A 72,089-nucleotide genomic window follows, 5' to 3' on the forward strand; every position below is an offset into this window, starting at 1 on the left:
TGGAGAGAACTGTAAAAGACTTGTTGATGTCTCGGTTTCTGTGAATTTAGTTAAAGGACAGCTGAAAGTTCTGCAATCTGCTTCTAAAGAACATAATGAGAGAAATCTTTAGAATCTCACAAGTCTCAGTTTATGGAGTTCAGAGCAGCAGCAGTCAAGGACAATGCTGTAATTCACAGAAGATTGGAAACTTTTGAAAACCAGTCTTGCTTGTTAAATTTGAGTATTCTAAATTTTACTTATTTCTACATTAGAATTGTTTCAGACACACTTAAAAGAAGCCCTTGGCATTGCTGAGGAATCCCATCCCTCTTTAGTGAAGGTTTTTTATTTGTCTTAAAGGAGGAGAGAAGGTAATGCTGAGGAGGATTCTCCACCCCAAGAAGCTTAACACTGAATTTCTGGAACATTCTACAGATATTCATGAATGTGTTACCCTGTTAGTTGCTTCTTCTTCTGAAGCCAATAAGAATCTTATTATGTGGCTTTTTTTTCTGTAATAGAAATGTTTCTTTTATGGATCAAAAAATCTGGGTTTTCCCAAATGTCTGTAAGCAAACTCAGGTTAGGAGTAAGGCTTTTCTCCAATTTAGGGTGAGGGCTGTTGCATGGGGGGGAGGGGGACTTTTTATTAAGATATCCTGTGAAATGTTTTGTTAAAATGGCAGATCACAGCTATACTTTCACTGAGCCTAACCAACATGTAGGTTTATTATATTTTAAGATTGTGACTTTTTCTTCTTCTAATCCAGAGTAAATTTTTAGGGCTATATTAATAATATTGTGCTCTTTCAGTCAGCAGTTTACATTTTTGGTTCTTTTTATATTTCTTTTAAGTTCTTCTTTCTCTTTTTTGTGGTTCTCAGTTTGGAGATTACGTTTGTATTATTATGATTGATACCTAATGTGAAGAAATCCCTTTTTTGTCAAGCATTGTTTTCTTGTAAATATGTATGTTTAAAATGTATACATAAAGAGTGGGAAAAAAAAGGTTTGGACAATTTCCTGGAGGAAAAGTCCATAAACCATTATTAAGATGTAGAAATACACTTCGTGTTCCTGGGATAAGCAGCATTGAATATATCTAACCCTTGGGATCCTGCCACATACTTGTGATCTGGATTGACCACTTTTCAAAACTGGATACTGGGATTGATGAACCTTTGGTCTAATCTAGTATGGCAAATCTTCTGAAATTATATACTTATTGTACAGGGTGGCCCAAGGAATAGTAGCCCGCAGACAATATCAGTTTAATTCATTTTTCTAAACTAATTAATTTTTTCCTAAATGTAAATATATATTAATACTTATGTACAATTGTAAACAACATAAAAAGACATATTATACCTTCACTGTGAAAAGTACCTTAGAAATGCAGTACAGACTAAAGAATGCATTTTGCATTATCTTTATCTATATATTCATCTGCATAGATATAGGTATATTTTAGATTTATCTCAATCTATATAAAGAGAGAGAGGAAAGATATATAGATTGGATATAGATATGATAATGGTTTTAATAGTAGATGGATTTTTTAAAGAACATACATCTTCTGGATGTTATTTAGGGGCTGGACAGCTTTTACTTTATTATAGTAATAAAACTCAATCATCTAGTTATTTGTCTCATTTGTAGTGTCAGTCTTGCATTTAGGTCTCTAGCAAATGTAAATCAAAAGCTCTTACAGTTATGGATCTCAATAAGTTGCAAAGTTTATCATGCAAACACCATAGGAATATTTGCTGTGCATAAATTGCGTAGACGAGACCTCTGCCATTATTTTGAGTTATTGTTGCAGTAGATCTCATTTTTGCAATATTTCAGCTTGATTATATCTTAAAATATTACCTGTGACAAGATAAATATACTACATCACATTTGCATACTTGTATTTTGACAAGATTTCATGATTATTCTGTAGGACAGGATGTTTCATTTTATGTTTTGAAGACTTCCTCTGTTTGGACTATCAATAATTGCTAAACTTTTAAATAATTAAATTCCTTAAACAGGACAATAGTGATAATTGCAATTGTCTGAATATTTTCAATGTATATACATTTCAGCTCAAAATAATTGATTTTACAGAAGCAAAGTGTTCTTGTTCATACATGTCTATCTATGCATTCTAAATATTTCTGTTGCACAATATTTTTCTTCAATATATATTTTTTTTCTGATGTGAATACTGAAAAAGAATAGACTTACAGTAATTAAAAAACATTACTTTTTTGTATGTAAAAAGTAGATACTGGATATTACAAATATCTGAATCAAACTTCCTCCCTACAATATTTTCCAAGAATTATTTTTTTCTTCAGCCAGCTTAGCATTATAATATCCCAAAGTTATCTGTTTCAAGAAAAAAGGTTGTATGAGAAGTTCATTGGGAAAATTATTTGATATGTAACTTATTTCTACCTTCTATAAAGACACAATACCAAAAATAGGCAAATTTTACTCTGTTTATCAAAGGTCATTAGATATAGATGTGAATTATTCATAAAGGTCAATCTGTTTTTGTCTGTGCATCTAAATAGCCAGGAACTGATAATGGAAGAAAATGAGGGGACATGGGCATTTAACTACAATCACTGATAGAGGAAAATAATTATAGCTTACATCTTCTTCATATATTTAAAAGTAACTGTGTCCATAAGGTTTTCTGCCTGTGTGAATGTTGAATGCGTTGCACAGAACAGCTGAGGCTACAGGGCAATTCAAACACTGATCACTTAAAAATGTCCAAACCAAGCATGCGATGCAATTATTTGAAATGGGGTGCAATTCACATTTTACAGTAATTCAAATGCAGATCATTTACAAATTTCAAAAACAAGCATGGATTTAATTAAATCTAAAGATCAGATAATTATCTGTCATGGGGCACTTCTTGTAATTCTGGGCAAAAAAGTTGAGGGTTACCTGCTGATTGCTGTATCCATTAGTTCATCTCTTGGACCAGTACAACTAAAATAAAATGTGTTTTGCTGGCATGAGAAACTGTTCTCTGCACATGTCACAAAAGTTTCATTTCCACATTGAAAGAAAATGAAGAAGGTAAATTTAGAATAAGTAACAAATAAGTTGAAAAGTGAAAATCAAATAGTAAATGACACAGACAAAAGAAAATCTTAGAATTGAATAGAAAGCAAGTGGTGAAAGAGCAAATGAAAGCACAGCAAAACAGACTCCCCAAACACAAAGATAATGCAAGGGAAAATGAAGGAATGACAGAAAAGAGAGTGCAAGAGCTTCAAAAAGATCCAGAAGAAAACAAACAGGTAAGAAGAATGAAACAGTAGAAGAAAGAAGTAACATACTTCAAAAAAGAATGAAGGATAGGCAAAATATGAACAGTATTAGAATGAAATTAAAAAGGTAAGAGATTATAGAAGTGCAGAATAAAATTTAAAGGGAAAGAGGACAAGAAAGAAAGAGAAATAAGTAAGGCCTGAAAGGAAATAAAGGAGGCTATCTAAGGACACAGAGGAAAAGAGACTTCTCGGCTTCAGAGGAATGGTGAAGGAAAAAGGAGAATATGTGAGGAAGCAAAAGAGCAGCATCTACTCTTGCGTATTTCCATTTTGAAAGACTGTCACATTCCTCAAACTTATTTCCATTGTACCACTGCACATTACTTGCTATTTTTATCATCATTCTCAACCCACTGCAACACTTTTTTGTTGGATACTATAACATTGACAGCTTGCACCCTCGCGTCCCCTCCCCCTCCCTGTCCTCCACTGTACACCAATATATTAAGCACAGACATAGACCAGGTTTTGGTGAAAACAGGCCACAGCTTTTATTAATTAATAACATAAAAACAAACCTTTTTGGTACCCGAATGGTAGTGTGTCACTCAACATTAGCATATCGGGCTTCTTACCGGCGTCCGCCATTTAAGCCAGTCCGCCACCCTATCTTACCGGCCCCCCGCCGTGTCCAAGCCACGGGGCCATTCCCCCGGGCAGCCCACGCCCACCTCTCCACATGTCCCTTCTCCTAGGACCCCGGTTTGTCCACCTGGTCCTCCAGGCACCTCCTGGCCCACCGACTCGGGTACCCCCGCCACCGGCCCGGGATAGTGTTACACTTGTCCCGGGCCCCCCCAACACCTCTACTGCGGCCTAACTGCGGTCAACACGCGCTCCAGCGCCTCCTGTATTGCATTGTTAAATAGATCATATCCCACATCTGATAAGTGAATCAAGTCCGGCCTGTACAGGCCTAAGCAGGGCTCATCCGCCCACTCGTGCTGTATGGTTACTATGGCCATTGTCTAAGCCCACACCTCTATTTGCCTGTTCACCTTCTTTCACCCCCTGCACCACAACTTGTCACCCTGCCATTTTAGCCTGGGTATGATTTCTGATCATATTATGGTTGCGCCCTGCGTCAATTCCTTGACCGTCTCCAAATCCCTTTTTATACTGTCTATTAGTTGTTTCGCTGTATTCTCACCCAGGTCATTGCCCCCTAAATGTATGAGTATGACATCCAGCTTTTGCTGGTTACGCAAACTGTGTTGTACCTCCGGGATCAGTTGTCCCCATCTCATTCCTCGGATTCCCATCAATGTCAAGCAGATCCCCCGTGGTGCCAAACACAAGTGTGCGCCGTATGTTCTCTCGCAAGCCCTCCGGGCCACCCAATGCACGAAGGAATGTCCTAACACCCATACTATCTTTCTTCGTAGGAATGGACCTGCGGGTGAAATAGGAATTGCTTGGTTAATGCCCAGTTTGCACCGCTCCTGGCCTCACGTACCTATTGGCCGCTGCCGATTGCCACCGGCCAATCTTTCTAATAACCTCCATGGACAAGCCCGTTTGTGCCACGCTTGTTGCGGCCCCGATCCTAAACGAATGGGTACCATACTCCCCCAGGTTTAGCCCTATGCTGGCCAGCCCCTTACGTACCACCGCCATAAACTGGAATTTGGTCAGCGGTATCCCATCCTTATGTATTAATAAATGGGTGCCCCCTTTCGGCCTAATTTGCAGGAAGTTTTCAACATTCTTCACTGAGCACGTCACTTCTGACGCCACCTGTGCCAACTGTATTTCAGCCCCCTTTGCCCTCTGATCTGTTTTTGATTTGTGTACTCTTATCCTAATGCCCTGCCCTTGCACCATTGCGTTATTAAATAGTATGCCATCGTTTCCTTCATCCTTTTTGGATGATGCCACCAATTCACTAACCCTTAATGCCACGAAAAACGCCACACAGAAAGTGGCCCTGAACAATATCACCTCAAATCTATCTGAACAGACCTGCGGAACCGCATGCCATAAGCGCACCAATATCTCGTGAGTTATTGGCTGCCTCTTGTCCCCTTTCCAAGCTGCGTTCCTGGCCCAGCCCACTAACAACTTCTTAACCATGAAGTTGTCCAGGGGTTCGCCCAGGACTTGTGCATTCGCGAAGAATGCGAAACCTGCCAGTTGGTTTACCGTCGCTCCCCTGGATATTCCCTCCTCTTTCACCCATGCCACGAACCGTTCGATGTGCCTACCCTCTATCCTTCCCCCATGCCATCCCTGCTCCTGTAAGAATGCCTGAACTCTGGTAAATCCCTTGCAGTAGGCTTTCCATGTTGCTGGAGCAACAGATGCCCTCGGCAGCCCCCATTCTGTATCGTTCCAATCTGCCATAATTGTTTCGGTATTGGGACTCCTTCCTCATCTGCCTCTGGTACCTGTTGATGAAAGAGATCCCACTTAGCCCGGGATAATGCGTCCGCCACCTGGTTATGGATGCCTGGCACGTGCTTGGCTCGTATTGTCATGTTGAGTCGCAAGTCCTGTAGTACCACTTCCCTCAGCAATTCCGCCTGTCTGTTAATAACTGTCACTACCGCCAAATTGTCCGACCAGAATACTATCTTTTTGTTGCATAACTTATGCGCCCAAACTGTGATGGCCACCAATATCGGGAATAGCTCAAGGAATGTGATGTTTTTTACCAACCCATTCTCCACCTATGCGGCTGGCCATGGTGCTGCGCACCTTGCGCCCTGGCAGTAAGCCCCGAAGCTCCATCCTCCCGATGCATCTGTATGTATGTCTAAGTCCTGATTCGACATCGCTTTGTCCTGCCATATTGAAACCCCATTAAAACTGTCCAGGAATTCTAACCACATTAATATATCTTTCTTTATTGGGCGTGTGATTCTGATGTGATGCCGCGGGCGTCTCACCCCTTTGGTAGCGTCCGTCAAATGTCTCAAAAATGCCCTCCCCATTGGGATCACCCGGCATGCAAAATTCAAACTCCCTATTATGGCTTGTATGGCCACCAATGTCAACTTATCGCTTGACAATGCCTGCCTGAGCATGCTCCGCAACTTGTGCAACTTCTCGAGTGGCAACCGTGATGTCATGGCCAGTTTGTCCAATTCGATCCCTAAAAAGGATAGCGTCGTTGCTGGGCCCTCCATCTTTTCCCCGGCCAAAGGAACCCCGAATTCCTCTGCCATCACTTGGAATGCCGACAGTGTTTTAGCACAAGTGTCCACATGGGCTGGCCCCACAAATAAAAAATCATCGAGGTAATGTGCCACATTACCATTCCCAGCCCTTTTTTGTAAGGTCCAGTGCAAGAAAGCACTAAACATTTTGAAATATGCACAAGAAACAGCATCCCATCGGCATACATTTGTCAAAGTAGTATGTACCCTGGAAGTGCAAACCCAAAATGGGAAAACTGTCGGGGTGTACTGGGAGCAATCTAAACGCTGATTTGATATCCGCCTTTGCTATTAGTGAACCTTCCCTGCACCTTCTCACCAATGCTACGGCCTTATCAAATGAGTTGTATTGCACCGTACACTCCTCCTCTGGGAGGCCGTCGTTCACCAACCCCCCCCCCAGTGGGTAAGATAGATTCTGTATTAGCCTAAACTCCCCCTTTTCCTTTTTTGGCATCACTGCCAGAGGTGACAACATCATCTTTTCGAATGGAGGGTCCGCGAAGGGTCCCGCCATCCTGCCCAATTCGATCTCCCTGTCTACATTTTGTTGCACTATATCTGTGTGCCTAACTGTCGAAGATGAATTCTTGTAACCTGTGCCTGTAATCTTGCCCTGGAAAGGAATCCTGAAATCATGCTCGAAACCGTCCCTCAGCTGTCTTGCCTCCCTTCGCCTGGGATATCCAGCCAATCATTCCATGATGACCAATAACCGCACCGGGGACGGTGCCTTAAGCTCTGGGTCACTGCCTTCCTTTCCTATTGCTCCCGGCCATATGCCCCTGACCTTTCTTCATACATTTCGTTGCCGGGTGTGGGGCCGCACATACCTAACAAATGTGTTTGAACTTACAATCCTGGAACATGCACCCGGCCTTGTTAAAACGCCAACACACCCTGCTGTCAGCAGTATCTCCGTACCGCGTGGTACCTGCACCGGTTTGCGCGCTGCTCCGGACTCCATGAACTTGCTGGTCATTTGACGCAACCACAAGCCCACATCTTGTGCTGCCCAGGACAGGTTCCTAGTCTCCTCCATCCTATCCTTGAACTTCTCGTCGTAATTTAACCAACAAAACCCCTAATACTCTTTCTATGCCTCTAGTATGGAATCTGCATAACTCAGCATAGGGGCGTATTGTGATGGATCCTCCCTACCGATGACTGACCATTCTTAAAAATGCCCTGGTCCAGTTGGTTATGTTCCTGGACACCTTTACCTCTGCCTCTTTCTGTTCCTCCTTCTTTTTGCCTTTCCTCTTTTCTGCTGCCCCTTTCCTTCCCTCCAAGATTGTGAATATATCAATGTATTCATGTTTCCTAATCTTACTTCATAATGCCTTTGGTACACTCTCCCACAACTCGGCCAAGTTGGGAAAAGCTTCCACAGCCATATTGGCTGACACTATATCGCGTGGTGCCTTAACTGTAGTGTCTACCAAAGCCTCACTCCCCTCCGATTCCTCCTCCGATGATCCCCCACTGGAATCACTGTCATTTCTCTTTCTTTTGGCCCTCTTGCCTTTTGCATTTCCTGCTGATCCCGCTCTTCCTCTGTGGTTTCTGTCCTCCTCTGCACGCTCTTCTCATGTGTCCTCTGCCTCCCGGGATGTCCCTGCTTGCTTGCTGTGAGCGTCGCTGACCTCGCCCAGGGGCAGTTCCCTTTCCGGTGGTTCCTGCGTGTTCGCCCACTCCTCCGTGACCTGTGCCGCCTCCCCACTCGACCCTGCTTCCACCGGCTGTTCGCATCTCCCAGCTGTGTTGCTTGTTGGTGCTGTGTACCATGGTGGTGGAACCTGCCACCAAGGGGGGTACATTGGCACCTGCCATGCGGCGGGAGCGTACGGATTTCCTTCCTGTCCTTGATGCACTTGCGATGAACCTGGCACTCCGTTCAGTCCCATCGAGGACCACATTGGCCAACCCCACAGTGACGTAGTGTTTGGCCCGACCTCTGGCTGTGTTCCTGCCCGTTTTCCACCACCGCTGCTCCCTGTAGCGCCTTCTGTGGCCGCAACCGGTATCTGACCTCCCGTTCTCCTCCCCGGCTGCTCCTTGCCTCCCTTGGCATTCTGCGCCTTTCCGCTCCCCTGTGCCTTCACTCCTTCCGGTCTGGGGCATCTGCCTTGTCCTCCTGCTCCCTCCCCCGCACGCTCGGGTCTCTTCACCTGCCGTGGCCGGGGCGCCGCCTGTTTCTGCTGCCGGCTCCACCCACTGGTCTGCCTCGCTCCACCTGCATTAACTCCCTCTCGCGGCATTTCAGTATGGATGTGGGGAAAATTAAGAATGTTACTCACAGTTCTGCTGCTGGGGAGGGAGTCCTGTAGCAGTCTTTTGCCCCTTTCTTGTCTCCTGCGCGTGCAGCTGCAGCACAATGTGTAGTCCACACAAAAGGGTGCTGTCCCTTTAAATTTCGCAGTCGAGTCTCAGGTCCCTCGGCACAGCCTGCCTTGATATAAAGTTGTTTTCTGGGCCTTGAGGACTTCTTAAACGTCTCTCGCTTCTGGCCCTCAGTGAGGCGACCCCACCGCGACCCCCATGTGGCCGCTGGACTGCTGGAAGTCCCGGTCGCCAGGAGAAATTACCCCGAAGGCCGTATGTGCCTTTACATTATCGCAGGCCTTTTTCGCTTCCGCCACATTGCCTGCTGTGTTCCTCCATGCCTTCACCCGACTCCGCGTTGTCTTCGGGCCTCCCGGCCGCTTGGGGTCACAATCACGATGCCCCCCAAAAACGCGAGCGCCGGCCAGCGAAAAGAGGCCTGGCCCGGCTCTCGCCGTGGATTTAAAGGCCAGGGTCTCGCGAGACCCTGGGGCTGGGATCTCCGCATCGATGTGCACCGACGTGATGACATCATCGCGCATTGACGCGCCGATCCGGATGCTGTCACTTCGCCCAGTCGAGCTGCCCCGGCCCACCCCCCGGAGACCGACGGACCCCTCGCCAAGGTAAGGTGAGTGGGGAGGGGGGGATCCCGCTCTGGCAAGCACCCTGTTAAGGGGAGAGCTCCCCGCAGGCACTTGTCGGTCTTCTACAAGCCTCCTACTAGGACATCACATGATACAATGAGGCCTCCTCACCATCACTTTATCATGCAGAATCTCCCTTACCAGCATCTGCTGGACACCTATCATTGTGTACAAACAAAGTGTCATCCATATCTAGGGAAACAAAGCTTTTCTCACTCACAATGTACATGGGTTTTAAGATAGAGATACCAGTTTACCCTTATTTCCTAAAGGGGCTACAAAATAAATGTGGTAACTACTAAAATCCTGTAATACTATCTCTCAGCAGTTCTCTTATTAAATAATGGGAACTTCCACCCACATCATCAAAGGTGCTCTCAGTTAAAGAGAAAAAAGACTAGGAAATGTGATGCTAATAGACAAACTCAGGTAGTTTAAGTCCAGTTTATATATGTTGCGCTTTGATCAAGGGACAGGTCCATGAGCGGCTCCACTTACCTCCCGGCTCAGCCTAGATAAGCCTCAGATATCACCTTTCCCTTGCTACTACTCCCACAGAGGGTAGTTGCCACCTTGCCTCTTGCTTAGCTGGGATCATCACTCCCCTGCCTCTGAGCCCACAGTGGGATGCAGCCTCTTCCATCTTGTGCAGCCTGGAAAAGTTGCCAACTCATCGCTAGTGCACTTGATGCCACTGCTTCTCCCGATATTCTCCCTAGGTGTGTGCGTGCACCTCTGCTTCAAATTTAAAGGGACCATGGCGAAAAAAGGCTCGCAGCCCTTCCTGATGATGTCATCCAAACAGCCCTACAAAAGGGATCTTCTGTCAGTTCCTAATTGCCTTCTCAAGGATTCGCTAACATCTTCAAGATCCTCCATGATTCTTGTTCCACATTTCATGTTCCTAGTCTCCTGGTTCCTGAGTCTTCATCTTGTTCCTGAGTCCTGAGTCTTCCAGCAAGTGCTTGGCTGTGACCAGCCCATGGCAGGCAGTGCAGCTCGTGTCACTGCAAAAGTTCTGGGGTTAAGTCTCCAGTGTCCATGTCTCCAGTTCCATGTCTCCAGTGTCCTTGTCTTCCTCTTCAGTTTCAGCACTGTTGCGTCCATTGGTCTCAGACGGCTTCGACCCTTGTGCCTCACCTTTTTCGCTGCTCTTCCCACTAGCATTGGGAAGATGGCTGCCACCGCGTCTGCAAGCCGCATTCTCCAGCGTCCCTGGAACGGCTATGGCAAAGCCTCATGCCATGTTTCTCCTAAGGGCCTCCTAGGGTACACGTGTGCATGCCACTCATGTCTTTATCCATGTCATGGCGGGAACCTCGGTGGCATCCCCCTCGAGTGATGTTACGCCATCTGGGTATTTAGCCTACGCTTGTTTGCTAGCTCATTGAGTTAGCAAGGATCGTGATATGGATTGTATGGATTGGACTCGTCCGGTCTAAGCCACTCTGCCGCTTCCGTGCTGCCGCTGGAAGCCCTCTCTGCCCTTCAGGATAATTCTCTAACCTGGGTACCCGCTACTTGGGGGCCCTTTGATTTCTTTCAGGAGCCTTACTGGGATCAGGTACTCACTCCTCAAGGGCCTGCTCTCCCTGCCTTGGTGCCTGTTACCATCTACTTCTGCCTGGTGGAATCATCAACCTTACAGCTACCATCTAGTGAGTAATCTAATTCTCAGTCTGTCTCATCAACAGCTCTGCCAAGCTGGGAAACCTTCACCTGGATATCCCTATACCATCTTAGTGAGACGGGTCCCCTCTGCCGAGGGTCCCTGGACTGCTACCTCTGGATCACCTCACTACTGCCATCTCTGGTGGTACACATCAGCTGTACAATAAAAGACATAACTCTATGTTTGTGCATCCTGAGTCTAGCCCAGTACTGTGGCTCCCCATGGGGCTCCTCCCCATGGGCATGGTCATCTGCCACAGAACCCAAGAATCCACTCAAACACCTCAAACCATAACAAGGCTAAGTCTTTGTTCTCAAGTCCTGAGTTTCAGGTCCTCTTTCTTGTCTTTCAAGTAGTTCCAAGTTTCTTCAGGCGTACCAGTGTCATGGTCCATGGCAGGCCGCAGTGGGTTGTATAAGGTGATTAGTGGCTCAAGGCCTGTTTCCAAGTCTCTAAGTCCATCTTCACTTGGTCAAGTCCTTGGAGTCCATCCTTGTTCTAAAGTTCCAACTTCCAAGTTCCTAATCTTGTTCCTAGGTTCTGTCTTGTGGACCTTGTCCAGTCAGCAGATCTCCTTGTTCCTAGTTCCTGCCTAAACCTCATCTTCAGTTCTTATCATGATCAATGTTCCTCATTCCAAGTGAGGTTCCTCATTGCAAGTCATACCCATGTCTTCTCAGACCCTTCATTTAGTTCCAAGTCTCCAGTGCCTTTGTCTAGTTCCAAGTCTCCAGAGTTATCTTCATGTCATCAGCCTATATCTGTCCCGATGCACAAGCCATTTTCAAGCGGCAAGCCTAAAAGGGCTTTCAGAGTGGCCAGAGAGCTACCTCAGAGACCAGCATTGTGCTGTTGGGTCTCACTTCTGGTGTATGCAAGTTCAGTGAGGTCTTCATGTTTCCAAGTTTCAGCTATGTTTCCAAGTTCCAGCTATGTTCCAAGCTCAGTCATAGCTGATCCTGCCTTTGCCTAGCCTGTGCCTGAATACACTCTCCTGCCATTGGCATAGCCTCTTGGATCTTCTTCTGGGATACATCATGGCACAGGGACTCACACACTCCTGGTTGCAACAATATTAAATGCTGTTACTAGATTTTTCTGCTTAAATAACAGACAAATAATTGTATTTATAAATTGTATTTTATATTATTCTACAGCATTTAATATGATGCTTTGCAACTGTAAATGTAAAATGGCAATTAAAAGTTAGGATATCTTCTTATTTATTTTAAAAAAGTGTAGATAAAAGTTTAAAGTGGGTAACAAAGTAAGAATCACATAATACATTATGGAGAACAAGACAGATCAAATTACCTGGGATCCAGTGGGGGTCCCGGCGCGATCTCCCGCTCTCGGGCCATGGCTGCGATAAAAGAAATGGCGCTGGTGGCCCTTTGCCCTTACCATATGACAGGGCAAAGGTAGCGCCAGCGCCATTTTGGTTCCTGTCACCCGACGTCACGAGTGGACCCCCAGGGACTTTTGGCCAGCTTGGGGGGGGGGCCTCCTGACCCCCACAAGACTTGCCAAAAGTCCAGCGGGGGTCCGGGAGCGACCTCCTGCACGCGGGCCGTATTGCCTATATTCAAAATGGCGCCGGCGCTACTTTTGCCCTCACTATGTCGACTGGTGCCGGTTTTCCAGCCCTCCCCCTCTCCCCCCCCCGATTTACGATTTTTTGACGATAAATTGGGGGAATTGTTATTGTATCGTGGCTCTAACCATTTTTGATGATTTAAAATATACCTGATGATTGTTTTAAATCGTCAAAAAACGATTCACATCCCTAGTTATTAAAGGGAATGGATCTAGCGAAGAGGGGATGTGAAGGATATGCAAGAATGAATGTCTTTCCTACACAAATACAGAGGAAAAAATGTTTCATTAGCACAGAATTAGCTCTTCTATTTAAATTTGTAAACAGACAGAAAGAGAGTTAAGAATATAGGAATATAAATTGACTTTTTATGGTAAATGAACTGAATTTAGTAAATTTCCTACGTACTTCCAGCTCTGCCTGGACAAAAGTGAGATCTGCAATTTGTCAAAGTGACAAGAAAGCTAATATACCCCCCAACTCCTAAAGGCTATCATAGAGTTTTTATAGAAACTGTTCCTTGATGAGGACATTCTTTAGGGATTTTTTAGCTGATAGTATTATAGCCATACAACTGTTAGCCCTTTTATGAACTTTTATAGAGTGCTGCCCTGTAGAATGGATATTAGGAGACCTTATAAGCACTCTTACTTCAAGAGATGGACTATGATTATGCCCACTAGACCAGAATTGGCCTAAGGAATGTCAGAGGCTCTTAACAATGGAGCTCCCTTAAGTTATTGGATGGGTGGTAGAGGAATAAATTATCCTGAAAATAATTATGTTGAAAAAAATGGCTTAGAGCATGTTCTTTAGAATATTGAATAAATGTGGAACAGTAACATATACAAAGAAACTAGTAGTGTTAAGTTTGGATTATTCACTCAGTAAATGTTATCCCTACTACAGCATGTTAAAGGAGTCATGGCTAAAAGACAATATGACACTGTGTGTTGCCTGCCTGTTTGTCATCAGAATGCAAATGTTTCTCCATAAGCCTCGATGGGAGCACAGAAACAGAAAAGACCATCTATGCTGCACATTTTTGTGTAAATTTTATATGGGCCACGCATGTAAAAAACAGGAGTTACGTGCATCGCTGGATGTTGCATGCATCGTGCATATTTTCAAAGGGACCCAGCCATAAGCATAACCCCCGTTATATGCAGAAGTTCTGGGCCCAAAGGAAAGGGGAGGTCTGGGGGATGGGGAGGGGTGGGACTGGAGACAGCTGGTACAGCGGTCATTTGCTGCTGTGCCAGGGAAGAGACTACCAGTGTATGAAGCAGTAAGCAACAAAATACAAAAAATAAAAAGTAGGAGAAAGGGTTTAGGTGGGGGAGGAGAAGGGAAGGAGAAGGAAGTTTAGTTCCTTCTCCTTCCCTCCCAGTCTGTTCCTTAATTGGAGCAGACTGGGAGGGAATTGGGGAAGGCTGGGCTGTGTCGTAGTGCGAAAATCGCAGAACTGCCCCCCCCCTTGCATGCGCTGCTCGCACATGCATGCACAGATTATAAAATCTGGTGCGCTGTACCAGCTGCCCCCAGATTTTATAACATGCATGTGCTGGCGTGCACATGTTATAAAATCAATGCGTCCATGTGTGGGCACCAGGAAGTGCATGCACATGGGTGCATGCACTTCCTTCAAAAATCTACCCCTTTGTGTACATCTCTTCTTTCTCAGGATTATAAGTATGGCTACAGATATGAAAATTCTATACAAAAGACTGGTTTGTTTATTTTATCCTTTTTGGGTTTATTAGGTTCTCTTTTTTTTATGTTCTATTTTATCTAGTTAGCATTAGAATCATTCACAAATTTCACGCTATGATAATTATGGCAAAATACATATATGCCATAAGCATGAAATAGTAATCTCTCAAAATTTAGCCCTTAAGATATCATTGGCCTTCCCTAATAATTCTAGTTATAATGCCCTATGGCCTAGAGTAATCATATTGCTATCAGTATAGCAGAAACAGCACTTGTGCTAAAAAAGAGTGTGGTTAGGATAATTTCCTGTTTACTGTATCACATAGGCAATTTATGCATGGCACATTGTGTTACCACATCGTGCATTGCATCAGCAAATAGTGTGTTGCATCAACGTGTCGTGCATCATTTTATGTGGTGTGCATAGATTAGTGCGTGGTTCATTATTTTTCTAGTTTATATATACCGGCTTTGAGTTGTTGGTACTTGGTAGTTGATTGGAGGTAGTGATTTCTGAGTGCGGTGTCATGTGGCTTGTTTCTCATCTGTTTCCCTTTCCCTTGGTCTATTGTCTTGATCTGTGTATTTGAATGTTTTTGTTAGTTTGTCTGGCTTTGTGTTTGGGTGAGGTGGAGGAGGAATGGTGAGGAGGACTGGTGAGGCATGATGGCGAGATAGAGTGGTTAGGAGGAGTAGTGAGGAGTAGAGCAGTGGAAGAGGAATAGTGAGGTGTGGTGGTGAATCGTAGGAGTTCTGAGGAGTTGTGGTGAGGTAGTGAGAAGGTGGAGGAGTGGTGAGGTTGGTGATGAGGTTGAGGAGGAGTGGTAAGGCATGGTGATGTTGAGGAGTGGGAATGATGGTGTGTGAGAGGCAGGGGGGAGAAGAGAGGTGTGAGGAGAGGATGGGAGATGGGAGAAGATGAAGAAGGAGGATGAAGGCAGGAGTGCTAGGGGAAGGAGGAGGAATAGGAGTAGGGACAGGGACAGGAGTAGAGATAGGGAGGGGACAAGGGATAGGAGGAGGTGGGAGGATGTGGGAGGGGGAAAAGGATAGGCAGGCCAGTCTGGTGGGAGGAAGATGACAGGCTAGGGATAGAGGGGAAAGGGGGAGAGGAATTGGTAGGGCTGGTGCTTGGGAGGGGGGGGGGATTAGAAGGAGGGGAGAGAGGAGTGGAAGCAAGAGTGAAGAAAAGTAGGATACATCTCCAGAAACAGAAGTGGAACCCCCTTCAGCCAGCCAGGCAGCAGGGTGCATTCATCTCAGGGCATTGAAGTTCAGTCCAGATAAAAATATGATGATCATGGCTGGGGTCCTGGAAAATTATGCCGTGCTGTTCAGCAGTCATGCAGCCAAGACCTCAAGAGCAGCAAAGGGCCAGACCTGGTGCACCATAGCCCAGGAAATATCAAGGCGTAATGGGATGAGACACACTGGTGATCAGGTGACAGATTCGGGGACATAAAGGACTAGTTAAAAACTAAGGTAGAGAAACACAACAGAGACCAGCCGTGCAGCAGCACTATTCCATGACCCCTTGCTTATGGACACTCAGATACAGTGCAGCAAGAAGGAGGAGGAGCAGCAACACCATCCTGAGCACAGTCAGATCCTGCAAGCCCTTGGCTCAGCAAGCCCAATCAATATGAGTCAAAGGCCAGTTTGATGGCCAGGAGTTCCTTGTCCCCTATGCCATAATTCCTTTCTGTGGGCGAGAATTTCCAGGAAAAGTAAGAAAATGGCAAGGACTTGCCATTGCTGGATATTTGGCTCAGGACGGATCTTACCGCAAGGTTGGAGGCATCAACTTCCATGACAAATTGAAGCTGGGGGTCAGGATGGTGGAGACAGGTGTCTTGAAGAAAGGCAGACTTCAGTTCCTGGAAGGTTTTTAGCATTGCCGAGGACCAGTTCTTAGCGTCATCCCCCTTCTTGGTGAGGGCTGCTAGCGGGGCCACCATCTGGGAGAAATGGGGTATGAACTGGCGGTAAAAATTGGCGAAGCCAAGGAAACGCTGAAGCGCCTTCACCCCCACTGGTTGGGGCCAATCTTAGATGGCTGTTACTTTCTCAGGATCCATGTGGAAGCCCGTGGAGGATATAATGTACCCAAGGAAGGGTAGGGACTCTTGCTTGAACTGACACTTTTCCATCTTGGCAAAGAGTCGGTTGTCCCCGAGCTTCTGCAGTACACTGCGAACCTGTCTGCCGTGCGAGGCCTGGTCCTTTGAGTATATCAGTACATCATCCAGGTATACTATGGCCGAGGTGTGCAGCATATCCCTCAGCATCTCGTTCACTAGATTCTGAAAAACTGCAGGGACGTTGCAGAGACCAAAGGCATGACCAGGTATTCGTAAAGCCCATCCCTTATATTGAACGCCGTCTTCCACTCGTCGCCTGGTTGTATCCGTACCAGGTTGTACACACCCAGAGGTGAAGACCTTGGCTCCTTGTAGTTGGTCTAGTAGCTCTGGAATCAGTGGTAATGGGTATCTGTCATGTCGTATAATATTATTCAGACCTCAATAGTCTATACAGGGTCGGAGGGACCTGTCCTTCTTCGCAACAAAGAAGAATCTGGCTCCGGCCGGCGAGGTGGAGGGCCAAATGATGCCTCTGGCCAAATTCTCCCAGATATACGAAGACATGGCCCGGGTTTTCGGGAGTGACAAGGGGTAAACCCGCCCTCTAGGTGGCGTGGTACCTGGGATCAGGTTGATGGCACAATCAAAGGGCCGGTGTTCCAGGAGGAGTTTGGCCTTTTCTTTCAAGAAGACATCCGTGTAATCCTGATATTGCGATGGCAGCGCCAAAGGCCTGGTCAGGAGTGGTACCAAAGGTCATAGAATAGCTGCCAGGCATGAGTCAAAACAGGACGGGCTCCAGGATGAAATCTGGAGGGTATCCCAGTGGATAGCCAGGGAGTGATTCTGGTGCCAGGGTAAGCCCAAGATTACCAGGTGCATGGACCTCTCCAAGATGAGGAATGAGATCTCTTCTACATGCAGAAGACCCGTGCGTAGAATTATGGGCCTGGTACAGGTAGAGATGGTCCCCGGGAGGGGAGTCTCATGAATGGAGAACACTCGGATGGGGGGCTCTTGGGGTTGGACCCCGATTTGTAGTTGCTGGACGAGGTCCAAGAGGACCGTAACATATCGAGGAAGATTGCTAATGCTAACAGCATACAAAGGAGATACAAAATGGCAGTTTCAATGCTATATCTCTTCTGATGGTCTGACTGCTTCAGATGCAAAACTAAGGCCCTCTCAAGAAATGTTGAAAGTTGTTCAAGAACTATTTTTTCAAAGATTTTAGAAAGAGAATGTTAATGATTCTCTGGTACAGAAGGATCTAAATGAGGTTTTTTTTTCAAAACAGGGCAATTATATGCCCTGTTTTGTATATATCCTGTATGGTAATGGTAAATATCTCTGAAAGAAACTACAATTGATGATTCAGGCTAGAAACATAGAAACATAGAAACATAGAAATGACGGCAGAAGAAGACCAAATGGCCCATCTAGTCTGCCCAGCAAGCTACGCACTTTATCCATTTTTTTCCCCTTTTTCTCTCTCCCACCTGTTAAAACCAAGCTCAAGATCCTTTAATAATTTAAATGGAAGAGGATGAAACTTTCATTTATTTGAAAAGCAGAGATAAGCAATTGGGAGGAAATGGTATTAAAAGTTGATAATCCACTGATAGGAACTGAAGAAATCACAGGCTGTGGAGAAGATTGTGGTGTGATATATGTAGAAATAATACATGCATCAAATTCAGCTTGAATGGATTTTTTTTTTACTAGTGAATGCTGCCACAAGATCTTCAATGGACAAATTACTGGAATTAGACTCCCTTTCCTTCCTTCATTCATTTATCCCACCCAATTCCCTTGCTTATTTTTAACATTTATATGATATATTTCAATGATCCTAAGTGGCTCACAGTCAGACATTCATAAAATCATACAGTTAATCATTCTTCCTTACTCAGTGCCAGTGGGAGCTGATTCCACAAATTTTGGCCTATTACAAAAAGAAGACTTTCTCTAGATTCTTTGAGCCTGATTAAATCAAACACTGAACTGCTGATCTTAAATCTCTAGAATGTGGTTGGATTTGAAGCAAGGCAGTAATGCTTGCAGGGGTGCTATTGCTTGTGGCTTTAGATTCCATTGTTAGGATTTTAAATTGTATCGTCCATTCAACTGGCAGCCAATGTAGGTATTATAGAACAGGGGAAATGTGATCTAGTGGGCACTCTAGCTGCTGAATTCTGAATGACTTGTAATGCCTTTATCATATAGTAAGATAACCCTAGACAGATTGAAGTGCAATAATTTAATTTTGTTATTATAAATCTAAGCAACTTCACTATTCCTGCACTGCCATGGTAACCCCACCCCCAAATTCACTTCGTGAGCAATTATGGATATTTGGGAACCAATGGGGAAATGTGAACAGGCAGTTGAAATAGTGCCAGTACTTAATATAAGCAACATACCACCTGAAAAAAGTGCACTGTATGCAGGTACAAGTGTACATCAGCTGATGCACTGAAAAGTATATGTTGTGAAAGACGGCATTCCAGGGAAGGTGCAAGGGTATTATGAGATGGTATCAGAAAGTACATGCAAAATCTTGGAACATTTTAAATAGTATAAGCTCCTAACCTTTGGAGTTAGACTCCTAAATTGGCCCTTTTGAACATTTAATAGGGAGGAGGTCCTAAATTTAGGCTCCTAGTTTCATTAGACTCCTAAATTTAGGATCCTAAAAAGTGGGTGGGTATGGGGGTGGAGTTAAGGCAGGAAAACAAAGTTAGGAGCTTAGCACTGATTTTCAGAACTAGGCACCTAATTTAGGGCTGGACTTTCTAAGATCGCACCTCTTATTGAATCGCGCGGTAACGGGGGGGTAGAGGGGTGGGCCTGCGAAATCCGCCAGCGATCGCACCATCGTAGTGTTATAGCTGCCGGCTTTCGCACCCAACAGTGGCCCGTGAAAGGTGGTGCTATTGGGCATGCTACTGGCAGCGATAACGGGTCTTACCTTATCGCCGCCAGCGAAGTTTCCATGGTGTCCGCCCCGATGTCGCCCCAACTCCTCCTCTTCCGGTCCTGACGCCACCCCCGACTCCACCCCTATCTAGCTATCGCACACGAAAAGTCCCTTTTCACGTGCGATAGGGATAGAACATGACCCCCTTAAGGACCTAAATCTAGGCAAATAAATAGCAGGCCTAAATTAGGAGCCAAAATTTAGTCTCCTAAAGTTATATTAATTTTCAGCTGAAAACCTAGGCACCTAATTTAGAAGCCTTAATTTATGTGTTTAGCTTTTATAGAATATCAGGCCTCTTGTATTTTATAAGTGGACTATGCATATATGTCATCAAACATACATGTATGCTTTACAGCAGATATTAAATCTGATTTCTATTTGCAATATTTGGATGGGGTATAGGGCAAGTCTTAGAGAGTATGGGCAAACTGGTGGAGAGCCTGGGTAAAGTGGTGGTCTGCGTGATCATGGTAAATGTCTCGGCAAACTGATGCTTGAAACCATACAGACGGGTAAATATTTTCATAAATAAGATATGCACATACATTTGCCAACTTTATATAGTTCCTGCCTTCACGCAAATAAACTGAGGGTTATCACATATGTTACAATTACTTTCAGTTTTAAATATGAGAAGATAAAAACAAGCCATATTGTGTCAGACTGAGGTTCCATTAAGCTGAGTATCCTGTTTCCAGTAGCAGCCAATCGAGGTCACAAATACCTGGCAAGATCCCAAACAGTAAGTAGATCCATGCTGCTATTCTGCAGTGATAAGTAGTGACTATTTTTTTAATCTGCTTGGTTAATAACAATTCATTGACTTCTCCTCCAGGAATTTGTCCAAATCTTTTTTAATGAATATAATTGTGTGTTGAGTGAAAAATTGTGTGTTGAGTAAAAAATATTTTTTTTCAGATTTATAATTGAATGTTCTATTTACTAAGTTCATGGAGTACACCCTAGTCTTTGTATATTTTGAAAGAGAAAATTACCAATGTACATTAGGAATGTGAATCGTTTTTCTGACGATTTGAAAATATTGTACGATATTTTCAAAGTCATCAGAAATCAGGGGCTCCCCGAAACCGATAGGAAACCCCCACAAAATTGTTCGTGGGGTTCTCTTATCATTTTGGGGGAGGGCGGGAAAAATGGCACACAAAAACAACCCCTAAACCCACCCCGACCTTTTAAAACAGCTCCCTTAGTAATGGACGGCCTGCGCCATCTTTAAAAATGGCGCGGGCCATCTAGTGCTCCTACCATGTGACAGGGGCCAGCCAATGGCACGGATACCCTGTCACATGGTAAGGGCAAAGGGCCATCGGCACCATTTTTATTAGTGGCAGCTGACGGCCCAAGAGCGGGAGATCGCTCCAAGGACCCCCACTGGACTACCAGGTAATTTTAAAATGTTTTTTGGGGGTCAGGAGGGTGGGGGAAGTTAAGGGAGCTGTTTTAAAGGGTCGGGGTGGGTTTTTTGTTTATCGGCTCAGGTGCAGCCGATTAAAAAAAAACCCCAATCGGGCCGCACGAAAAAAAATTCACGATGTGAATCGGAACCGGAATCGGAACCGATTCCAGTTCTGATTCACATCTCTAATGTACATTAACCTGTTCTATTCCACTCTTGATTTTACAGACCTCTATCATAAACCCCATTCAGACATCTCTTTTCCAACGTCTTTAGCCTTTCCTCATAGGTGAGCTGTTCCAGCTCTTTTATCATTTTGATCACCCTTCTCTGTATGTTTTCCAATGCAATTGTATCTTTTTTGATATGTGGCAACCAGAAGTGTACACAGTACTTTAAGTGCAGCCTCACCATGGAGTGATACAGGGGCATTATGACATTTGCCATTTTATCCTCCATGCCTTTCCTAATAATTCCTGTTTGCTTTTTTGACCACTGCCTCAAACTGAACTTAGGAATTCAAAGTACTGTCCAGTATAACAGTGGTTCTCTACCTTTTTCCCAATGTGACACACCTGACAGACCATGTTCACATGTGTGACACTGCTCATTACAATTCATGGCAGAAATAAAAAATAAAGGCACAGAAATACTTTTATTGTTAAGAATGATACAAGGGAAAGATAAGTACTCTGAACAGAAATTGCATAAATAGTAAACATTTCATACCAAAACACCAATTTCCAGCACTCAAGCACTAACCACCTTACCTAAGAAAAGCCAACACTGAAAATATTACACCAGATCTTAAAACTCCAAAATTCCTCCTATTAGGAAAATGGACCAAGCCAGGCTTTTTAGAAACTACATAGAAACTACATGCCAGTGGAATACCTTACCTCAGTCACATGTGTAGACCCTCACCTAACAAAGAATAAAAAGACCATAAAGCATAACTAGAAACATGCAGACAAAAACTCAAATGGAAACCGCAACAAGCCAGAGAGACTGTATTCAATGTAACAAAGGGAAAAGGGAAATATCACCAGTTCTCATAAAACAAATCAAGAAATATAAAATCAATAGAAGTAAAACCATAATAATAAAAAGAACAGACTACTTCAAAACAGTTGATGAATGGAATATCCAATAATTAAAAACTCATATAAAAACTTTCTAGATACCAATACAATATTTCAAAATAGCAGACACAAAGACCCAATAATGAAAAATAATAAGGATAAAAAATTGCTTTGCTCTGCATACCTGGGAATATTTGATATCCAGGTACTTTGAGATTGTTTTGAATTAGCAGGAGGAGGGATGGTTGCTTGCAACTTTCTCTCAGTCACACACAAGCTCTCTCACTCACTTACCTAGGCTCTTTTCTCTTACTTATATAGGCTTTTAACCACACATTTACACACATGCTGTTTGACTTTTTACATTTACACAAACAGTCTTTCAAGCACACACTTGCATACATGCTCTCTTTCTCTCACTTACACACAGGCTCTCAATCACATACTTTCTCACCTACACCGGCTCTTAGTCACACGCAGACACATATGACATATGTTCTCTCTTTTTCTTATACACACAGGCTCTTAATAATACATACAATTGATCTCTCTTACTTACACATACAGGGTCTCAATCATCCACTTACATCCATGCTATCTCTCTCACACACAAAGGTACTCAATCACACACAGGCTCTCAATCACACATATATATATACTCTCACACAGTTTTTCAATCACACACTTATGTACATGCTCTCTCTCACACACATAGGCACACACACATACACAGTATGCTTGTTTGCTCACTTACTCACTCTCTCTCTCCTCCCACTGAACTAGCGGCAGCAGCAGCCTCATCCACTTACCGACCTCGCGGCATTGAGAAAGGATTCCCATCAGCCGTGACATTGCTCCTCTTTTTCGCTGTGTTGTGCTGCTCATTCTTCAGGCTAAGTCCCATGTCTTTGGACCGATGCTGCCTGAACTAGCATGGTCTCTTCTTGCTGTGCCCACAGCCACTGCACACCACTTCCTCTTCTGGGCCGCAGGGAGCAGGAAGAAGAAACCATGGCTCTCCTGCTGCATTCCGCCTCGGCTATCATCATTTTAAGCCCGGGTGGAAGATAGGTTCCTATTTCGCTGGGGCAGGGGGAGCAGCTGGGCCAGCGGGGGACTGTGAAATGTGGCGACAGACCTGCATGTGCTTGGCGACACATAACATTGTATAACTGCAATGTGGTTACTTTTCCCCATGTTTATTACTTTGCACTTGTCCACTCTAAATTCCATCTGCAATTTAAATGCCCAGTCTTCCAGTCTTACAATATCCTTCTGCAATTTTCTTGTGATTTAATAACTTGCAATAATTTTTTAACATCTGCAAATTTGATCACTTCACTCATTGTTCCCTTTACCAGATCATTTATAAATATATTAAAAAGCACCGATCCCAGTGCATATCCCTGAGGCACTACAATGAGAAAACTGAGCATTTAGTCCTGCTATCTGCTTCCTTTTATCCAGTTTGGAATGTACAACAGGACATTGCCTCCTGTCTTGTGACTTTTTAATTTTCTCAGGAATCTCTCATGGGGCACTTTGTCAAATGCCTTCTGAAAATCCAAATACACTACATCCATCGGCTCACCATTATCCACATGTTTTTCAACCCCTTCAAAAAAGGTAGCAGATTGGTGAAACAATTTTTCCCTTGTGTAAATCCATGCTGGCTGTGACCCATTAAACCATGCCTTTCTAAATGCTCTGCGATTTTGTTCTTTACAATAGTTTCCATCATTTTTCCCAGCACTGAAGTCATATTGTTATGACCGTTGGTCGCAGATGTCTGCGACTGTGTCTACTCACGTCCTGCATCGTCCTGCTTCCCTCCCCAGGCCTGCTCATGGAGGGGACTAGTCTTTGCTGCCACGTACCCCATGGTTCCTCATGGCGGTTGGGACGCCACCGCCACCCATTCCGACTCCGGGCCTTCCTAGGTGCGAGCGCGTGCCACCGGGCCCTCTTTTGAAGCTTCTATGGTGGGAACCTCGGGGGCATCCCTGATTGATGATGTCATTGGATCAGGGTTCTTAAGCTCCACCTTTGCCCTCAGCTAACCAACTTGGCAACGGGTTCCATCACTATTCTATGAGCTCCTGTCTCCGTTGGACCTGTGGTGATGCTTCCGGACCTCACTTGGACTCTGGACCCTGCCTGGTACCTGCTCCTTGGGGGCCAGCATGTGTTCTCCACAGAGGCTTGGTCTCCTGGCTTCCCCTGCTCCTCGGGCTCGTCCCTGTGCTTTCCAGAAATCCTATCTTGCTGGCTCCCTGCTCCTCGGGGCCGCCTCTGGGAACACCTTCACCATTTGGGAGTTCTACCTCTGTGCTTCCCCTCTCCTTGGGGAAGTGCCTACGTTCCATACAGAGACTGCAGTGCTTCCCCGCTCCTTGGGGCAGTACCCTTGATTCAACCACCAGTCACTACCGGCACCTCCCGCTCCTTGTGCTGGTCTACATCATCATCTGGAGACCTGACTTGGGCTTCCAACGTCATTGCATCAGTACCTCCTTCGCTGCGCAGCTTTGCTTCTCTGGGTTGCCTCTATGGAATACCTCCTGCATGTCCTGTCTCACGCTACCCGCTCCACGGGCCTACCTAGCGCCACCCCCCTGCGGAGGCCTCTGCCCATGTACAATCTGATTTATAATCCCCTTATTATAATATTTTTATTAAATTTAATATACATTTTAAAATAAAGCAGTTGATACAATATAAATATCACATTAAACAATATAAAAACAATAAAAGAGGTCACGTGATGCGGTGAGCAGGAGCGGACGTCTGTCGCTTCAGCTCCGGGTGATGCCCCCACGTAAGCTAACTATTCTAAGCTAACCACAGAGCCCCGTGGCAGGACTGTAGCCTAAGGAGCGCAGAGCATCATAGTGCCCTGCAACGGTATAATTCTTTGAGCGCTATGACAACTAAATTGGTCCGGAAAGATAGGGCGAAAACACCGAGCACTGAAAAAAAGATGGCCGACGGCAGCCCTATTGCGGAATCTGAGGCCGCTGACGAGCACATGATCGCCAGAATTACTGATGCAGTAATTAGGGGCTTGACACCGCAATTCGCGGGTCTAGCTGAACAACTGCAGGCCGTTAATGAAAAGATCGGCGACATGGGACGGCGAATAGATATAGCGGAGGGAAGAGTGTCAGCGGTGGAAGAAGACGTCCTGGCGGTGACCACGCGGCTGGGGGAAGTAGAGAAGGCTGTACAGAGTGCGGAACTGAAGTTGGAAGATTTAGAAAACCGCGCACGCAGAAATAATCTGAAGTTCCTTGGTTTCCCTGAAAGCGTGGGGGAAATGGAGCTTAAGTCCTTACTTGAAGGCTGGTTACCGACAGCGCTCAAATTACCAGAGTTGATGGGGAAGATCACGGTGGAGAGAGCACATCGACTAGGCCCCCGCCGGGACACGGACCGAAGGCCTCGTTTGGTAATGGTGCGCTTTTTGGACTGGACTCACAAGAACCTAATACATAGTGCTTTTAAAAAGACCAGGGAATTGAAATATCAGGAGCACAAAATCATACTGTTTCCGGATTTTTCAGCGGCAGTGGCTGCCAAGAGGAAGCTTTTTTCTACCATATGTAGCGACCTTTTCAATAAAAATATCCGCTTTGCCCTGCAGTTCCCGGCAGTCTTGAAGATCTGGAAGGACGGTCGACTTTATTCTTTTGATACTCCAGAGAAGGTGGTAACCTGGTTAGCGTCAACAGACGGGGCAAAATGAGGGTGTTTCTGCCTATCAATGGACATATAGAGATGTGCGTACCTCACATTTATGAGGGTGAAGAAGGGACAACTCTCAGAGTGATCAGAAGTGAGATACTTTAACTTCATAGAAACCTAAGTATGACTGAATACATATTGGTTTAACTTTTCTGTGTTCCTAAGTTCACGTTCTTGGTTATTTGAAAGCACTACTATGCCTGCAGTCCTCGCTGCTCCGGGACCTCTGAGAAGTTTGAGGAGCGTGGGGGGCATAGACCCGATCGCACGAATACTGACCTCGCGCCTCTTTTTTTTAGAGGAGTTAGATTAAATAACCTCTGATGGGGGTGATCTCCAAAATAAGGGGAGATATAAGGTTTAAAAGGGGGGGAATTAAGGGGATGGGAAGGGGGGAAGGGGGGGACATGTTTTGGTTTGTGGGTGGTGGATTGTGTTGTTTGAAAAATGGTGCGTTCTGTGTGTTCTGTGTTCTACTGAGTCCTATTGTGAATGTACTTATGGAAGCAGATCTGCTAGCTGCCCTGGCTGGGAGGCAAGCTGGCGGAACCTTTAATGACAAATGTAGTGTGTTATGGCTCCTTGCTTGGGACTATGGGAACTCTACGAATTAACTCTTGGAATGTGGGGGGCCTAGGCACACCCATCAAGAGACAAAAAATATTGAGTTTGCTACAAAAGCGAAAGGCAGATGTTGTAGGTCTGCAGGAAACTCACTTATCTGACCTTGAAAGCAAGAAATTAAAGAAAGGATGGGTAGGCCAATGTTTTTATGTGCCTGCCAAAGGAAAAAAAGCCGGGACAGCGATTCTAATTAATAAAAGGCTGCGCTTTGAACTTCAAATGCAGCATACAGATGCGGAGGGACGTATTCTTATAGTGGTTGGGAAACTACAAGGCCAGGAAATTACTCTCTGTTCAGTATATGCCCCGAACCAGTATTCCCATGACTTCTTTCAAAGTTTGGTCAGACTTATACATCAGGAACGGAAGGGACCCTTAGTAATGTTAGGGGATTTTAATTGTGTGCATGATGGAGACCTAGATACATCTCACATAGCCAGTAGGAGAGGCATGTCGGGCAAGAAAGGGATACCATACCTGTGTAAAGAACTAGGCCTATTAGACATTTGGAGGACTATGCACCCAAGTGAGAGAGATTACACGCATGTTTCCCGAGCCCATGCAACACTGTCTAGAATAGATTATATCCTCCTCTCGGACCAGCTGTTTTCTAAGGTTCTTCAGGCAGATATTGGAACTATAGCCGTTTCAGATCATGCTCCGGTAGGGGTCACTCTTAAAGAACGAGATGCATGGCAGAGTAGGGGGCCGTGGCGATTTCCTGGCCATTTGGCTGATGATAAGAAATTTCATGTGTATATCCAGGAAAAATGGCACGAATTTGCACACAATAATAAGGAACATCAAGCAGATCCCAGCCTGTATTGGGAAACTAGTAAAGCCGTCCTGAGGGGCGAAGTAACATCATATGTGATAGCACAGGCAAAGGCGATGAATAATCATATTCTACGGTTAGAAGGCAGATTAACTCAGGCGAAATCTAAGCTGAGTATTAACAATTCCACAGACAATCAGCAGTGTTACAAAGAATGTCTCAAGGAATTGAACACGGCTTTGCATATTAGGGCGCAGAAAACTTTATTAAAAGGGGCACACAAACTGTACAGATATGGAAATAAAGCAGGAAAACTCCTGGCTAATTTAGTGCGGGCACAGAGGGGGAAAACATACATTGACAAATTAAAGGACCAGCAAGGTAGACCAATTGTCTCCAGTACGGAGGTTTGTGCCGTCTTTCGGAAGTTTTACTCGGCCTTGTACACTGAAGATAGGGTGGGGGGCTCTAAAGAGGAAGACTCATTTTTCCAAGATCTCACACTACCTCAAGTTACTGAGGCGCAGCTCTTACATTTAAATGCACCTATTACCCTAGAAGAGCTTCAACAAGTTATCAAAAGCAGTAAGAGGAACAAAGCACCAGGCCCTGACGGCCTCACGGCAGAGTATTACAAGATTTTGTCTGATCAAATTGTAGAAGCATTGCTGGCGTTTTTTCAATCTGCCCAGGCTATGAGAAGATTCCCTGATGGAGTAACGAAGGCGTTTATTACGGTCTTAGAAAAACCGGGGAAGGACCTTTCCCAGCCGTCCGCATATCGGCCGATATCCTTACTTAATTGTGAGGCCAAGATGTTCGCTAAAATAATGGCGGATAGACTGAGTACTGTACTCCCGTCATTAATTATGCCACATCAGGCGGGTTTTGTAAAGGGCCGGGCCATTAGCTCTAACATGACGAAATTGCTCATCTCCCTTGAGGAGTGTCGAAGGCAGGGCATTGGGGCAATGGTAGTAGCCTTTGATTCAGAGAAGGCATTTGATAGGGTCTCGTGGCCCTATCTTTTCTCGGTCCTTGCCAGGTATGGTTTACAGGGGGAAATTGTACACAGCATATCTTTATTATATCGAAATCCAATCTCTGCAATATGTGCGAATGGGCAGGTCTCCGATGATTTTCCATTGAATCGGGGAACACGACAGGGGTGTCCACTCTCGCCATTACTTTATATCCTTTCTATCGATCCTTTACTTAGGAAAATTGCAGAAGACCCCCGTATTCAAGGTTTTTCGGTGGGCCGCCAAACCTTTAAGATATCGGCCTTTGCAGATGATGTACTCGTTTTTTTAACGGACCCACAGCAGGCCCTACCCCTGGTCTTACAACTACAAAACACCTTTGGTACCTTTGCAGGCCTGAAAATAAATAAAGACAAATCCGAAGCTATGGCAACTGAGGATAGATTACAAGCAGATTGGGTGGGCCATTTCCCTTTAAAATGGGTAGATAAAGATATGCGGTATCTAGGCATTAGACTCACTAAAGATATTCGTCTACTACACAAGGCAAATATAAACCCCCTCATTCAAAACATGGAAGAGAGATTGAGATGCTGGCGGAGTTTACCTTTATCTATTACGGGGAAAATATTTCTGTTAAAAATGATGGAACTACCTAAATGGATTTATGTTCTGCAACAATTGCCCTTATGGTTGACTAAGGGGGAGATTACCACAATTCAGAAAATAGTGCGAAAATATATTTGGGGCCTGCACAAGGCGCGCCTACCCTTGGCCTCATTGATGGCTCCTAGGGAACAGGGGGGACTTGCGTGTCCGCATTGGAGAGATTACAATCTCACTTGTATGCTAAGACATATTTATGATTGGCTGAATGGCACCACTTCCTTCACACCTTTATCTTTTTTGTGCGAATGGGTGGCGCCTTTTAGGCCGCAAAATTTGTTGCAGGTGCCGAGAGCTCTTATCCCGGAAAGATATCATGGGAGTATTATATTATGCACCGGACGGAGCGCATGGAGATATCTTTGTAAGGTAAAACTCCGCCTTCCTAATATTGGTACTCCTTTCCTAAATTTCGTGGGTAATCCCCAGTTCCCGGGTGGCCTTACATCAGGCGTATTTAGGCAATGGGACGAGAAAGGCTTGCATAGCGTTAACCAATGTTTGGAGCCTAAAACTTTGACTATCAAGGGCTTTCAAGACCTTCAAACCCAATATGATCTAGATAAGAGAGACTTTTATGGATACCTTCAAATAAGACATTATATAACCTCGCTGAAGCTTACCGTGGTAGACACGCAGGCTGTGAACAATTTACAGGCTTTCTTTTTGCAGGTGGGCAAGAAAAGCAATTCTAGTAGTGCTTTTTCCCGCCTCCTAAAGTTAATGTGTGGTCATGATGTGTTGATATCTATCCAGGAAAAATGGAGGAAGCAGGCACAAATTCTTCTCTCAATAGAGGAGATACAACAGATATTGAAAGAGAGTTACAAAACTTCGGAAAATGTTCAATTGAGGGAGGTGGGTTATAAGGTCTTACATTGTATGTATATGCCGCGCTCCTGGATGTTTGCGGCTCACCTATGTGACACAGATTTGTGCTTGAAATGTAATACTGCAAAAGGTACATTATATCATTGCCTTTGGGAATGTGCTAAATTGCAGCTGTTCTGGGAGGAGATTCTAACCATAGTAAGTGGAATTATGGGCATTGCGATACCCAAGGAAGCGAAATTGTGCCTTTTTGGATTACTAGACGGAGCCATTTTAGACTTAATGGAAACAGAGCAAGCGTTCATCAAGAAGGCTCTGCTGATTGGATTACAAACGATTATGAGCAATTGGATTTTGCCAGATCGCCCGGTTCAAATACAATGGCAAAACAGGATGCTTAACCTTTTGCAGTTTGAATACATGACCGCTAATACGAAACCAATGACAGCTCGCAAGAGATGGGAAGCAGTTTGGCACACTTACTTGATGACCATACCCCCGCAGCGAAGAGACTCTATTGTAATGCTTCACAAAATGAATTACACAGAGGCTTCCAGAGGATTACACTAACCGTTTATACCAACAGGACATCCATAATAATAACTATTTGTGATGGATTTTGATCCAACCAGTCTTAAAGTCGGACACTAGAACATGCCTGAGAAATGCCAGAGGGTTGGGGGGTTTGGTTTTGTGGGGGGGGGGGGATAGGAAGGGTTTGAAAGTGTCTATTTTTCCCGGACCGCATGGGGGTGTTCAATAATGTTGTCTCAAGGGATCAAAGTTAATTGTTTTCTTATGTGTAACATGGTTTCTTTTCTGAAAACTTAATAAGAAATGATTAAAAAAAAAAAACAATAAAATATATTTGTTTATTTATTGGGTTTTTATATACCGTCATTTAGACTAGCCATCACAATAGTTTACAAACATTTCGTACAAAAACATCCAGTAAAAATATAAATAGAAATAAGATGAATTATTAGTCATAAAACAGAGTTAATAAAGACATAAAAAAAATAATACAAGTTCTACTATAATAAAAACATGACATTACATCTTTGAGTCTTATTCAATAAAGGGTTTTCTCTATAAGATGAGACTAGGAAAAAGTATTTTATGAAATAGGGCCCTTACTTTCTCATATAGAAAGAAACCTCATTGTTAATAATATAACAATTTATCATAGATTAATCTTGTAGCATAAGCACTGCCCTAATTTGTTACATTATGTATGAGCCAAGAGAGATATTAAATATATTAGAAATATCCATATTAGATAAAACAATTTTGAAGTTTATTTATTTATTTATTTGATTTTTATTATCTTTTCAAACATCCAACAACACAGAAAGTGGATATATAGGAGACGTGCTTGTTAGTTAAAAGTAAATTGGAAATGTATCATTGAGAATTGTATATCTCCTTAAGAAGACAGTGCTGAATTATTTTATTAAATTATTAAGTTGGTTTCTAGGGATCCTAACTGTAGACAAACCGTAATGATTATATATAATCAGGAGCTGCATAATAAATAAGTTTGGAAGTGACCTGAACAGCTTGTCTGGGGCAAAAAATGCTCAAAAGTTGAATAATCAAGTTCAATTCTTTACTGTTTATATATTCCTTGGCTAATGCACACTGTGTCTTCTAAAAGAGCCAGACCATATGTAACAGATCCCTACCATAAGCCTCAGTGGACAGGTCCAGGTAATTTTCGTACTCCATTAACCCTAATCACAGCAAAATGAATAATAATTGAAGCCTAATATGCAGAAGCCAGCAGATAAAAATTATTGACATAAATATTTCAGAAAAGAGATGTAGTTCTTTAGGATGACTAAGCATCAGTCAATACCATAGCTTACAGCCATAATTAAAATTTAAAACAGTATGGTAATAGGATCCTAGTAGGAGAAAGGCTTGGTACAAAAACTCAGCTGGTTATTTTTACAGTTGTAATTTTAGTAAAGCTAAAAAGATTTAGATTTTCAATGTTACAAAATAACTTAAATGGTAAACCACATTGTGGCATACATTTTTGAAGGGGTTTTGAATGTAAAAAGAGCTTATACATGTGTATATAAAATGTATGTATCCACCTTATTTTACTAACATTGAGAATACATGTATGTAATATGTATTAGGTACTGTGCACATATTTTACCATGAGGAAAAAAGGGGCAGTTTTAGGGCATTCTGGGGTGGGCTTATGAATTGTGCATGGAACTTGCAATTTTGTAAGGGATGTATATATTGCCAAATTTGTTTGTATATTTTTACACCTGCAAATTGACTGGCACAAGTGAAATCAGATTTGTATGTTGTCTGCAGCATTTGGTTGGCAGGAAGGGGGTGATATGGTGGGGATTCAGGGTGAAGTGCTAAAGCTTCTAGGTGAACTGGAGAAGGGGTCACACTTGTCAACTGTTTAGCTATAGCCTCTGTCAGGAGAGATGGTTATTTGTGCCCCCCCAAGCTGGCCAAAAGTTTCCTGGGAGTCCAGCGGGGTTCCGGGAGCGATTTCTCGCCACGAATCGTTTTCGTACGGAAAATGGCGCCGGCAGGAGATCGACTGCAGGAGGTCGTTCAGCGGGGGACTCCCAGGAAACTTTTGGCCAGCTTGGGGGGGCCTCCTGACCCCCACAAGACTTGCCAAAAGTCCAGCGGGGGTCCGGAACGACCTCCTCCGTCGAATCATTTTTGTCTATGGCCGCCGCCATTTTGCGGCGGCCATTTTGAAAAATGGCGCCGGCTGAAGACAACACGATTCTATTGAGGGGGCCGTTCCGGACCGCCGCCGTTCTGGACCACCGCCGGATCCCCAGGTAATTTAAAGCATTTGGGGGGGGGGGGTTCGGGAGGGTGGGGGATTTAATTTAAAGGGTCGGGGTGGGTGGGTGGGTTTTAGGGGGGTTTAGTGTGCCGGCTCACGATTTTAACGATTTTTCACGATAGTTTACACACCCAAATGGCAACAATACGATTCCCTCCCCCTCCCAGCCGAAATCGATCGTTAAGACGATCGAGGACACGATTCACATCTCTACCGTCAGTATCTTCTAATTCCCTCATCGCCTCGCTGAAGGCTAAGATGCTACTGACTAAACTTCCCAAAGTCTCTTTAGCTACTAGCTCTTCAATATCTTATGATTCAGGGAATCTCAAAGAAGATTCTTCCTCAAATACTGTCTTCACTTCCTCAGAAGCAGAAACCAAAGTGAAGCACACTGCTGGTTTTGGCTATTGCCATTTTCCTTCTTCTGTACGTGTCCCTGCCCTGCTACTGCCAGTCTTGGATGTCCTCCCACATTTTCCATCTGCTCCAAAGCAAAAGGGGAGGAACAGGCAGTGGTGTTACATGCGCTCCAAATTTAAATTTCTTCTGCCTTGAGATATCTTCCACTCCTGCTACTTTGTGGTTTCAAAAGCACATCTTTAATTTTATGCCAGGACTGCCTTTTTTATCACTTCTACTATGCTGGACTGCCTCTAACTAATTCCTCTGCCCCTACCAAGCCTTCCAACATCCTTCCTTTCCTTTTTCCTAATTAACAACTTTTTTATTTATTGATACTATAATTGTACCCCCACAATACTTCTCTACTGTTTGTGTGGAAAACTGTCTCTCTCACACACACACATGCACACACACATGTCGATGCAATATCAGTGTGCATAAAATGTGTGCTCATGATTGAGTGACTATTCTCCTAATGCATGCAATTTAATATTAAAATGAGCTACTGCAGTAAAAAGGAGGCGCTAGGAGAAATTATGTATCCCTAGCACCTCTTTGGCATTGGGAGCCAGCATGGGTTAGGAAATGGATTCTCAATACAATGTCCATTTTCTCCTGCTATCAACACAATATGTACCCACAATATACACGGCCTGGACCATGTATATTGTGCATGTATATTGAGCACCCAGAAAATTTTTCTACAACTTTCTTTTTTTCATGATTCTGATTTTGTAGGTCCTTGTACTTAGTATCACAATGATACTAGTAGGAGAAATCACAGAAAGCAGGATTTTGTTTGTTTTTAAGTGACTCCTTGATGTGTGGCATACTTTAATGCCCTTCCCTGGGCAGACGTTAAATTTGCCTTGTTAAAATGAGTGCCTTGGTCACATAGCAATTTTTGGCATTGGGGTACGATACTTAATAGCCTCATCTACATGTAATTTGCATGGGATGAGTGCTATTAGCTATGTGCTCAATTGTCTGTGCATGTTGGATGCACTAATTCCCGTATTGCATTGGGGGCTACGGATGCACGTCCAAAATGCACATCCAATTGAGTGTTTAGCCATGAGCTAGACCTAGCACATGGTATTGCATTGGCCTGATAGTGCTGACTGACAGTGACTTTTAATCCTCAAATACAAAAAAACAGTTAAACAGAATCAAAGACTGGTAGCCTGGTAAAACTGTTCTTCTCTTCAGTCTGTCAAAGTGAACTGCTCAATTCACTGTTGTCCAAATAGAGACAAAAAATTAATTAGTAATCAACACCGCTACAATCAATGTCAAAATCAGCACCAGTATCACTATCTTTCTGGCACAGTGAGTGAGATCACTGCAGCACAGAGAACAGAAGCAGCTCTTTACCAGTGACAAATCCAAAAGATTCTAAGCTTTAAAAAAAATAAATCTGTGAGAGCTTCTATAAACATGTCCTTCTCTTCCATGAGCTAGAGAGGAAATACAGACTACTTCTTGAACATGTTCAAACTTTACAATAGGAGGATTCAGCATTCTTGATCCAGATTTCAGCTATATGCTAGTTTCAAAAGATGATTCACTATGATTTATCTTCTGTAAAGTTTCCTTGCCAACTTGTGCTGATTCAACTCTGACAAGGTTATGAGATCACACAGGCAAGAATTGGTTGCTAAGTTATCTTTACCTGTATATTTACAAGAGTAGAGCCATAGACTTGAATGGGCTGTACTCTTGAATAGGAAACATAAATAAGTGATGATTGGGGTTTTTTTTAACTACATATTAATGTATGTCTAGTCTGTGATGTATTAGTCTTAATAGGTTTTTATGGATGTTTCAATGGAAACCACTTAGAAAAGTTGAGAAGTGGCAATATGTTTCATAAATAAATACATGAATGGGACAAATAATTTTTGTTTCATTCATGGTATCGCTCCATTTGTTTCAGGGGTCTACAAATGAAATGGATATGGTCTAATTTGTCATGTTTTACTCATTTATTTCAAACAAATGCACATCTCAACAACTCACATTGGGGCGGATTTTAAAAGGCGCGCAAATAGCCTACTTTTGTTTGCGCTCCAGGCGCAAACAAAAGTACGCTGGATTTTAGTAGATACGCGCGGAGCCGCGCGTATCTGCTAAAAACCTGGATCGGCGCGCGCAAGGCTATGGATTTTGTATAGCCGGCGCGCGCCGAGCCGCGCAGCCTACCCCTATTCCCTCCAAGGCCGCTCCGAAATCGGAGCGGCCTCGGAGGGAACTTTCCTTTGCCCTCCCCTCACCTTCCCCTCCCTTCCCCTACCTAACCCACCCACCCGGCCCTGTCTAAAACCCCCCCTTACCTTTGTCGGGGGATTTACGCCTCCCAGAGGGAGGCGTAAATCCCCGCGCGCGAGCGGGCCTCCTGCGCGCCGGGCCGCGACCTGGGGGCGGGTACGGAGGGCGCGGCCACGCCCCCGGACCGCCCCGGGCCGTAGCCACGCCCCCGTACCCGCCCCCAAAACGCTGCCGACACGCCCCCGAAACGCAGCGACGACTGGGCCCGCCCCGACACGCCCCCGACACGCCCCCCCTCGGAGAACCCCGGGACTTACGCGAGTCCCGGGGCTCTGCGCGTGCCGGGAGGCCTATGTAAAATAGGCTTCCCGGCGCGCAGGGCCCTGCTCGCGTAAATCCGCCCGGTTTTGGGCGGATTTACGTGAGCAGGGCTCTGAAAATCCGCCCCATTGGGAATACTTTATCTTAAATACCTTTTTCAAATCCTTTCTTGGGTAATCATGCTCATAGAAATGCCAATATGTCAGACAACTCTGTAAACTGCTCCATGGTTTGCGACCATAGAAAATCCAGGCCTAAGTCTAAAAAATTGTTCTGCTAGGATGTTATTATGCACAGTTTTCAGATGATGATTCTGATATAGCAGTAGGTTAAAGGGAAGTTCTCAATCCAACTACTGTAGATTCATTGTTAATGTTCAAAAAAGCAATTCTCTTGTTACTGACATGAGACAAAAACTTTAAATACACACTGAAAGTATTTAACGAGCCTATAAACTCCAAAAACTGAGTTGTAGTACCCATCTAGATAAACACATTGTCTATAAAATTCTTCTATGTATGAATATGTCTAAAAAATTGTGACATATACACAATTGTTCCTCAAAACCTGCCACATAGGCAAGCTAACAACCAGGGCATCATTGCCCTCATTGTGGTTCCCTTACTATCTTCAAATTGAAAATAATTACCGTATATATTTATGCAAATATCCTAGTCTCCAAATAGGATGTAAAGGCCATCTATATGATGATAAGCTCTTAGACCTTTTGTTTAGTCACTTGTACTGCTTCTGATTGAGAAATATTCGTATAGAGTGAAGTAATATTCAAAGTAGTCATTGTACATCATTAACCATTCTCAATAATGGACTCTAAGTAAGTTATCAGGTTAGCTGAATCCTGCACAAAGGATGTCATATTAGGCACTAGTGGTCTTAAATATGTAACCACATAATGAGATACTGGTTCAATCCCAACCCTAACACTATGGGACATCCCAGGGGATCTTCCAGTGATTTAAAATGTTTGGTATGAAATAAATTACTTAAATTATTTTTGTGTTAAAAACTTGGTTTCCCATCCAATAGTTACAAGTTGCATCACCTTCTGTGCTATTTCCTCAGTGGAATACTCTGATAGACGGTTTATAATATGAAGTATCGGAAACTTGTAGCTTTGCCTGTTCTATATAGGCATCCAGATATACCGCCACAATCCCTCTACATTTATCTGCCATTTTATAACAATTGTGGTATCTTATGCTTATTACTGGCAGGCTTGAAATTCCAGCTTCATGAGATTTTTAAAAACAGGTATCAGATTGCTTTCTAAAGTTTCAAGATCTCTCAACACAAAACATTCAAATGCCACAAGTTTTGGAGGCACCCACATAGACTTTTTACATAACCTTGATTCCTCCACATGGGATTATTTCCTTTCAAAAAATAATGCTAATAATTGAATAGTAATAGTTGAATGAACCAATGTATATGCACTCTTCTATTAAATGAATTGTACTTGATTGTGGGGACAAATGAAAGGCCCTTTTTCATTATTGAATATTCTGCTATTCTCGGGGACTTTAGACAGATTGAATACATTGGTGGAAACTTTCTCCATGCCTTTAACACCTGAAGGTCTTGCAAAAAATGAGAACACAAAGATGTTCCTCTAACTACCAGTTATCTCAAAATGGAATGAGAATGGGCCTAGATATTTTATCCATGATCAAAATGCAGTTCCTGAGTAACTTCTTTATAAGATGAATCACTGGAGGATGAGGATGATATAGAGATTAGAGAATGACACTTTTTTTGTGATCGCTTGATGATGTTCCTCTTATCCATCCAGGGATACTCAAAACCCTGCAAATACTTTAGTTCATCCCACTGAATAATATATGTTTATCTAGCTAAGTAGCCAAGCAGCATAGTGACACAGTATCTACTTCTTATATTATCAAAAGAACTGCTTCATATGATGTAATTAATCAACATTAAATTCTGACAAACATCACATAAACGGAAACTTTTTAATTTAGTTTACAAAGTGAGCAGAGACCTCAAAAGTGTTTTTCTTAGTGAGTAGAGACCTCATATATATTTAGTGGAGATAACTTAATATTAACTCACACTATTCACCGATTGTTCTTGCTTAGTGTATCCTGTAATTTTACAGGCACATTAATTCATCATCTTTCAATCATATATAATCATGGGTCTCACTCCTAAAAGGTCTTGCTCACAGATATTACTTTGTTTTCTTCTTTTTTTTCCCTTTTTTCTTTTTTTCTTTTGACAGTGGGAAAATGTAATAAATATATTTCTTGTATATCGTATTTTGGTTTTTTTAAAACTACTATTTGCAAATATTAAGTGCTATTATTAGCAATATATATTGTATTGCATGGCGATTTTTTTGAAGAATTCAAAGTTCAAGCATTTTGCTGCTGGCAATTTCTATATTGCTTTCCTGCTGGCAGATTATTATCAGAAATATATAGCGCTTGAGCGCTACTTATTCAGGAATTCAAATATTTTCCCACTGGCATTTTATGTGCTGCTTTGCTGCTGATATTGAATGGCATTCTAAGGTAACTGCACAGCACTTTAGCGCTATATATACAGAGTTCAAATATTTTCCCATTGATACTTTATATGCAGCGTTCCCGCTAATAACTTGTACGCACTTAAATATTGCACAATATATGCGGTTCCATTGTACTTATCTTATTCTTTGTTATACTGGTGGCTGTACGCTGAGAGCTGAACAAACAAACGAATAAATGTGGAGATCGACAAGTAGGGACTCCTGCCCAACACGGCTCGTGTTTCGTCAATTACTTCGTCAGGGGCTGGCACTCTCTTATAATTTTATCTCTACAACTTTCTTGTGTCATTCAGTATTCAATTTGTTATATAACATTTGTCCAATGTCAAGTCTTCCTCCTGGCAACGTCCTGTCTTTGGTTGTGGCCGGCTTTTCAGCCATGCTGTGCAGCATCCGGTCTGAAGCAAGGACCAGGTGCTGAAAATGCTGCTTTCGCGGGAGGCTCCTTTTCTCTTAGCAGCCTCAGTTACAGGGAACTTCTAAGAGAAAAGCAATTGCTATTACAAGTGGAGACGCGTATCAGGATGTGGACAGTAAGGAGCATTAATCATTTTTGCTGCATTAAATGACCAGTGCATCCTTTGAAACCAGGAGCTATTAGATACAACGTATTCACAAGAATATGATTGACTGTACAAGTGACAAGATCTAATACTTTTGAGGTTAAGAACATAAGAACATAAGAACATGCCATACTGGGTCAGACCAAGGGTCCATCAAGCCCAGCATCCTGTTTCCAACAGTGGCCAATCCAGGCAATAAGAACCTGGCAAGTAACCAAAAACTAAGTCTATTCCATGTTACCGTTGCTAGTTATAGCAGCGGTTATTATCTAAGTCAACTTAATTAATAGCAGGTAATGGACCTCTTCTCCAAGAACCTATCCAATCCTTTTTTAAACACAGCTATACTAATTAATTGTGCGTTGAGTGAAAAATAACTTTCTATGATTAGTTGTAAATGTGCCACATGCTAACTTCATGGAGTGCCCCCTAGTCTTTCTATTATCTGAAAGAGTAAATAACCAATTCACATCTACCCGTTCTAGACCTCTCAGGATTTTAAAGTGGATCAGTTAGACATAAATACAATTGATAAAGAAGCACACAAATTGTTCTACCATCATGAGTCCATGAATGTACATATAAGCCCCTGAGGCAGCCGTTGTGAGAATGGCAAAACTCGGCTAGATTCGGGCTGTATTATTCTTTTACGTCTCCACTTCAATAAAGGATTTGAAAAAGACTGAGGCATCTATTCTCTTTGAGTACGAAAGAGTAAGAGCCTGCATATTTGCATGAGAGTGCCTGCCTGTGTATAAAAGTGAGCACCTGCATATGTGTGAGAGCAGCATGTGCATGACAGAGACAGTGCACCTGCATGTGTGTATGAGAGCCTTCGGATATATATATGAGAGAGAGAGAGAGGGAGAGCCTACATGTATGAGTCAGAATGTATGTATGAGAAACAGAGCCTGAATGTGTGTGTGAGAGCTTGCATGTGTATGAGAAAGAGAGTGCCTATATGTCTGAAGGAGGCAGAGGATAAAGATCATGTGGTCCTCTTCACCCAAATCCATAACAATCTCTGGAAAATCAAAAGATGCCAGGTATTTATTTATTTAATGGTGTGGAGACCTGGTGAAAGACATATACGGCCGCATTTTAAAAGGGTTACGATTTCGGAGCGGCCTCGGAGGGAACAGGCAGTGCGCGCAGGGCTCGGCGCGTGCAAGTTGCACAAATGTGCACTCCCTTGCGCACGCTGACCCCAAATTTTATAAGATACGTGCGGCTACGCCTGGTGCACGAACAAAAGTATGCGTGCGCATAGATTTAGAAAATCTACCCCATATTTGGGTACATTTTCAAAAACAGCACGCACGCGTACTTTTGTTCGCACACCACGCGCGAACAAAAGTACTTTGGATTTTATAAGATACTCGCGTAGCCGCGCGTATCTTATAAAATCCGGGGTCGGCACACGCAAGGGGGTGCACATTTGTGCAACCTGCATGCTCCAAGCCCGGCGCGCGCTGCCTGTTCCCTCTGCCTCCCCTCACCTTCCCCCCTACCTTTGTCGGCAGATTTACGCCTATCCAAGGCAGGTGTAAATCTGCGCGCCAGTGGGCTGCTGGCGCGCCATCACCTGGCCCGGGGACTGGTCCGGAGGCCTCGACCACACCCCCGGGCTGGCACCACACCCTCGGATCCGCTCCGAACCGCCCCCAGACCCCCAGACACACCCCCTCCCACCCCTTGTACGAAGCCCCGGGACTTATGCACGTCCTGGGGCTATGCGCTCGCCGGCGGACTATGCAAAATAGGCACGCCGGCGCGTGAGTGCCCTGCGCGTGTAAATCCGGCTGGATTTACGCGCGCAGGGCTTTTAAAATCCGGCCCATTGTGTGAGGTATGAGTGAATTGTGTGAGTATAAATAAGTTGATTTAATACAAAAGGAGGTTTTCTGGTAATCTGATAACAGAATAAAGAAATATTTGTAAGATATAGAATGAATGGGGTTGCATTCCTGGTTTTGATATATAAGAAAGTTATGTGGTTAAGCAGCAGCCACTAAACTTAAGCGCATATTCAGTGGCTGCTGCTTAACCACAAAAGTTCTACTTATCTGACTAAGGAGCAGATGCAATACAGTAGGGGGATTAGCGTCTATTTAATGTGCATCTGACGCGGAGTGAATGGGTTAGCACTCATCACATGCAAATTCATGTGAATGAGGCTATTATTCATTCACTCCAAATGCAAAAAAATAAATGTGCGTCTCAGATGCACATTTATCGCTCAGATATTAACGCCTGCCCGGAGCAGACATTAATAGCTGAGCGCACTGAAATAAAGTACAGAAAAGCAGAAAAAACTGCTTTTCTGTACTTTTTTTAAAGTTAAAAAAAAGAAAAAAAAACTTTGCCGGCCGCTTTGAAGACTGACGCCAATATGCTCGGCGTCGGTTTTCATAACCGGCCGGCTGCAATAATGAAAACCGATGCCGAATTTATCAGCATCGGTGTTCATAACCTGCAGACTGCCGGTAACTGCGAGGTCCAGTTAGCAAGGAGGCGCTAAGGTCGTGCTAGTGACCCTACTGCCTCCTTGCTAACACGACCCCCTAATTTGTTTATTGCATGATGCCCCCCTTGTGGGTACCATGCGTGCGCTAAGAAAGTGGGTGCTGAAAAGTCAGTGCCTGCTTTCCGCAAATTATTTTATTGCATCGGCCCCTAAGTAGCGCTGAATGCACTTTGAATATTGGGCCCCTATGTTTGTCAGCTGTTTTGACATATTTATTCTTTTCATGTTTTTAATATTATGAATGATGTTTTATATCTCTTAATTTTATTGCTTGATATTTTATGAGGAGTAATTATGTTTCTGATTTTCCATTGTTGCACTGCAAAATACAGTTGTGCTGATTGTGGTTACTAGAGCATGTTTGAGAGCAAGTGAGCCAATGAGCATTTGTTTCAGCAAGAGGACTATTTAAGCCAGTGGGCCTGTGTGTGAGTGTAAAAGAGAGTGATTGAGCCAGTGAGCATTTGTGTGAGCAAGAATGAGTCAGTGAACATGTGTATGAGCATGTCTATGAGAAAGCATGAGTCAGCCAGTGAGCATGTGTGTGAACAAGACTAAGGGACATAGTGAGCATCTCTGTGAGAGAGAGGATTTGAGCCAGTGAGCATGTATGAGAGAGAGCATGTAATCTAATGAGCATGTGTATTAGACAGAGAAGAAAGTTTGTGCATATTTCCCACCTCTTACTAATCTATGACAATCTCAGGGTGACTGGAATCTAAAGTTCCCAGGTACAGAGAGGATTGGATTTATGTTAGTTTTAATATTAATTATTGGGTGTTTGTTGTATCTGCTGGTTTGAAATATTTTATTGATGTTTGGGAAATTTAAAAAAAAAGTTTTATTTTAGTATTCATTGGATGTTCTTTTCATCAGTTATTTTGAAATAGTTATACTTTTTTTGTTTGGTTTTACTATTATGATTGATGCTTTATATTTCTTGATGTTAATGTTTTATGTTTAGTGAGGAATATTTGCTTTTCTATTTATACAAAGTTCTGCTTGTTGTGATTTCAAGTTCAGTTTTTGTCTGCATGTTTCTATTTATACTTTATTATCTCTTCATTTTGTATTTGGTGAGGGTCTCTGGGCCTCATTTTCCAATATTGCATGCAATACCAAAAAGGGGTGTACCTTATGCTAATAAGCATGTTATTGTAAGTTGTGCTGTTAGCCCAATTTGGCTACATTGTCTTCTGACGGGCCTGTTTCAGTATGAGTGAGAGAGAGAGAGAGAGAGAGAGAGACTTACCATAGTGCTGCCTCCCTAGACAGGTATTTGTATCCCTAAGGGAGGCCCACCTAGTAACTCGAGGTGAGGTTTAAGTATTAGTGTAGGGGGTTAGGGGCCACTTTCACATTCAACGTGAGACGTACGAACAGAACAGTGGTCTCTTGTGAAGATTTGATGACCAACGGAGTGAGGAAACTCACTCCAAGATGAGATTTGTGCAATGTTCTCTCAACCTAGCTTGATGGACTCTCTACCTGGGTAACAACAAGCTAGGTGCCATTTTTAAATACGACGGCGGTCATCTTTAAAGATGGCACCGGCCATCTTTACGATGGCCGCGGCCATCTTTAAAGATGGCACCGGCCAGCCAGTGCTCCTACCATGTGACAGGGGCCGGCCAATGGCACAGATATCCTGTCATATGGTAAGGGCAAAGGGCCATCGGCGTCATCTTTATGAGTGGCAGCCGACGGCCTGAGAACGGGAGATCACTCCCGGGACCACCACTAGACCACCAGGTAATTTTAAAATGTTTTGGGGGGATCGGGAGGGTGGGGGAAGCTAAGGGGTCATTTTTAAAGGGTCGGGTGGGTTTTTTTTATCGGGCCATCAGCGCCATTTTTGAGTGGCAGCCAAAATGGCGCCGATGGACCAAGAGCGGGAGATCGGTCCCCGCGCCCCCACTGGACCACCAGGTACTCGTAAAATGTTTTGGGGGGTTTGAGAGGGTGGGGGAAGGTAAGGGATTCATTTTATAGGGTCGGGGTGGGTTTAGGGGTTGTTTTGGTATGCCGGTTTTCCCTGCCCTCCCCCGATTTATGATTTTTCACGATAAATTGGGGGAATTTCTATTGTATCGTGATTCTTAACGATTTTTGATGATTTAAAAAATATCTGACGATTTTTTTAAATCGTCAAAAAACGATTCACATCCCTATTTAATACAGACACACAAACTCACTAAATAATAGGGATGTCAATCGTTTTTCCCGAATTAGGCAATGTCAACAAAATTGCCTAATTCGTAATGGGTCGAGAGAACCAAAAAACGATGGATTTTTTTCAGAAATTTAAGAGAAAAATCATTTTTGGGTCAGTGTGCGCTAACAGGAGTTAGCACACTCTATCTCTGCTAGTTTAGTGCACGCTAACAAGAGTTAGCTCGTGCTAACCTGAAAATCGGAGCCCCTGAAAAAAAACCCGAAACATGGGAAAAATGAAATTCCCGCGGGGGGGGGGGGGGGGGGGGGCAAAACAAAGCCAGACACAAAATTTTTACCTGAACCACATCTCTATTAAATAATATACCCCAATAGTTTACTTCTCCCCAAAACGTAATTTCTAAAATTCTTCCAAGCAGTACTTATACTGATTCTTTTCAGCTACCAGCAAGGTGATCCTCTCCTCTCAGTGCTCCCAAGAAATGCATGGTTTTGAAGCTTTGCCTTGGGTGAACTCAATGCTTTTTGTCTATAGCCCTGGAAGGGCCCTGAGGTCTTTACATAAAGGACTGCTTGATGTTTTTTCAATTCATTGTGCTCAGCAATCTGATACACATGATAGAGCCTCCTCAGTAGTGGGGCCAATTTATGGAACTTGCTACCTATAGCTGTCTGTATGATGTCATGCACAAAATTATTTTCATAATTGATAAAAACATGTTTATTTCAGATGGCCTTTTGTTGTTGCTGCTAACATGTATCAGCCTTATTGTATTCATTCAGCATGATTTATGATTTTTGTCTGTTTTGTTTGTATTGTTGTATATATTATTTTGCAATTATGTATGTTTTAAATTTGAACACCATTTAGAATTGTAATTTAGGTGGCATCTAAATACTTTACCATAAGTAAATAAATATATATCTATATATATCTATATCTATATATCTATATATATATCTATATATAGATATATATATCTATATATAGATATATTTATTTATTTATTTATTTAAAATTTTTATATACCGGCATTCATGATACAATCACATCATGCCGGTTTACATAGAACAGGGGTGTACAAAGAACAAATGAGTAACCTATTAGTGAGGAGGAAGCAGTTACAAATATATATATTACAAATATATATATTACAGATATATATATATAACTATATAAATAGATGTACTATTTATAGATATTTGATATTCTGCCTTTCCACAAGTGCCTCACGATGAATTACAAAACAAGTTTCTTCTCAACAATTAGAATACATTGGTTGAAAAAATGTTAAAATCACAGTTGAATGAATGGATAGCATTGCCCAGTATATATAGCCCTTACTTGATGGTTTAGGTATATAGGTCATAAAGATTGAATATCTCTGCTGGGTGTCTCTAATTAAAGGTGTGATAAAAAAGAAATGCCCTGGCTTTTATTTTTTTCCCAGAAAATGTACACAGCTCATGGCATAGGGGTATAAAGTACCATGGTACCATTTGAGATGACGGTGGTAATTGTAATGATAATATTGAGAGAAAAAAAAAACATATCCGCACACACTTTGGGGCCAATGCAATAGAGTGTGTTCAATCATGCACAATGTTTAACTGGCAGTTGGATGCAGGTTGTATAGGTGCTGCCTAATCCTCTCATGCAATAAGGGGATTAGTGCCTACACAACACATGTCCAATGCACAGCAAAACTAACAGCGCTCATTAAATGCTAATTCATGCTGATGAGGCTATTAGCAAATCACCTGCGATGCAAAAAAAAAAAATGTGCGTCTAAAACGCATCTTTTACCTCCAAACATTAATGCCTAGGCATTAGCACTCTCAAAGGTTTTACAGAAAGGCAGAAAATAGTACTGCTTTTCTATTCATTCTCCTATTTAATATCATTGTGAAATTAAGTAGGAAGAACAAAATCTTAAAACAAGTTTAAAAAAAAAAGTTTAAATCATTGCCGGCGGTCAGGTTCAAGAAACGGACGCCTAGTTAACAATCGTCCATTTCCTGAACCCCCTGACTGCACACCGATTAGGAAAACAGATGTCGATAAATTCAGCATCTGTTTTCTAAACCGGCGGACAGCCGACCACTCGCGGGCTCCCATTGTGAAGAAGTGCTAGGGGCGCGCAAGTGACCCTAGAGCCTCCTTGACAATGCAACCCCTAATTTAAATATTGCATGGTGCCCCCAGGAGGGGTGCCTGGGAACACATTAGGAAAATGGGTGCTGAACACTCAGCACAGGCTTTCAGCACATTTTAATTGCATCTGCCCCTTTGTACCATTAATAAAGATAACCCACCTCTATCAATGTCAAAAACATTCAGGCTGTGCTAAATTGATCTAATCTTGTTCAATTAAAAGGATTTATCTTTTTTTTTCATAAATGCTATTTTTTTCCATGTGTGAGTGCTTCCATGAATCCTATTCATGAGCAATCTCAGTGCTTAGAAATCAATTTCTATTCAATTAGGAGATGAAGATTTCCCTGCTGTAAAGTCAAACCAATCAAACACAGCTTACTAGTGTTTAGCTTGCAGGTGCATCATGTACATAACAGAACATTATTTCATCACAGAAGATGTTAAACTGTATAAGACCAAGGCACAATGTTGTATATAAAACAAGTCATGCAAAAATTTACTTTTGTTTTTTTAATATCCCCCAATTCTATTATTTATTTCAAGAATCTGCATTTTACCTTTATGTATCCCTTTCAGATTTCATCCATTTAGCTTTTGTATAGCTTGAAATCAAATATGTCTTCTTTATCTGTCTTATTATCATTAAGAAGGCAGTCACTACAGCTTTTTTCGGAAGACAGAGCCAGTACTGATCCAAGGATGAAATACCAGAAATTATTGTAGTATGTAAATGGTATAACCTGAACATATTCATTATCATACATTATTTTATCTCTAAGGCAATTTTGACTTCTAGTACATGGAAGAGTAAATCTCCCCAAGAACTGTATAATCTGGAAATCTGAAATCCAGTAAGGCGTCATAATGAGCCATTTGACTGTGGGATGTTTTTTATCTCTAGCCTGAACACACATAGAAAGCATGATTTTTACAATATTTATACCAAAGAAATAGTTTAGTGTCATCATCTAACGCTAACTCATAAAAACATATGAGCATAAGATTTGCCATATTTGGTTAGATCAAATGTCCATCAAGCTGAGTAACCTATTTCCAACAGCAGCCAATCTAGGTTACAAGTACCTGGCAGGATCCCATGCTGCATATCCGAGGGAAAAATAGTGGATTTCCCGAAATCCACATAAAATGTTGTTTACAGACTTTTCTTTCAGGAACTATTCCAACCCTTTTATAATTCCAGAGTTTAATTATGCATTAAGAAAAAAAAATCCTATTTGTCTTAAATGTATCACTTACCCCTTTATTCATCATAATACTATAATCACATGGATATTGCCTGTGGTAAGAAAAGGGAGCGCGCTTATGGTAATTTTAGAATTACTGCACAGGGTGAAGTAATGCTTTCATACCCGATGATACTTCTATCACAAACTGGGGAGAGAGTAGTCTGTCTATGCCTTCATAGTAGTCAACTATTTATATCACTATAGGAGGACCAGCTAATAGCTCAATGTGAGGTTTTGGTGGCGGTTTAGGATTTAGAGGCCTACAAGGACATTAGAGGCTAGTTTTACATGCAGAGTGACTCGTAGAACAGCATAGTACACCTCGGTGAAGATTTGATGTCATTTGAAGTGAGGAAAGTCTCACAGAGATTATATTTCTACTATGTTCTCTCACCCTAGCTTGATAGTATCCTGTAATAGAGTCCATCAAGCTAGGGTGAGAGAACATTGTAGAAATCTCATTTTTGGGAGAATTTCCTCACTTCAAATGATGTCATATCTTTACTGAGATGTACTGTGCTGTTCTACGTATCACTCTGCATGTAAAACTGGCCCCTAAACCCTAATCTACCATCAAAATCTCACCTTGAGCTATTAGCTGGCCCTCCTATAGTGATATAAATAGTTGAATACTATGAAGGCATAGACAGAGGTTCTCACTCTCACTCACTCACTCATATTATCACAAACAGATAAATTGCACAGCTTAATACCAGGAAAAAAGGAATAGTTATTTCAGCATTAAAAAACATGCAATAGCATGCATTATGCAATCACATGGACTGATATTGCCCCTCATTTTAGTTAATCCCACCCAAACCCCTCTCTAATCCCACCCCTTAAAAAAATTTGCATTTGCACTATGCGGTAACATGATTAGCGCCAGGCGCATTTTGATGAATGACCCCATTAGTAACTTCATTGAATGTCCCCTAGTCTTTGTACGTTTTGAAAGATTAAACAACTGATTTGAGTTTACCCATTCCATTGCACTCATTATTTTATAGACCTCTATCATATCTACCCTCAGCCATCTCTTCTGTAAGCTGAAGATCTCTAACCTCTTTAGCCTTTCCTCATGGGAGAATCTTTCCATCTTCTTTATCATTTTTGCTGCCCTTCTCTGTGCCTCTTCTAATTCTGTTATATTTTATTTAAGATTCAGTGACCAGCATTACATGCAATACTCAAGGTTCAGTCTCACCATGGAGTGATAAAGAGACATTATGACACCATCTGTTTTATTCTCCATTTCTTTCCTAAAGACTCCTAGCATTCTATTTATTTTCTTGGCCACTGCCACATATTGAGCAGAGGAGTTCAATATATCGGGGTAGATTTTCAAAGAAGTGCGCAGGCGTACACGTGCGTGCGCTACCCAGCGCACACACATGGATGCCTAATTTTATAACATGCGCAGGCTTCACCAATTTCAGAGCAGCCTGTAAGGGAACTTCCCTTCCCCCTACTCTATCCTTCCCACCCCCTTGTCCTATTCTACCCCCCCCCCCCCCCCAAACCTCTATCTTACCTTTTGCACCTGCTTCTGGGCAGGCGCAAGTTGCGCGCGCTAGCAACCTGCCGGCATGTGATCCTCCAACAAAGTGGCCATTGGCCCTGTCCCACCCCCAGACTGCCACATTTTTAAAGCCCCGGGACTTAGACGCGTCCAGGGCTTTACGTGCATCGCAGGGCCTTTATAAAATAGGCCCGGCATGCATAGGGCTTTTAAAATCCCACCCATTATTCATGATAACATTTAGATCCTACTCCTGGGTGGTGACTCCCAATATGGAAGCTATAATTTGGATTGCTCTTCCCTATGGGTATCACTTTGCACTTGTCCACAACAAATGTCATCTACCATTTGGACGCCCAATCTCCCAGTCTCACAATGTCCACCAGCAATTTCTCATAATCCCCTTGTGATTAACAACATTGAATAATTTTGCATCATCAGCAAATTGGATCACCTCACTCATTGTTCCCATCTCTAGGTTATTTTTAAATATGTTAGAAAGCAATGGTCCCAGTACAGATCCCTGGGGTACACCACTATTCACGTTTCTCCTTTGAGAAAATGGACCATTTAGCCCTACTTTTAAACAGTTCTCAATCCATAGTAAAACATTGCTTTTTATTAATTTCCTAAGAAGTCTCTCATGAGGGACTTTGTCAAATGCTTTCTGAAAATACAGATACACTATATCAACTGGCTCTCTTTTATCCACATGTATTCATGCCTTCAAATATATGTAGTTGATTGGTGAGGAAAGACTTCCCTTGGCTACAATCCATGTTGTCTTTGTCTTATTAAACAAGGCCTACTTACAGTATTATATGTAATTTTTTTTTCTTTATAATAGTTTCAACCAATTTTCCTGGCACTAATATCAGGTTCACTGGCCTGTAATTTCCTGGATCATTCCTGGAACCCTTACAAATCTCTACCTGAATTACTTCAGGTTTATGCACAAAAGAACAGAAAAATAGTTCATATTGTGAAGTTATCTGCTAAAAGTTAAAGTGGCAGCATGCCAAAATGCAAGATGAAAAATACCAAAGACACAAACATTTCTACATTGCTCAGTTAAATATTAATTTATGGTACGTTAATATTTTGCAAAAGGGCAGAATTTGCACATGCATGAGGACAAAATATGTACTAGATACTAGAGATGTGCATCATTTTTTTTGTTCGTGTTGTTCTTCGTTTTTCGGCCGCCATGGAAAATGTCATTTTTTTTGGTTCGGGTCTTTTGTTTTTTTGCGAAAAATCGATTTTTAGTTAGTGTGTGCAATCTCCCCATTAGTGCGCGCTAACTCCCCGTTAGCGTGCACTAACAAAAACCATTAGATTTTGTTACTTTTTGTTACTTTTGTTCATTTTTGTTAGTGCGCGCTAACGGGGAGTTAGCGCGCACTGACTCCCGTTAGTGCGCACTAATTGGAAAAACAAATTTTTGTGAAAAAATGGGAAAACCCCAATATTTTTCAGGCTTCCTGAAACATGCTGAATTGGACAATTTCGTTGAAATTTTACAATTTGGCAAAAACGAATGCACATCTCTACTAGAATCAGACTTTTACTTTAGTAAATATTTGTCAAATCTGTCTTCTGAAGATTAACATCATATTAATTACTTAGATGTTGCTTTCATCTTTCCTAAAAACCTACTGCTTAATGGACAATAGTTTGATATGTTTTATCACCATTCTATATAATATGATCTTCCAAGTTTTAGACACTGTGGGGGTCATTTACCAGACGGATCGCACGCGATAAGGGACGTTTCACACGCGAAAAGTCCCTTATCGCATGCGATACCAAGATGGGGGCGGAGTCAGCCCCGGAACAAGAGGAGTTGGGGCGTCACCAGGGCTGACTCTGCGAAGATGCCACGGACGACGAAAAGGTAAGGGTATTTTTGCATCCTATTTCGCGCCCAATAGCTACACCTTCTATGGTGGCACTATTGTGTGCGAAACCAGCAGCGATCGCACCACGGCAGTGCGATCGTTGCCGGCTAGCGCAGGACCGCCCCCCATTTTAGCCCCCCGCCCCTCATTACCTAAAGTATCGCAGGCCTGCAATACTTTAGAAAATGAGGCCCTAAATAATTATGATAAAAGAAAAAGCAGAAATTAAAGATGTCCTGTTTGCCCTCTTTCCTTCACAGCAGCCCACAAAACAAAAAGTTAAAATGATTTGAAAACCCAGGTAAAGGAGTCACATGGTCTTTTATTTCTAGAATTTGATTAAATGGCTGTGTGATGAATACAAATTTTTCTGCATTTTTTGATAGCCTGCAAAACACTTACCAGTTGGGCGGGGATGACGAGGGGTAAGGGGACTCGCCAGTTCCCCGTGGGTCTGCTGCTTCCTGGAGAAGGGGTGAAGGAAGGAAAAGAGAGGTCTGCAGCCAGGCCAGGCCATGTGATCAATCACAGCATCACAGCAGTAGCATGATCCCCTCCCCCCCAAGGCCATGTGGCAAACAACATGACCATATGGCTGCTACCGGGTTCAACTCAGCATGCCAAACAGCTCATATCAATGTCATTGCTGTGTGACTGGCCTCAAGTCACAAAATCTAATGGGACAGTGTACGGTAGGCCACAGCTAGGGCAAAGGGTCAGGGTAATGAGTCAGAATGGCCTCTGGCTTCAGTCTCTTACAGGCAAGTCTTTGTGATACACAATAGGCCTAAATAATTCAGGGAGGAACAGGGCAGGATAAGGTCTCCTCCATTTGGGGTGGGGCCTTGGCAAGATGCCTCTTGTGCAGTTAGGGTAGGATGTGTAGGTTACCATTGTCTGTGGAATTGACAAGTAGCAATCATAAGAAAATAAGAAGTTACATATTGGATCAGACAAAGGGTCCATCAAGCCCAGCATCCTGTTTCCAAAAGTAGCCAATCCATGTTACATATACCTGGCAAAACATTAAATAGATCATATGCTACCAATGCTGGTAATAAGAAGTGGCAGCTCCCTATTGATTAATAGCAGCTTTTGGACTACTTCTCCAGAAACTTGTCCAAACTTAAGAACAAAATAAATTGCCATACTGGATCAGACCAAGGGTCCATTATGCCTTGCATCCTGTTTCCAACAGTGGCCAATCCAGGCTACAAGTTCCTGGCAAGAACCCAAACACTAAGTAGATCCCATGCTACTGATGCCAGTAATAGCAGTGGTTATTCATTAAGTCAACAAGATTAATAGAACTAAATGGACTTCTCTTCCAAGAGCTTATCTAAACATGTTTTAAACCCAGCTACACTAACTGCACAAATCACATCCTCTGGCAACAAATTCCAGAGCTTAATTGTGCATTGAGTGAAAAATAATTTTCTCCAAATAGTTTTAAATGTGCTGCTTGCTAACTTCATGGAGTGCGCCCTAGTCCTTCTATTATCGGAAAGAGTAAATAATCGATTCACATTTACCATTCTAGACCTCTCATGGTTTTAGTGGCTTCTATCATATCCCCACCTCAGCCATCTCTTCTCCAAGCTGAACAGCCCTAACATCTTTAGCCTTTCCTCATAGGGGATCTGTTCCATCCCCTTTATCATTTTGATCGCCCTTCCCTGTACCTTCTCCAGTGCAACTATATCTTAGTTGAGATGGGACGATCAGAATTGTACATAGTACTCAAGGTACGGTCTCACCATGGAGCAATACAGAGGCATTATGACATTTTCCATTTTATTCACCATTCCCTTCCTAATAATTCCTAACTTTCTGTTTGCTTTTTTGACTGCTGCAGCACACTGAGCCAACGATTTCAATGTATTATCCACTATGACACCTAGATCTTTTTCCTGGTTGATAGCTCCTAATGTGTAACTAAAGAATGGGTTATTTATCCTATATACATCACCTTGTACTTGTCTACATTAACTTTCAAATGCCATTTGGATGCCCTATCTTCCAGTCTTCCAATCTTTGTAGCTGCACCTTTCAGTTTTTTTCTATTTTCCTCATTTTATCGGTCCTCCTGCAATTTATCTCAATCCACTTGTGATTTAACTACTCTGAATAATTTTGTATCATCTGCAAATTTGATTACTTTACTCATTGTATTCCTTTCCAGATCATTTATAAATATATTGAAAATCATCCAAGTACAGATCCCTGAGGGACTCCACTATTTATACTTTTCCACTGAGAAAATTGACCATTTAATCCTACTCTGTTTCCTGTATTTTAATCAGTTTGCAATCCACAAAAGGACATTACCTCCTATCCCTTGACTTTTTAGATTTCTTAGAAGCCTCTCATGAGGGACTTTGTCAAATGCCTTCTGAAAATCCAAATACACTATATCTACTGGCTCACCTTTATCCATATGTTTATTAATCTCTTCCAAAAATTGAAGCAAATTTGTGAAGCAAGACTTCCCTTGGGTAAATCTATGCTGATTATGTTCCATTAAACCATGCCTTTCTATATGCTCTGTGATTTTGATCTTTAGAATAGTTTACATAATTTTTCTCATTTACCTAATTCCATTATGTCGCATACTCTGAGCTCTGAACGTCCAATTTAAAATATATGCTGATGATATACAATTATTCGTACCTTACAAATCTTCTTGGTCTGAAACTCTTTCCACTGTAACTTTATATAGAAATACAATTGATAGGTGGCTATCCCATAGCCGTTTAAAGTTAAATCCCAACAAAACTGAAATTCTATTCCTTAGTTCAATTGACAACTCTTCGAATGGTCCTTCCAATCCACACACCTTCTTTTAAATGGTATTTCTATACCAATTACCAAAGCCCGAAATTTAGGAGTTTTACTAAACTCTGATTTGTCTTTGTCATAATACATTTCTTTAAATTGCATCTCTTAAAACGCCTGCATCCACTTCTATTCTTTCATGACTTCCATTCTGTCCTCCAATCTTTAATTTTTTCAGGACTAGACTACTATAATGGGCTTTACCTGGGACTTCCTGATTCGGCATTCAGACCTTTACAACTGATACAAAACTCGGCTGCCCGTATCTTATCAGGTTCACCAGTCAAAAATCATATCTCCCCTACATTATGCTCTTTGCATAGGTTACCCATTAAATTCAGAATTCTCTATAAAATTTTATCCATTGTGCATTCTTTATTACATAACCCATCCTCAATCTGGATTTGTACCATTCTCTGGATCTACAAACCTTCCAGATACTTAAGATCCCTGAACAAAAACTTACTAGACATTCCATCGATATGTATAGCATGCCTAAATATCACAAGAAAAAGAGTGTTCTCAGTAGCAGGTCCACTATTATGGAATTATTTACCTACACCTCTTCGTCAAATTCCTAACTCAAAAGAATATAAGAAATCATTAAAAACTTACCTGTTCTCAAAAGCATTTGTCATTTCAGATACAAACCGCTCAATTACTTCATCCACAGCTATTTCCATTACATTATTTTTATCTTAATCTCAATTTCCTTTCCTTCCTTTTACTTCATTTTTTTAAAATAGTTTTTATTATTATTTTATAATGTTTGTTTTTATTTTATTTATATAACTTTAGGTATGTAATTGTTTCTCCAACTTCTGTTTTAATTTATTTGTTTTTGCATATTGTAAACCATTATGATCAATAATTTTATTGCTAGATGGTATATAAATAATTTTAAATAAATAAAATAAATACTGAAGTCAGGCTCACTGGTCTATAGTTTCCAGGATTGCTCGTGGAGCCCATTTTAAATATTGGGGAGTTGCATTGGCCACCCTTCAGGCTTCAGGTACAATGGATGATTTTAATGATAGGTTACAAATTTTAACTAACAGATATGAAATTTCATTTTTTATTTCCTTCAAAACCTTGGGGTGCATACTATCTGATCCAGGTGATTTGTTAGTCTTTAGTTTGCAAATCTGGCCTACTACATCTTCCAGGTTCACAGTGATTTACTTCAGTTCATCTGACTCATCATCCTTGAAAACCATCTCTAGAACCTGTATCTCTTCAACATCCTCATTAATAAATATAGAAGCAAAGAATTAATTTAGGCTTTCTGCAATGGCCTTATCTTTCCTAAGAGCATCTTTAACCCCTCGGTCATCTAAAGGTCCAACTGAATCCCTCACAGAATTCTTGCTTTGGATATATTTTTAAAAGTTGTTATTATATGTTTTTGCCACTATGGTCAACATTTCAAATTCTTTCTTAGCTTGCCTTATCAATATTTAACAGTTAACTTTACAATGCTTATGCTTTTTCCTATTTTCTTCAGTTGGATCCTTCTTCCAATTTTTGAAGGATATATTTTTGGGCTAAAATACCCTTGTTCATTTCACCTTTTAACCATGCTGGTATTTGTTTTTTTTTCCTTCCACCTTTCTTGATGTGTGGAATACATCTGGACTGTGCTTCTAAGATTGTATTCTTAACCAATGTTGGTGCCTGTTGTAAGAACATAAGAACATAAGAAATTGCCATGCTAGGTCAGACCAAGGGTCCATTAAGCACAGCATCCTGTTTCCAACAGAGGCCAAACCAGGCCACAAGAACCTGGCAAGTACCCAAACACCAAGAAGATCCCATGCTACTGATGCCAGTAATAGCAGAGGCCATTCCCTAAGTCAACTTGATTAATAGCAGTTCCTGGATTTCTCCAAGAACTTATCCAAACATTTTTTAAACCCAGCTACACTAACTGCACTAACCACATCCTCTGGCAACAAATTCCAGAGCTTAATTGTGCGTTGAGTGAAAAAGAATTTTCTCCGATTAGTCTTAAATGTGCTACTTGCTATCTTCATGGACTGCCCCCTACTCCTTCTATTATTCGAAAGTGTAATTAACCGATTCACATCTATTCATTCAAGACCTCTCATGATTTTAAAGACCTCTATCATATCCCCACTCAGCCATCTCTTCTCCAAGTTGAACAGCCCTAAACTCTTCAGCCTTTCCTCATAGGGGAGCTGTTCTATCCCCTTTATCATTTTGGTTGCCAATGTATGTACTATATCTTTTTTGAGGTGCAGCGACCAGAATTATACACAGTATTCAAGGTGCAGTCTCACCATGGAGCGATACAGAGGCTTTATGACATTTTCTGTTTTATTAACCATTCCCTTCCTAATAATTCCTAACATTCTGTTTGCTTTTTTGACTGCTGCAGCACACTGAGCCAATGATTTCAAAGTATTATCCACTTGAGATATGCTTTGGGTAAAAATTTCTTGTCAGGCTTCATTTCAGGCCCCCCCCCCCCTGTGGAAATTTCATTTTTCCCGTGGTTTGGGTGTTTTTTTTTTCAGGGGCCCCGATTTTTGGGTTAGTGCGCACTATCAAGAGTTATCATGCACTAACTAAAAAATGTTTTTTTCCGAAATTTCGGAAAAAATTTAATCGTTTTTCAGTTCTCCCGAATCATTCTGAATTAGGCAATTTTGTTGACATTGCCTAATTTTGGAAAAACGATTGCACATCCCTATTATCCACTATGATGCCTAGATCTTTTTCCTGGGTTGTAGCTCCTAATATGGAACCTAACATTATGCTACTATAGAAAGTGTTATTTTCCCTATATGCAGCACCTTGCACTTGTCTACATTAAATTTCATCTGCCATTCATATGCCCTATCTTCCAGTTTTCCAATCTTTGTAGCTGCTTCTTTCATTTTTTTTTCTATTTTCCTCATTTTATCGGTTTCTCTTTTGAAAATTTAGTGTTAAGGCTGTAGATTTACATATTGTCTCCTTTCCTGTCATTAGTTCAAATTTTATCATGTAATGATCACTATTGCCAAGTGGCCCCACCACCGTTTCCTCTCTCACCAAATCCTGCATTCTACTAAAAATTAAATCTAAAATAGCTACCTGCATTTTCTACATGAAGCTGTCATTTATTTTATCCAGGAACTTTATGTCTCTAGCATGTCCTAATGTTTACATTTAAATCCAATTAAACTAACTGCCTTAACCACATCCTCCAATGTGTATTGAGCAAAAATGAGTTTTCTCCGATGTGCTTTAAATGTGCTGCTTGCTGACTTTATGGAGTGCCCCTTAGTTCTTTTTTCTGAAAGAGTAAACTGATTCACAATTATCCATTCTAGTTCTCTCACAATTTTGTAGACTTCCATCATATGCCCCCTCAGCTATCACTTCTCCAAGCTAAACAGGACATCCATCAGTGTAAGGGGGATGGGGTGGGGATAAGGAGCTAGGGACAAAGGCTTGACAACTACATACAGGTATTATATTTAGTTATATTTATCTAACAAAACTGTGGACATTTATCCAAATGGTTACTGATATGTCAGAGTCTGTTTGCCACTCTGTATAAGGTATATGGTTGCATTTAAAGAAGTGAGTTGGGCATAGGGGTTGGTGGGTGGTTACGTCCCAGATGTCCCAGTCACTGGCAAGCTTCCAGAAATTATAAAGGCTGTTTTGGAAGGAATTCAAAATTTGGGAATAAATAAACTGAGAGCAAAATGATTTAGTATTTCTTACCTTTTTTAGATACAGTTCTCTGATCAACATTTTGACCGAGGATGCTGATTGGGAAAATACTGGCAATCTTCATTATATATGAGTAATCTAACTTTAACAGGTAAAGACAAGTAAATCAGGTCTGTTGAAACTGTAAATAAAAGCACATTAGAATCCTGGCCATCCAACTGGTAAAAATTGATGAATTATAGATTGGTGTGCTTGAGAAAACTAGCATGAGCAATTTAATTCTTCTATAAAGTGTTGAATGCACAGATTAGCAAGGCTTTCTTTCTCTCTAAGTCCATGTCAAAAAAATTGAAAAAAATAATAAAACTGTTATATTGAAAGTAACAATAAATATCAATAGTGCAACCTAGGCAGATTACATATATATTGTATAGTAGAGTTATTTTTCAGGGATTATTAGTTAAAACCCAACCGAGACGCCCCTCTGCATATTGTGCTGACTAGTGCCTTCTTGCTGCTGCCAGCAACTCCAGTAGTACAGACAGAGGTGCCTGTACTTTTTAGATGTGGACATTGATGTGTTGCATCAGTTAGCAGCATCAAAGGGATGTTGGCACTTTCAGCAGAAGACAGTATCTGTTTGACTCCGAGCTTTAAAGAATCAATCCATAGCTTCAATTTATACATAATAGGAAGTCAGGGACAATGGCCTAGTTAGTGAGCTGAAACAGAGTTATGAGCATACTGGCATCCTCCTCATCAATGTAGTTCTAATTCCCATTTTTATCAACAGGCTCATCAATGAATGCAACACAGAAACATAGAATATGCTTCAGGATAGGTTCATAAGTCTGCACAATTTACTTCCCTGTGCAATGCCGTGTCCTCCAGAAGATCTTTGGTATTCCCCTTTCTTTGCCCTGAGGATCCTTTGTGCTTATGCCCTGCTTTCCTGAACTCCGATATTCTTTTTGCCTCCATGGAAGGTTGTTCTATGTATTCATTATCCTTCTGGGACATAAAATTCTTATGCTACTCTTAATTTGAGCTTCATATCATGCCCTCTTTTTCTAGCACTTCCTTTCATAGAAATACAGAACAAAAAATGGAATATGATGGCTTATCAGGAACTTCATTCTTGCTGCAGTGCCATGGACCAGTGTTTCCAATGTGCTGGTCCACGGACCATTCCTTTTTTGCCAGCCCATGGAGAGACAGAAACTGGTTAGTCATGGCACTGGAGGAATCAAAGAGCATGGCTCTTAGGGAGCCTAAATCAGAGGAGTCAGCGACTCTGCACAAATGCCCCTTCTACTGTTTCTTAGAGCCTCTACATCTCCTTCACTTTCGTGCTGTCTGATGGGCAAGTTGGGTGGGAAAGAAGAAAATGCCCACCAGGGAAATGGAGACAATGCCCAGGCAAGGGGTAGGGAAGACATGGGACAAAGAAGAGAGCGAGTGACCAGGTAAAGGAAAGAGTGCTGAGAGAGCGAAATAGGGAGAGAGTAGTCCATGGTAGGGACACTCGTTTTATTTTGTAGACAAAATAGTTGTTGGGAGAGAGACAAGGATTTAATTTAAGAAAAACAGTAGCTGGTTAAACCCGAATATGAGGCTCTGGTTTGGGGTTGGAGTTTTGGGGAAGACTCCTGAAGCACAAAGGAGGAGATCATCCCCTTCACTCTTAAGCCACAGGGGAACCCCCTCTCACTATTCAGGAGTCTCCCCAAATAGCAAGTGCACATCAGTTCAGAAAGGCAGAAAATCAGCCCCTGTCATCAAGAAAGCTGAGAAACACTTTCATAGACCACAGTTGTTTTTTGTATCTTCTCACTTCTTCCCAACCAGGAATCTTGTGTCACTCTTTGGTTTTATCATCTCCCCTGGGAGGACCTTGTATTCATCCATTACTCTTTCTGTGAAGAAATATTTCTTGATAGTGCTTCTAGGGATGTTTTCATTTGACATGAAGTGGGAAATTTCAACAAAATGAGAAATTACTACTTACCTGATAATTTCTTTTTCTTTAGGACAGTCAGATGAATCCAGAACAAGTGGGTTATGTTCCTCTACTAGCAGATGGATATGAAGCAAACTGAAAACACAGGGGTAGATTTTCAAAAAACGCGAATAGGCGTACTTTTGCTGGCGCATCAGGCGCAAGCAAAATTACACTGGATTTTAGTAGATACGCGCGGAGCCGCGCGTATCCACTAAAATCCTGGATCGGCGCGCGCAAGGCTATGAATTCTGTATAGCCGGCAAGCGCCGAGCCGCGCTGCCTACCCCCGTTCCCTCCAAGGCCGCTCCGAAATCGGAGCGGCCTTGGAGGGAATCCTCTAACGCCCTCCCCTCATCTTCCCCTCCCTTCCTCTATCTAACCCACCCGCCCGGCCCTGTCTACACCCTCCCCTTACCTTTCCCGGGGATTTACGCCTCCCGGAGGGAGGCGTAAATGCCGACACGCCCCCGAAACGTCGCGATGACCGGGCCCGCCCCCGACACGCCCCCCTCGGAGAACCCCGGGACTTACGTGAGTCCCGGGGCTCTGCGCGCGCCGGTAGGCCTATGTAAAATAGGCTCACCGGCGCGCAGGGCCCTGCTCGCCTAAATCCGCCCGGTTTTGGGCGGATTTAGGCGAGCAGGGCTCTGAAAATCCACCCCACAGTATATACACCCCAACGGTGACATCAGCCTGCCAGTATTCTCTTCAAAAGCAACTATGGACAGACTAGTAAAAAACTTGATTAAAAACAGAGAACCATTTCAATACTTGGCCAACAAGCAACACTGAGCTCAGATAAGAATGTAATAACATTAGTCTAGGGTCTGGACTGACACTTACCAGTAGTCATACATAGTCACACAGGAGAATCATACAACAATCATCCAGCAGCCAAGGGAGGGAAGCTAGATTCATGTGACTATCCTAAAGAAAAGGAATTATCAGGTAGGTAGTAAGTTCTCATTTCGTAGCGTCTAGTCAAATGAATCCAGAACATATGGGATGTACTCAAGCTACTCCCAAATAGGGCGGGAGGCTGCCCATGGTTTTGTCAAAACCGCACGTGTAAAGGCTGCATCCACCCGGGCCTGCACATCTACATGATAACTGAAAAAGGTGTGAAGGGGGACCACGTCGCAGCTCAAAAAATTTCGATAGGAGACAACAATCTAATAGGGATGTGCAGAGGTACACCATATGTTGCATTCGGGATTTGGATTCGTCGGGGAGCAGATACGTTGCATTCGGCCATATGGCGCCCCGATGCGCTAATACGGCAATTTCTATTCGTGTCCCAGCTAAAATTAAAATTAATTACAACCCCCCACCCTCCTGACCCCCCCCCCAAGACTTACCAAAACTCCCTGGTGGTCCAGCGGGGGGTCCAGGAGCCATCCCCTGCACTCTCAGACCCTCGGTGCTGGTTTTATCATGGCACCGATAGCCTTTGACCTACTATGTCACAGGGGCTACCGGTGCCATTGGTCAGCCCCTGTCACATGGCCATCGGTGCCATCTTGTGCTCCTACCATATGACAGGGGCTGACCAATGGCACCGGTAGCCACTGTGACATAGTATGGGCAAAGGCTACCGGCGCCATTTTGAGTACTGGCATCCGACGGCCGGAGTACAGGAGGTCGCTCCCGGACCCCTGCTGGACTTTTGGCAAGTCTTGTGGGGGTCAGAAGGCCCCCCCAAGTTGTCCAAAACTCCCTGGGGGTCCAACGGGGGTCCCAGAGTGATCTCCTGCCCTCGGGCCATTGGCTGCCAGTAATCAAAATGGCGCCGATAGCCTTTGCCCAAACTATGTCACAGGGGCTACCGGTGCCATTGGTCAGCCCCTGTCACATGGTAGGAACACAAGATGGCACCGATGGCCATGTGACAGGGGCTGACCAATGGCACCGGTAGCCCCTGTGACATAGTAGGTCAAAGGCTATCGGTGCCATGATAAAACCAGCACCAATTGTGTGAGAGTGCAGGGGATGGCTCCTGGACCCCCCGCTGGACCACCAGGGAGTTTTGGTAAGTCTTTGGGAGGGGGGGTCAGGAGGGTGGGGGGTTGTAATTAATTTTAATTTTAGCTGGGACACGAATAGAAATTGCCGTATTAGCGCATCGGGGCGCCATATGGCCGAATGCAACGTATCTGCTCCCCGACGAATCCAAATCCCGAATGCAACGTATGGTGTACCTCTGCACATCCCTATTAGATTGTTGTCTCCTATCGAAATTTTTTGAGCTGCGACGTGGTCCCCCTTCACACCTTTTTCAGTTATCATGTAGATGTGCAGGCCCGGGTGGATGCAGCCTTTACACGTGCGGTTTTGACAAAACCATGGGCAGCCTCCCGCCCTATTTGGGAGTAGCTTGAGTACATCCCATATGTTCTGGATTCATTTGACTAGACGCTAAGAAATGAGAACTTACTACCTACCTGATAATTACCTTTTCTTTAGGATAGTCAGATGAATCTAGCTTCCCTCCCTTGGCTGCTGGATGATTGTTGTATGATTCTCCTGTGTGACTATGTATGACTACTGGTAAGTGTCATTCCAGACCCTAGACTAATGTTATTACATTCTTATCTGAGCTAAGTGTTGCTTGTTGGCCAAGTATTGAAATGGTTCTCTGTTTTTAATCAAGTTTTTTACTAGTCTGTCCATAGTTGCTTTTGAAGAGAATACTGGCAGACTGATGTCACTGTTGGGGTGTATATACTGTGTTTTCAGTTTGCTCCATATTCATCTGCTTGTAGAGGAACATAACCCACTTGTTCTGGATTCATCTGACTGTCCTAAAGAAAAGGAAATTATCAGGTAAGTAGTAATTTCTCATTTTGTTGAAATTTCCCACTTCATGTCAAATGAAAACATCCCTAGAAGCACTATCAAGAAATATTTCTTCACAGAAAGAGTAATGGATGAATACAAGGTCCTCCCAGGGGAGATGATAAAAACAAAGAGTGACACAAGATTCCTGGTTGGAAAGAAGTGAGGAGAAGATATAAAAAACAACTGTGGTCTATGAAAGTGTTTCTCAGCTTTCTTGATGACAGGGGCTGATTTGCTGCCTTTCTGAACTGATGTGCACTTGCTATTTGGGGAGTCTCCTGAATAGCCAAATGAGGAAGAGTACCTCAATCCTCATATCAGGCCTCAAACACTCACCAAGCTTGCCATAGGACAAGGAAGTGGAGAACTTTCTAGCCCTAAGCAAGTTGGAAATCACTGCCATCCAGTATCCATGTTTCAGCAACTGAGTCCTCTCAAGATCCGTACCATAAGATAAAATCGAGATTGATCTTCGTGAAGGACAGGTTCCTGTGCACTGTGAGTCGAAGAGGCAAATCCACCAGGAGCCTCTGCATATCTGCATTCTACAGCTTCCTGGACCAATGTGGGGTGATCAAAGCACCATACCTCTGTGGCTTCAACCCTTCAAATTAATCTGCCCAACATAGGCCATGGAGGAAAGGCATACAGCAATTTATTAGGGCATCGATCCCCAATGACTTTGGTTCTCTGCTGTGGCTGAAGAATCGTGGGACATTTGCATTGTGAGAAGTCACCAGAAGGTCTATGAATGGAAGACCCCAGCAATCCAGAATCAGCTGAAATGTCTTGATTGACAAGCCTACTCTCCTGAGTCAAGACTCTCCCTTCTAAGAAAGTCTGCTCTTACGTTGTCTTTGCCTGCAATGTATGAGGCTGAGATCATTTGGAGATGCACCTCTTCCCATTCCATAAGTTGATCTATCTCCTGTGACATTTGTTGTCTCCTGGTACCTTCATGCTGACTGGGGTAAGCCACAGTCGTTTCATTGACTGACATTTTTTATACCGATCATCCCTGCAGTCTGTCGCTGAACTATAAACATGCCAGGTGGACTGCCCTAGCTTCCAGCTGATTGATGCTCCAGAAATAATCTTCTGCACTCCAGTTCCCTTGCACTGTCAACTCCTGACAGTTAGCTCCCAAACCAAGGAGACTCACATCTGTTGTCAGTACTTGCCAGACTGGTGGGGACAGGGAAACTCCCTTCCATAGATTATCTTTCTGCAGCTACCATTGTAGCAGGTGAAACTGAATTGAATAGTGCTGAGACTGTGGATTCCAATGAGACAGCAGGGAGCGCTGAAGAGGACGCATAGGCACCCTTGCCCACGGTACCATTTCTAGGGTCGATGCCATTAAGCCAAGAACCTGCAGGTAAGACCATACAGTTGGGCACAAAGTGTTCAACAATAGATGGGGCTGAGCTAGCAACTTCTGAATCTGAACTTCCGGCAGGAACACCTTGCCCTGCTTCATGTTGAACTGAATTCCCAGGTATTCCAGTGACTGAGTAGGCTGAAGGCTGCCCTTGGCTAGGTTTACCACCCAGCTGATCTACCACAACAGAGAAATCACCCTGTCAGTCACCAGGTGGCTCTCTTCAAGTGACTTGGCACAAATAAGCCAGTCATCCTAATACAGGTGTACTAGGATTCCATCTTTTCTGAACTCTGCTGCAACTATGACAATTACTTGGAAAAGATTATGGGAACAGTGGCCAGACCAAATGGCAGCAACCAGAACTGAAAGTGGTGCCCTAGAACTGCAAACTGCAGGATGCATTGATGTTCTAGTTGGGTGGAAATGTAGAGCGATGCCTTGGACAGATCCAGGTCATAAATTCCAACGACCCTCCAGGCCATTATCACCGTACAATGTTTCCATGTGAAAATGCTTCACTCACAGATGACGGTTGATGCCTTTGAGATTCAGGATGGGACGAAAGGAGCCCTTCTTCTTTGGCACAATGAAATAAATGGAATATTGACCTGTAATTTCTTGAGACTTGGGCACTAGGGATATGCAGAGGGACGCCATATGTTGCATTAGTGATTCGGATTCGTCTGGGAGCAGATACGATGCATTCGGCCGTATGGCACCCTGATGCGTTAATACGACGATTTCTATTCGTGTCCCAGCTAAAATTAAAATGAACTACAACCCCCCCACCCTTCTGACCCCCCCAAGACTTACCAAAACTCCCTGGTGGTCCAGCGGGGAGTCCGGGGGCCATCCCTGCACTCTCATACCCTCGGGGCCGGTTTAATCATGGTGCCGATAGCCTTTGTCACAGGGGCTACCAGTGCCATTGGTCAGCCCCTGTCACATGGTCATCGGCGCCATCTTGTGCTCCTACCATGTGACAGGAGCTGACCAATGGCACCGGTAGCCCCTGTGACATAGTCTGGGCAAAGGCTATCTGCGCCATTTTGAGTACTGGCAACAGATGGCCGGAGTGCAGGAGGTCGCTCCGGGACCCCTGTTGGACCCCCAGGGACTTTTGGCCAGCTTGGGGGGGGCCTCCTGACCCCCACAAGACTTGCCAAAAGTCCAGCGGGGGTCCGGGAGCGACCTCCTGCACGCCAGCCGTCCAATGGCAGTACTCAAAATGGTGCCGATCGCCTTTGCTCTCACTATGTCACAGGTACCGACGGTCGGCCCCTGTGACATAGTGAGGGCAAAGGCGATCTGCTGCCAGTATTCAAAATGGTGCCGATCGCCTTTGCCCAAACTGCATCTGCAAGGACATTGCTATTGCTTCAAATGCTTGCTTAAGGTAGACTCAATTTTTTTATAATGTACATTCTTCAAGGCCGCTCCTATATCCACAGGAATAGTGGTCCGCTTGGAGACTGCACACAAGTACATCTACCTTCAATCACACTTAGCAATCACCTCAAAAAACCTCCAATCACACTTAGCACTCCCCCTGACCTATATATACACAGCTCTCTTAATATTGTATCTGATCCATCAATCTTTCCTGAACCATAAACAATCCACATTTCATGTTTCATATGGCCCATCATGTAATTATTTGTACTCTTAATTTTGATCAGCTAGCCAAATGCGCTTCATTTGAACTTATTGGATATTATTTATTTGCAAGTTTAATACTGTCAGCTTTGTACCCTTTTTTTTGTTATGCTCCCCATGTTATCTTATAGTTTAAATGTTATGAGTGATATACCCTTATTTACTTGATTTGGATTGTAAAGCTGTTGCTAAGTTAATGTTCAATGTAAACCGAGGTGATGTTTCTAACATGCCGCGGTATATAAAAACCCTTAAATAAATAATAAATACATATCTTCGGAAAATGTGAGCCCTCTCTTACCACTAGATCCAGAAGAGACAGGTCCTCCAAAACCCAACCTCCTTTGAAATTAGCATCTAGGGTACCCCACTCAAGATCAATCGATTCTTGAATGGCCTCCATCATGGGGAAAAAACAAGAAGCTTTACACAAGGAAACCAAAATGGTATTTTCCTTTGGCTCAGACCCCGAATCTGCCCTAGGAGCTCCAAGCATTTTCAAGGTCTGGGAAATCACAGCTGGCAGTTCATCTTTATTAAAGAACCATAAAATAATTCTGTAGGGTTCTATTCTGGAGGGATTGTCACCATCCTCAAGAGTCAGAATTGGTGTCTTCATCTATTCTATCTGAAGGTCTCTCTGCCTCTCTAGGAGTACGCCTGCACTTGTTAGAAAGTCCAAGCAAGGTTTCCACTTGCACCTCTGCTCTGGGATGGCTGAGGACTGAGCCTGAATAAAGGATTGCAACCCCTGGAAAAATTTTATCCAGGAAAAGGTAGACATATCCAGACCAGGTGGTATCCAGGAAGTACTCACCAAGATACTTTTCTTGCTGAGGAACCACTTAGGGGAGTTGAAAAATCAGGTGCCCCATGTGAGTTGTCTTTACCCAGACCATATCCGACTGGCTTAATGAAATCAGAGGAAGACAATTCTCCCTGAACCTCAAACAACACTGGCACAAATCAGCAGGCACTCCAGACTGAGACATTCAAATATGACAAGCAGTGCGAAGAGAAAGACTGCTTAGATCTCTTAGTTACAGGTGCTTACCTAGGCGGCCAAAAAAAGTTAAGTGCCCAAGAACTTAAGCACTCAGCACTATTTGTGTGTAGAGGCAAACGGTGCTTAATGTGGGCGCACAGACTACAAGGCTCGACAGTGTGCTCAAAACTGAGTGCACAATCTGGCCACAAAGCTAGAAACACACACCAAACCGACAGTCTTGTAAAGGGCAGCCATAGAAAGCACACAAAAATGCCATTACAGCCTACCACGCAGCATGTAGCGAAACACCTCGGAGTGGGGCCTAGCCTAAAGAAGCTGCTCAATCCATCAGGCTGCCCACGTCCCTCAACCTCCCATGGAGTGGGACGAATGTTGGACTGGTGTGCCAAGCACAGAAACCGGGGGAGGAAGAAGCCCTACACAACACAAAACAAAACCTCCTTGTAAGTCTCTGATTAATCTTTTTGGTTTTTAAACTTACCGGAGCTCAGCCTTACCTGGTTGAATACAGAGACAGTTTCTGGCTTCAGGGGGAGAGGGCATCTGCTGTCACCACTGCTCTCTGCTTCCTGCTCCTGCTGTCTTTCAGCTGCTCAAGCAGCTACGTCAAACGCCAGCTGAAAATCAGCTAACTGACCAAGGCACTCATCTGAGGGACCATAGATTTAACTGGTCTGGATTTACCACATTGTCTGCAGGGACTTATAAGTATTGCTTTTCTTATGGAATGCAGTAGGGAAGTCAGACCTACAAGTTCCTGCAGGCAATGGGGTAAAACTAGGACCGGATCAAGCTTTCCTGAAAATCTGGAGAGAGTTGGCAACCCTAGTGGGGAGAGAATGACTAGGGATTGCTTCTGCCTCTTTGCCCAATCTCATTTCATATAGCTTCCTCAGGAGAAATGGCTTATTACATCTGAAAGAAAATATTTTCATGAGGAGATACTTTCCTCGTTATTTATATCATTCAGAAGAACAATGCAGGAATAATCTCAATTCTGTTCATTCTCCATATTTATCTCAGTGGTAAACTGTAAGGAAAATGCCCGCATAATCTCTCTGAAGAGATATCACTAAATATCTGAGCATTAACAGATGGTAATGCACAGTGGAGCAGTTAATCATGTAAATTGCATCTATGTGTAAAAAGAAAGGAAACTTTTCAAAAGCATCATGTAATTGTAATACATGCCAGTGATTAAGAATGATCTTTTCATATACTGAGTATCTTATTCTCAATAGTTGTAAATTTTCGGTGTAATGATAAATTTCTGTTGGAGAACCAGGGCCTCCAGGGCCTCATATTCTTTTGTAATGCATTATTGAGGATAACCTCATTTCATAAAAGCACATTGACATCATCTGAGCTTGAATTGTACATTCTTTATCAGTAAAACACTGAAAATGTAGAAATATTCCTACTGTAAAATCAGAAAGTTGATATACCAAAATAACTTTAAATCTACATTTAAATTATATATAAATGATATCACAGTATTACCTCAAGTCAATAGATTTTTCCCTCTCTTTATTTCCCTTGGCTCCACTACTACTCCTTCGTGTTAATCATCCCCAATCTTATTCCCTGCTGCAAACCACTGCTTACATCAAGTCTATTGTCCCCATTTTCTACATTCTCTACCTCATTATCCATTTTATCTTCTACCTTGTCCACTGCTCTTGAGCTTCAGTTTTCTTCCTCTCATCCAGCCATTTCCCTTTTCCAGACAGCATCTCATCCTTATCCCTGTCATATCACCATTCTTCTCCCCCTTCTCCTGCTCCTTTTCCTACTCTTAGCTGGTAATTTCAGTTCCAGTCCTAGCCCTTCAAGGCAACTTTCAGCCTATTTGTGCAAATCAAACCATGACCCCTCCAATCTTAGCACTATTCCCCTCCTCCCTCCCTCTTCCTTTCTCATACACCCCGTGGAATGTCAGGTCTGTTTCCAAAAAGCGTGCCTATATTCATGACTTCTTTATTTCACATACTCTTTATCTTCTTGCCCTGACTGAGACCTGGCTTTTCTGTAAGGACTCTGCTTCAGTAGCTATTCTCTGCCATGGAGGTCACCTTTTCTCATATACACTTTGCATAGTAATGTGTTTACTGCTGCTCTCCCATTTCTGCATGTTTCAGTCCCTTCTTCCATATCAAGTCTTCTTCTTTTGAGGCCTACTCCAGCTGCATATTCACTCCACTACTTCTCCAGGTAACTCTTATTTATTGATTCCCCCCCCCCCCTTATTAAACTCTCTCCATTCTCATTGAATTGGATTCCTGGCTATCCTTCTTTCTTAAACTATCTTCCCCTTCCCTTAATCTTGGGGACTTTAATCTCTATGCTCATGACTCACCTTGACTCTTATGCCTCAGAACTCCTTGCTTTAACCTCCTCATTTGATCTCCAACTTTGTTCTACTTTCCCTTACTCAACAAGCATAGCCACAGCTTTGCAGGGATGTGCAGCAGGGACGGATTCATCCCATTCGGAATTTGTATTCATCGGGACCCAAATCCATTGCATCCGTTCTCAGGGGACCCCGATACATTCATTAGTTACATATGTATTCATTTCCCAAAAAAAACCCCATCCGAACCCTTTAAATTTAATTAACTACAACCCCCCACCCTCCTGACCCCCCCCCTCCAAGACTTGCCAAAAGTCCCTGGTGGTCCAGCGGGGGTCCGGGAGCCATCTCCTGTACTCGGGCAATCAGCTGCTGGTATTCAAAATGGCGCCGATAACCTTTGCCCTTACTATGTCACAGGGGCTACCGGTGCCATTAGTCAGCCCCTGTCACAGTTTCTTCTTACAGCACCGGTAGCCCCTGTGACATAGTAAGGGCAAAGGCTATCGGCGCCATTTTGAATACCAGCAGCCAACGGCCCGAGTGCAGGAGATGGCTCCAGGACCCCCGCTGAACCACCAGGGAGTTTTGGCAAGTCTTGGGGGGGTCAGGAGGGTGGAGGTTTATTCGTTAGTGATACGTTGTATTCGTGGGGGTTCACCATATGTTTCGTGACCCCCATGAATACAATGAATATAGCATATATGTGGCGGATTGCCAATACATTGCAAACAAATGCACAGCCCTACAGCCTTAATCTAGTCCTTTATTAACGTCTGTCTCTCAGACATCTCCACTTCAGTTCTTCCCCTCTCAGACTAACATCTACTAAACTACCCTATACCACAGCCTTGTCTAGTCACTACCTTCAGGAATCTTTAGACTGAACCCGTGTATCCTCTCTGCTATGTCTTAATTCTCTTCTCCTCCACTGCAATGTCTGAGTCAGCTGATAATACAGTTTCTTCTTACAACATTATACTCTCCTCTGCTTTACACATGCTTGCCCCTCCCATTACCCCCTCCTTAATGTGCCCCAATCTCTAGCATTTGCTAACTCCTACAATTCACTTCCTCCATTTCTGTACCCATTCTGCAGAATATCTCTGGCTACAATCCCATGCCCATGTGCTGACTTCATACATTTCAAATCCATGCTGAATTCCCTCCAGTCTGCTATTGCACTTGTCAAAAAGACCACTATGTCCATCTGACAAACTGTCTTGCATCCAAACCTCACCATCTCTTTGCCACATTCAGTACTCTCCACAAACTTGTTTCACCTCCTACCCCTTCACACTCTGCCTGTACTTTATCTCTACCATATCTGACTTCATCCATTAGAAGGTTCACAAAATTAATTTTGAGCTCTCGGCCTCCACTTCTTCCTTTCTCTCTAGATTCCTCTACTGTTCCCCTAGCCCTTTCCACTCACCTCTGCTTTTCTGAAATCTCAGTGTAGGAAACTGACCATCTTCTTTCTGCCTCCAAATGTACTACTTGTTACTCTAATCCCATTCCCACCCTGCAACTCTGGTCTCTTTCCACTGCAGTCATTGTTTCCATCTGTCACATTCTTAGTGTATCACTTTGCACTGTTACTGTTCTGGCTGCCATTAAACATGCTGTGGTCACACCACTCCTCAAAAATCCCTCACTGGTACCTACTAGCCTTGTTAAATATTATCTCATTTCCTTCCTCCCTTTTTCTTCCAAACGACTTGAATGTGCTTTTCACTACCACTGTCTTGACTTTTTCATCTCAAGTCTTTCTTGATCCATTGAAGTCTTGCGTTTGCTCTCTAAATTACACAGAAACAGCCCTTTCCAAAGTCTCCAATGACCTGCTTATTGCTAAAACCAAATGCTTTTACTCAGTCCTTACCAATCTTGGCTATATGCCACTTTTGACACCCTTGATTACCACCTGTTCCTTGATTCTCTGTCCTCACTTATGTAACTGGTCCCCCATTTTGGTGCTTTATCCTTCAGTAATGGTGGCACAGGTCCGGGTTCGAGTCCGGATGGGAGGGAAGATTAACTTCCAGGGCCCTAGGTGCAATTAACCACAGCAGCTTCAAACTCTAGCTTCCAAATCTCTTGAAGATGCCAGAAGGGGAAAATCAAAGGCAGGAGAACCAAAATCAACACTAAAGGCAAGAACATTTGAGTCACATCAGGGTCCTTTTGCATATCCAGGAAAGGAAAACAAAGAAATCCAAAGCAGTCCAGATTTGATGTTCAAATAAAAATAGTCTTCACTTTAACTTAAAAAAGGATGATCCAAAGCATAATCCCAAAAATAAAAAACAGCATCAGAAATATGATGGCAATTATTATTATTGTCAGTTTATCCATCTTAGGTGTTATCTCCCTTCTCACGTCCCTTGCACCATTGTCCTAATGGAAAAAATATCCTCACCAATAAGGGAGGATATATTTTTCCACTGGTATCAACAACCAGTGGAAAAATATATCCCCAAGTCCAGGAAAGGTTCAAGTGGATTATAAAAACCTCCTAAAAACTTCAACTGTAAATCCAGCTTGTCCAGAATTGAGACTCTGGGTTCTTCTAGTCCAAAGTCTTTAGCGCTTCCTCTCTTTCCACCTTCACTTGACTGGTAACTTGGCAAAAAAGATATCCAAATCCCAATCTTCAGGGAAACAAGGGGGGCTTGCCTTCAGTCCAAGAAATCCAAAATTCCTCAAAACCAAACTCTTTATAGTTGAGACTCAGGAGGCATCACTGGAAAACAGCTTCTAAGAATTGAAACTCAGGAGGATTCTCTCTCTTTTCTGCAGCCAAATCACCCATTTTATGGAGATCCTGGGACGAATCTCTAGCTCCTTCATTCTGGCTTCTTCAGCCACACCTAACTTTCTGAGTATGCTCCCAGGGTTTATAAACTCCAAGTTGCTTCTCCCCCAAAAGGTTGGGGTTAAATCAATGAGAGGAATCTCAAAATGCCAAACTCCTCCTATTAACTCTATCTTAGAAAAGTATGTATTAGGAAAAATACACTTTTGGGAAAAAATATTAGTGATGGGCTGAGACCCTTATCACACTTAGGGGCAGAGTTTTAAAAAGTACGCGCATGCGTACTTTTGTCCACGCAACCAGCGCAAACAAAAGTACTCCGGATTTTAAAAGATATACACGTAGCCGCACGTATCTTTTAAAATCTGGGGTTGGTGCGCTCAAGGCTGCGCAAAATCGGCAGCCTGCCTCCGTTCCCTCCCAGGCCGTTCCGAAATCGGAGCGGCCTCGGAGGGAACTTTTTTTTTTGCCGCCCCCCCCCCCACCTTTCCCTCCCTTCCCCTATCTAACCCCCAGCCCCCTTCCTTACCTTATTTTGTTGAGTTACACCTGCCTCTGGCAGGCGTAACTTGCGTGCGTTGCCGGCTCCCTGCCCCTGCACAGGCCGTTGTGCCGGAGCACTCGGCCCTGCCCCTGAAACACCATCACGCCTCCAGCCCTGCCCACGGACCACCGCCATGCCCCTGGATACGTTCCCGAATGCCGCGCTGCCCCCGACACGCCTCCCCCGATGCCCCCCCCCCCCCCAAGCAAAGCCCGGGGACTTACGCTCATCCCGGGGATTTGTGCATGCCAGCAACCTATGCAAAATAGGTGCGCCGGCGCGCAAGTGCCCTGCGCACGTAAATCCGGCAGGATTTACGCGCGCAGGGTTTTTAAAATCTACCCCTTAAATTTTATGACTCCTTCCAGTCTTGATTCTCTTACCTCTCCCATCATACTTTTTTAGGCTGTCAACCCTCTCTACTACTGTCTTAATTCTCTTCTACTCCACTGCAATGTCTGAGTCAGCTGATAAGACAGTTTCTTCTTACAGCATTATGCTCTCCTCTGCTTTAGACATGCTTGCCCCTCCCATTACCCCCTCCTTAAGGTGCCCCAATCTCTAGCATTTTCTAACTCCTACAATTCACTTCCTCCATTTCTGTACCCATTCTGCAGAATATCTCTGGCTACAATCCCATGGTCATGCTGATTTCATACATTTCAAAGTCATGCTGACTTCCACCACTATCCTATTATCAATTGGTATGCCTCAGGACTCTGTCCTGGATCCTCTTTTCTTTCTATACTAATTTCCTGCTCTGATTACTTCTCATGGCTTTCAAAACCATCTTTGTGCTGGTAATTCAAAAGTTTACCTCTCACCAGAAATTTAATCACAAATCCAGGCC

The sequence above is a fragment of the Rhinatrema bivittatum genome, chromosome 1 (assembly GCF_901001135.1).
Source record: "Rhinatrema bivittatum chromosome 1, aRhiBiv1.1, whole genome shotgun sequence".
Lineage (NCBI taxonomy): Eukaryota > Metazoa > Chordata > Amphibia > Gymnophiona > Rhinatrematidae > Rhinatrema > Rhinatrema bivittatum.